This window comes from Ambystoma mexicanum, chromosome 6q (genome assembly GCF_040938575.1).
Source record: "Ambystoma mexicanum isolate Mex_15411 chromosome 6q, UKY_AmexF1_1, whole genome shotgun sequence".
NCBI classification, from domain to species: domain Eukaryota; kingdom Metazoa; phylum Chordata; class Amphibia; order Caudata; family Ambystomatidae; genus Ambystoma; species Ambystoma mexicanum.
The window spans coordinates 127,188,193-127,260,281 of NC_090937.1; the positions used below are offsets into that span (position 1 = coordinate 127,188,193).

Consider the following 72,089-nt stretch of genomic DNA (forward strand, 5'->3'; position numbering starts at 1 on the left):
GGCCACGACTGATGGGTGTTGTCGTTCAAAACATTGGGTGAGCCACAGGTTGCAGACCCCTGTAATATGCCATTCTTGGAGAAGATATTAACAGAAATTCCAAACACACAACTTATGGTACACTGTGAGAAAAAAGGACTACTTTATGACACTCAATCCAGCTGACAACAACTCAGAAGCATGGAAACCACTCTCCTATGTCTGAGGCAGGGAATCCAGAAGATTTAAATTAGAACACCTTGGTCCCCCTGGGCTTTTCTGCAGTGTTTGACACTGGAAACCTCTGCATTCTCATTGTCAGACTCAACTCCGCCATGGAACTGGAAGATCCAGCCCTCATCTAGATCACCATCTCTCCTCAGGAACACTTCTTTCAGGTAAACATTGGCATCTGCACCTACCCAACCGCTCACCTGTCACGCAGTGTTTTGCAGGATTCGATCATTTTTGGGTGGTTGGTAAAGGTGTATGTCAGCCCTCTGGCCAAGCTGACCAACACTTTCACTCAGCAATTTCGGATCTGTTGCTGATGCCTTGCAAGTCCTCCTCGTGACAGCATCTAATGACACAGATCGTGACCTAATTACCACCTACATCCAAAGATTGTAGAACTGTACTATGGGCATCAACCTTTGTCTTAACCCTGCCAAAACAGGAATGGTTTGCTGTGGTCCTCATCCCTGACTTCCTTTCCTTTTAAGTGGCCTGAGTCTTGGGGTAAAGCCCTTCAATCCCTTACTACCAGAACCCTCTGGATTATGTTTAACAAGAACTGATATGTGGCCCCTCCAATCAAATTGACTACTCAAAAGTGCACTTCCAATTTCATATGATCAGCAAAGTCTTTTTATATCTAAGACTCTCCCAAGAAACTGATGCTGTCCAAGGCCTGCACTCTTCAGTCTTGATTGCTGTAATTCCATATATTTTGGGATTTAATAATGGTTATGTCCGACAGTTGCAAGATTGTCAGACAAATTGTCTCCTTCAAACCCTAGGGGACTATTACACCTACTTGTAATCTCTACAATGGCACTCCATTGAGTAGGGAATACCACTTAAGACCCTCTGCATCCTCCACAGAAGCTTTTCCATCATAATTCTGATCTACCTCATGGCCATCACAAGGAAACATCAAGGAAACATGTCCCTTCTTGGAACCTCAGATCACCCTCTTGAACTTGTACGGTTCCTACCATTCCATGCATGGGCCAAAACCTTCTCTCTTGCTGGATATCGGAACTGAAATTGTCCTTCAATCGTTTCCACTGAAAACCTATGGGCCGGCTGCTGTAAACAGCCATTCAAGACTCTTTGGCGTTCACACTCACTTTCTGTATTTTGCGGTTCCTTGTGATTGCATCGAATGCAAAAGCATCAAATGCAAAACCATTGAAAAAAATGCATCGAAAACATGCATTTAAAAAGAAATTCATGGGGAGGTCCCCCTCAACCTCCGTTTTTTGCCCCTTAAAACCCATTATACTAAAAAAAAAACTTTACCTACAAAAAAATGCATTTTTTCAATGCATTTTGTTATGCTTTTGCATTCGATACTATGTATTCGATGCAATGCCTGGATACCGTATTTTGCACTGTATTTTTTTTTCTTGTCCAGATAAGCACTTTGTATTGTGATCCTTTGTGAATTTGTTCATCTTCCTATGCTTCCAAATAAAACAAAATAAAGGGTAAACGCTTTCCTGTTGCACAGTTTGCATGGTGTTGGTGATAGAGCTGGGCGAGACCCACCTTGGGCTTTGGCCTGACACCCCTCTTGGGCCAGTTCCTGCCCAAAGCTTTGGCCGGCCACAACCCCCAGCGGGTGCTCTCCCACTCCACTGATTTTAAAAACAAAACAAAAAAAGACGCGCTTGCGTCTGCCTGTCTTCCTGCTGCCTGACTACTGGTCCCTCCCCAACCACTCAATGATTAGCTGGGGCAGGACAGAAAGTCAGGCAGCAGGACAGGAAGAGGCGTTGTTTCACAACAATCGCTGTCTCCTCTCTATCGGCCAGCACTGAGGACGAGTCAAGTGTCCCGTGCCGTAGTGGCAGATGTTTTAGGGTCAGGGGTGTCAGACAGTGCTCTGCAAACGTGCTTGCAGGATATAGAGCTTACATTACACCTGTATAACGTTGTTACATTGACAGACAATTTGTGTTATGTTTTTTTATGAAAACACTCATCGAAAAATATAGGAGGGTGGGGAAGTGCATATAAAGGTAAGGGGCAGTTGGGATAGATTATAAAAACAATAGGGAAGCGGGGACACCCACAAATTAAACAATAACACATTTGATTAGTTTTTTCAATAAAAATGTTTCGAAAAAAACATTGAAACAAATACTGTCGATGTAATAACATAGAACCACTGCCCCGATTATGGCCGCAGTCCGGTTGCCGGTTGTGTTTCCAGGCAACACATGCTGTTGCTTCCCCACTGCTGGTGATTGTGCTGGATGTGCACCCAGCGGCTGCCAACACTGGAATGATGACGTCAGTGGAGCGGAGAGTCAAGAACGAATGGAACATTGGGGATGGTATGCTGTCACTTGTGCACGCTGCAGCCTTTCTGATGCATTCAACATTTTCCACGGTGATGGGGTAAAATGCCAGGGGCAGAGGTGCATGGGACATGGTGTGTCCCTATGTTCGGCTGGAGACTTCAATCCGTGAGAGGCTGCAAGAAGTGAAACAGATTGGCGCAGTGGCCCACGGGTTCAAAGCTTAAAAAGGAGATTTGCTAAAGCCCATTTATTGATGTCATGATTACTTGCATTTATATGGGGCATCAATATGCCATTGGGCCTCCATGGTATTATTGATGGTTTGTCACCTTCTTTTTTTACCCTGACACAGCCACCCCACCCCTCTCATTTTGTGCAGCCCTTTCCTGCACTCGAATGCGGTGGATTTTTAGAGCCAGGCCTAACCCCCAGACTCGGCTCTACTCCTGAAATCTCTGGCTCCCCACCGTTTGTTGGTGACAGGTCTTTATTGTGCTTCTGCCTGAGTGTTGAAGGCAAGTAGTATGCTGTGTTTGTTTTATTGGTCGTTTCAGCTGAGGAGCGTATGAAAAGAAATCCTTTCTCTTGTTCACTTCTGTGTTTCTTTAGTCTGAATTGTAATTGTTTATTTGTAAAGCGCTTACACACAAGTGAAGTGCTTGAAAGCACTTCAGGGCGGGAAAGGAACAAGGGAATACAGTTGTCATAGGCCTTGAATATTCCGAATGATCCAACGACAAAAGTAGCATACTAGGCCAGAGGCATATCTACTAGCGTAAGTGCGCGACAAAGAGTGGGGGGACAAGGGTGGATGAGGGAAAGGGACATACAGAACAATAAACTACAGTACTAGGCCTTGGTTTGCATGCACTCATTATGATTAGTAATTTATTGAGAGGTCCATAATGACCACTATGTTCTAATAATAGTTAGGAATTCAAGGGTAACCAAATTCGATTCTATGAGTAGCAGAATCAGCAAACCTAAACTCACCCTGCTGCCTTTTTACATCGAAGCGTTGAATACAATTTAACTGGGTTCTTGTGTATTTATTTTTGCACCATTTCCGTCTGTTTTTTACATATTATTTTTTGGCCATTTTATCTGTATTGAGCCATATTTATGTTTTGCTCTGTAAAAAAACTACCCTAGCACCGCAGCAATTCGGCAGCCACAACTTACAAATAGACATTCATTTATTTGTCAGCCTACCCGTTACTTTACTTTACGCAGCCAGTAGCACAGAAATACTGAACGGAAGCAGAGTGATTCACTTTTCTATTTATGTGTAACAATCAGTAGACATGTAAGCCGCAGCTCTAATCTATCATTGCAGCGCCTGGTGCCTCGCTTGCAGCGCTAGATGGGTGTTATTTGCTGCAGTACTGCCTGAAACAGGAGTCCCTGTACTAGAGGCTCCGACTAAAGCCTCCTTGACATGGCTGATTCCAGTCTCAATAAGGAGTGGCTTCAGCTATTTTTTCCTTAAACAGTGAGTAAAAGAACAACACAAAATAAACAAACGAGCAATTTTTTCCTGACTAGCGCAGGCATGCGGGCATACACATTCACTGGGTTCATAGCCCTTCCTTCGTCTTGCCAACATTTGGATTTGTAAGCGTTTTGAGCCTAAACTTAGAGTAGAGAGAATGCATTACAGGGCCTAATGCTAACGGCATTATTTAAATAATAGTGGATTACCATTGGCCGTAATAATCATCACAAGGGACAATGGCAGTAACGTATGGGGATTTACTGAAATATCACCTGCAATATTTCAGTTAATCCACATGCATTATTTAAAAAAAAAAAAAAAACATAACAGCCTTTTCCCCTTCTCCTCCTATTGTGTGCAATAGCGGACCATGAAGCGATCATACCTTCATGAGGAGAAAGGTAACCTTTGACCCTTCTCTGAATTATATATGAGTGTGAGAAGCTTGTCAGCAGAAATGCTCACTTTTTCACTCGCTTTGTATAGGAATTTGGTAAAAGCCAGTGACAGTACTTCATCGACTGCAACACCACCACCATCAACACCAGCAAGTGATCTTCAAGGAAATTCGAGAGTGGTGTCTTAAGTCCTGGTCTAACTTCTTAGAAGTAGTACGAACACAGTTCACTACAGCACAGATTTGTAAAAAAAACCTTAAACAGGTTAACATACAATTTAAAAAAAAAAAAAAATAGGAATTTGGTATTAGCATACTTGGTCGAAAAACATTTGACCTTTTACATTTTACCGAATTTTTTTGATTGTTTCGTTTTTTGGGTCGAAATTGGGTCACATTTAATTAAACATATATATGGGGAGGGTTAAGGGAATAGGGAGGGGGGTTGCGGGGGACTCCCCCTGCATTTTCGGACAAAATAAGAGCAAAAATAAATCAGTCAAATGTTAAAAAAGGTCAATTATTCTCGACCAATTACACCCAAAACTAGGAATGTATTTCAGATCAGGCCCATCTGACCGCATCTGCATTTTTGCTGCATTTTTCCCTTTTTTTTCCACGGCGGGGGGGCAGGCCCCCAATACTCTCATCCCTTGCCCCACCATTTTATGCCAGCATTCAATTTATAATGCACAGTAACCCAGGCCCACGCCCTAGAAAAACATTGGTAAAAAAAGTCAAAACGGCAATTTCACCAATTACAGTGAAACGGCTGCATTTAGATCGACCGGTAACTTAATTTTATTGCGGTGAAGGGGAGTGCCTGTGCTTTTTATACATGCAGGAGGAACACCTTACAAAACTGGTTGGAGATCAATATTGGAGGTATTTCCGGTCATACTCATAAACTTGTAATATGGATGGTGCTAAAACAGGCAGTATTTGTGTTTAACCATTACCATAATGGCTGCAATGAGGCCCATAGTCTCTGCACTGTTCACAAAGGTTTCAAGCCTAAATAGGTTCTGGAGAGCCTACTTCAAGATGTCTCTCCCTTACAAATTCTAATACTATGATAAAATGCGTATGTTAAAAGTGAGGGCTGTTGCATAGTGGTTCAAACTGTAGCGTGATTAAACGTTATTGGCAAGAGGTTTATCAGACAATAAGAACAGTGATGTCACTGGAAAATGGCTATGATTATGCATTGAGGCAATTGCTCTCTTCCAGGAGGAGGCAGTAGTATCGGATCATGCCATCACTGTGGTGCTGGATATTGCCGACAGTGTTCTGACAGATGGGGAATGCCGAGGCAGCCAAGGAGCAGGTGATTGAATCCACCGTGCGCAACCCCTTTTCTGGTAATTTTGTTTAGAAAAAGTGTCCCCAGGCCCCGTGTGCCCCTGTGTTGCCCAGCCTTCCCTTCCTGGTCTTCCCCTCTCCCTCCCGCCTCCCAATCCCGCCCACTGCCCCTGATTGGCTGTGTCCTTCAGTAACATGGGTCTAGCGACCCGCTCCCAGCACCTGCCCATACCACATATTTTCTCAGGTTGCCTCGTCCCATTTCCTAATTACAGCCCGCCTCCCTCCTTCCCTGATTGGCCACATAAGTGCCTTGTACCACCTTCCCAGAGCAGCCCTCTGCCCGGCAGCCCCTTCGGCTAAGGGCCCAAGGCAAAGGGCGGCTCCTACAGTAGCGGCTCCAGAAAGTGTCTGCAGGTGTCAGCAATGGAAGCCAGTGAAGCCAACAGCGGGCAGACACCAACAAAACGATGTGTGGAATGGGTGGGGTGTAGAGCAATTACTCTAATCCAGAAAGTACCTGCCACTCTATGGTACCTTCCCATAACGTAAACTGCCAAATAATTACACCATGCGCACCTAGAGAGATCCGAGCACCAATCTAATTCAATGCTGGGCTGTAAATGTTGTCCTGCAATACTTTCTAACATACATGCATTAATAAAGAGTACCACTCCCAGAGACAATAGTGAAAGTTTGCCACATTGAGATGGGTGTAACAATGTTAGCATGTCCCACTCTTAGCTTGAATTGTGAATAATAGCATGCATCACAATTAGATGGAATTGTGACCGTTGGCATATGCCTCTCCTAGATAGAATTATGACTGGTAGCATGTCCCTCACGTGTGTGCATTGTGAATGATGACATTGTCCCACCCTTGGTTGGAGTTGCGAAGGTTAGCATGTACCACATTTAGGCACAATTGTGATAAAAAGCATGTGCCCTAATTAGCGTCATAATCTTAATGTTGAATTTGGAGGATATTCCCAACATCATTGAGTATTCCTAATAGCGTCACTGTGTTAAAGTTGAATTTAGAAAGTATGCCCTAGTAGCGTCACTGCGTTAGAGTTGAATCTAGAAAGTGTGCGTCACTGTGTTTAAATTGAATCTAGAAAGTATGCCTAATAGCGTCACTGTGTTGTAGTTTAATCTAGAAAGTATTCCTAATAGCGTCACTGTGTTAATGTTGAACCTACAAAGTATGCCCGATTAGCATGACTGTGTTAAAGTTGTACTTAGCAATTGTGCCCTAATAGCATCACTGTGTTAAAGTTGAACTTAGAAAGTATGCCCTAATAGCGTCACTGTGTTAAAGTTGAACTTAGAAAGTGTGCCTAATAGCGTCACTGTGTTATAGTTGAATCTAGAAAGTATTCCTAATAGCGTCACTGTGTTAAACGTTGAATTTAGAAGGTATTCCCAACAATATTGTGTGCCTGGCCGCATACACTTTACTGATTACCACAGTATCACACTACTACGCTTATGCTCTCCTATGCACCACCAATCAACTAGAACACAGCAGTACTATGACACATTCGGTAAAGCTGTTTTCATACTAACATGACTCATCAAACTACCCATCATTCTTATAAAACACAGCTAGCTAGCACATACCGGCTAGCTTAGGCATCTCCTCAGGCCTAACACAGCCAGAACTCAGTCTAGATGTCCACCCTCCAGACTGAACACATTCAACTGACCCCCTCAGCACCACACCTACCGCTAAGAAGCAGCTATCCTGCAACAACCTCACCAGCTGCACACATACCTGGTGCGCCCACACACTTTACGACTCTCTCTCTCTCAACTGACTTGAACTGCGGTTCCCGAGGGCATTCATCCTACCAGCGCCTTGAGATCATACCAATGATAAATAAGGCGCTATAAAAATGCAAAATAACATAACATAACATGCTAAATAAATCCTTATTCTTGCTTAATAAATCCTTCTTTGAAACTGAGTGCATTTTCATTGAATGCAATTATACCAGCACAATCAGTTATCAAGAGATATTGGAAGAGTCTGATTGTACGCGCTGACGATTTTTGTTGAAAAGGACTGTGCTTGAGTGTTGGAGTCGTACAAGCATCTTCAACTTTCTACGACTTATTGTGGGAGAATTTCTATCCTTAAGGAAAACCTGGAAGAAGAACATGCATTTTGATGTAGATTAGGAACATAGATACCATGAAGGGTTCCAGATTGCTTTAAAAGATGATTTTGAATGCCATATTTACTTCGTTGTTCTCCTTATTCAATTGTGATGTAACAATTTCTTCATGTATTGAAAATATAAGCTAATTAAAAATATATATATTTATGAAAACATTGCGACTTTAATTGTTTCTGACACATTTGTAAACCCAGCTGTTAACCTTGTTCTGACTGTGGCCCTCATTAAAGGTTTGGTGGTATCCCACCAAACTGACCTACTGTTACCGGCGCTTGATATCCTGGAATTCCGTCATATTACAAGTGGCGGCAACGGTAGGTAAATCCCCATTCCATGGAGTCCAAAGGGGGGATTGCCGGTATTACCGGCACCAGCAGGGGTGTTGCTAGGTCTGGAAAAGATCTGGGGCTATGCTAATGTAGTGACTATCGGGACCCGGGCTAGCTATCCTTTTGGCGGTAGCTGCTGAACTTCTATCGGGGGCTACAAGCAAAAGACCTGGGGCTAGAGCCCCCTCAGGCACCCCTAGCAACGCCTCTGGGCACCAGTAATACTGGTGCCGGCAATGCCATTTTTCTTTTGCAAGTGGGGGCCCGATTTACCTCCAGCTCTTAACTGGAGGTAAATCAGTCAACCCCCACCAGCAGACTTGCAGTTTGGCGGTATGGGAAAAGTGGCGGTAACAGAATTACTGCCACTATTCCCTGCATCGCCAAACTTGTAATGAGGGCCAAGCTCCAGGAGTCCAAGGACTGTAGGGTTATTTGGTGGGGCCTACGATCTCACAGCAAGCTGGTGAGTCTGGGTTACATGGAGACGATTTTGGGATTCAGAAGTTGCAGGGTTCCACACGCGTTAGCTGTGTTTGCTACGCCTTCTGGTTCCTGTGTTCACTGCTTCTTCCTACCAGATCTTTCTGTTTCTGTCCTGCAGGTTGTCTTCATTCTTAGAAATGTCTTGGCTACCCTGACTCTGCATCAGCATTGGCAACTCTGCCAGTGCAACCTGTTGTCCAATCTTTCTTATTGAATAACCTAAGCGCCCGATCATTTCCTCATAGTTCTCTTTGCGTCCTCACACCAGACGCCGGAAGGCAAAATTGTCCATTCTACTCCTACTCTTGCTGTTTTGATGAAGAACCTGGTCGGCTCACTGTAGTTTCTTGTCTGGGTCTATTCTTGGAATTCACCTCAAGGTGAACCATTTTTCCCTTGCTTTGCCCTAATGGAGGTAGAAGATGGGTGTGAATGTCTAGTACTTTGACTGCATTTTTCCCACCTCCTTCTCAGTAACAATAGGACAGACCGCACCTTTTTTAGGCAACATTTTCCTGATGCGACAAGACCTGATGGCTCAGACCCCAGGCAGTGTGAGTTCTTTTCTGCTTGATTATTCTCCTAGGAGGGCATTTGTCGTGGGCTGTCCATGTCAGTTTCTGTGGGCACTTACCTATGGCGAGTCTTCCGTAGCAGTAAGTGTCCTGTAACAAGAAATTAACAAGTGTTGTGAATCTGAGAGTCCAAGCTCTGCTAAATGTACTCTTATTCTGCCTAGAACCACATTCTCCATTATTAATGAAAATGTGTTTTACTGTTCTCACACGTTATCATTGGCTCATTTTGTTTTCTGTAATGTTATGGATTATAAAACTACTTTCCACTTAAAGTGTGTGTTGAATCTGTTAAAAATTACCCCATAGAGGAAAACACGGTAATTAAGCCAGCAGGGGAGTATTGCACTAGGATCTGCCCCAGTCCCTCAATTAAATACATTTTCAGAGAGAGGGCCAAAAAATTGGGTGAATCTGTCAGTAGAGACCCTGGAGGAAGATAAGAGTTAGAGAACTACATGCCTCTGACCTCGCCGTCTTCGTCCCTTTCTCACTGTTCTCCCTCATTAAGCTCTAAAAGTCATACCCTGTTACTTTTTACTGCCACCCAATTTCTCTTCCAACGTGCCCCCTAATATTCCCCAACTCTATTCTATCTTATTCCCTCCCTTCCCTTTTCCATCTTCCGCTATAAAGCTTTGAAGAGGTTTGAAGGTAGTTTAGGCACTGTTCAAGAAACTTATCAACATAGATATTTTACTTATGTACGTGGTTGTTAGACTGCATTTCTTTGCATCTTGGGACAGTGGTTGTTTCTACACCATAGATTTGAAGAAAATCCAGAACATTCTCCATTGTGTTGGATATAAAAGAGTACATGCAGACTTTATTTAAACCATAGTCTCAGACTGCATTTCCAGGTAGGAATGAAATGTCCATCATTCAACAGATCCAGCAGACCTTTTCAACTTTAGTAGAATTCAATGAGACAACCAGCAACTCTTTTCAACTAGTTTGGAAAATGGGTGCTGTCCCGAAGAAGGTTATATTGTGAGCAAAGTTAAATCGGTCGAAAAACTGTTCCCATATCTTGGTTGGCAAAGAGGAAAACGACCAGGCGCATTCTCCCGAGAGTTCCAGCGTTGGAGATCTAGCAGCTGAACTCTAGTTGCTGTACTGATGTATTGAGATCTAGTTGATGTACTCTCAGTCACAAAAAATACACTCCTATTTAACTACCTGCATTGTTGACCTTTGCTTTGCTAGTCAATATCTTCTTAACCTCAGTGCATGTTTGCGTCTTATAGAGTTCTGAACCTATGGTTAAAAATGTGTATTCATTGTGCCTTTTAATCTGCTATTTACCATTAATAAGGTAGTAGTGTAAAACGAAATGAATGGGCCCCCCCTCAAAAATATGACCTTTATCCCCCTAAAATGACCTTCATCCATTGGCAAACTAGGTATTAGGCCAAACTGGGGGTCTCCTAACAGTGGGGCACCATGTACTGCAGGGGATAATGAGGTTTCCATGGTGCTTCTGCGCTCGTGAGCATTGATTCAGTTGGGTGTCTTCTCTCCTGTTTGTAACTTCTTCTAAAATTCTTGCAATGTTTACTGCCGCTTGTGGATTGATGTTCGTCTTGAGGGTTGCTATTTTTATTTTTACATGCAAATCATGTCAGCCCTTAGTCCAAGCAGTTATTTTTTTCTTCTGATAGTGCTGTAGGAAGTGCTGAACTGTGCAAATTGTTTGATATTTTCCTTTATATGTGTGTTACATCTGCAGCACAAAGATGCATGTTTGTCTATTCTAATTCTGGCAACTGCTAAAATTGCGCAGTCAAAACAACACACCAGGAATAGCCTTTTTGTGCAGCGTGTCAATCAAACTTTGGTTGTGTCCTCCCTGTGAAGGCTCTGAGCAAGCTGAATTATTCTACTTTTCCAGATGCCTTTGTATTCTTTCCTCATGACTTGCAGTTATTGCCTTTTTGAATCTCTGCTGGTTGGTCCATGTGATAAAGACCCCTTCTTATAGTTGGAGGTTGTAGATGGAGTCGTCATGCGGCTTCTGCTCCTTATTTGGAGCCTCAAACATTTCAAGCAGGACAATACACTGTATCCCAGCACGTTACAGATTCTCTTTGTGGGATCGTGGTTATAAATTGACAGTGGAAAGTCTTAATAACACTGCTGTATTCAGTGGTGGCGTGCCAAAGGCTTCAGACGTCCAGGCAGTGCTGCCGCGAGTAGTTCGAGAAAGAATGCGCAAGGGCAGTCTGCTCAGCAATGTCCTGAAAATGCGTGTAGTTTTCAAGATGGCAGCTGAGTCTGAAGTTGGTTCTATTTGTGCCACTGTGCAGCACTGCGGAAAAACACATTAGATGAAAGCAATCCAAGGAAAATTCCAGGTGGCCTCACCCCTACATAGAACAGCTGAGTAAGAGGGGCGGAGGCCCTAAAATGGAAGCAGGGACATGGACAGCTGTGAGGGAGCAAGGAGTGCGAGAACGCGTTTGGCAGCAGACAGAAGTGGAGGAAGGAGAGCAGAGAGAGGAGACTGGTGGGAGCAGGTGAGAAGTGGTGAATGAGAGCGTATAATACCGAAGACCAGTCTCTAAGTAAGGGACATGATTTGAGCCTGTGTTGCTCTGTGTTGTCTTGCTTTCAAGACAAACGCATTGCTGCTTAGCTCCTGAAAGCCAGAACAAAGGGTCATCTTCTTAGTGCAATATTTATTGATGATGTGTAGAAACATAATACATGGTTGGTTGTGAAAAGACTCATTCAACGCTCTCCGTTCCAGGCTCAATATGTCATGTTCTTCCGTCCATTGCCTGTTCATCTGTATTTGTGAATAGGTTGGGATCAATATCTATTAGGTTTATTTCCATGTACATTTGGGGGCGACTGTTCAGACCCTTCATATATATCGGCACCACCATGATGTCCTGCCATGTTTTGGGGCTTTTCTGTGTTCTTAGAAAGGTCAGAAAACTGTCTATGAACAGTTCTGCAATGAGATTGAATAGCTCTGGTTGGCCATATCCCCTGCAGATACTGAGCCTCAGGCCATTTATGTACTGCTTCTTTTGTGTTGCTTTGTGAAAACCAATCATTGACATTAAAAGCCTTGACTATTGCAGAAATGCAAAGTGATATCGATCGGTCTATTTATTGAGAGTGATAAAACCCCACACGTGTATGATGGATTCCAAAATGCCACACAAAAAAATCCTGAGTCATTGAAAACATATTTTTTAGAAATGCCCTAACAAGGATTCTACACAAAGTAGTCAATGATATCATGTTGTGCTTTATCAAATGTTTTTTAAAGGCATAAAATAACATCAAATGATTACCTTTAACTAAATATGCATATTTGTGATTTATTTGTAGTACTATATATGACATAATCGTAATCGATACATGTTCTTTCTATTTTCAAGTCCTCATACTTTCATCCACTTACATGAATAGTCATTAAAAAAGTTTTAAACTTCAACACCACCCCCTCGAGAGTTCTTTCGCTTGTTATTTTATTTGAGACGACAAGTGCAGTGCCCCTTCTATGCTTTGGACAACCCTGTCTCCTGTTCTTGTAATCTCGACATATGGGTTCGCTTGGTATTCACGTTTCCTACAATCTTTGGATTTCTGAAGAGCTTTGAAAGCTTGTCCCTATCTTACTTCTTCTGGACTCCCTAAATGGCGGCCCCCAGAAAATCCTGTAAATACTTGTCAATCTCTTTTTCCGCAAGCAACTTATCAAGGCGAGTGGCATTTCCACCAGGGCAAATGGTGTGAGCCTGTTGCTGAGGCCTAATTAATTAAGGTAATACCAAATCTAGCTGATTGACTAATATGCTTGCATACACCATGTACTCTGTGCTGAACACAGAGATTGGTTGATACAATCCACATCTTTTAGGACCCTTATGACCACCCTTTTTCTTTTTTTAAACGATAAACATGATCTTTAATTATAATTAAATCGCTCTGGCGCCTAGTTAGAGGACATAGAAAATCAAATTTGTTGTCTCCACATTATTGTTAATGGAGAAAATTAAATGGTTTGCATCACTATATTCCCTTTGGCCAACCCTGGGGACCACACAGTTCCTTCCAGGCGAGAGCACGACACGCCCAACGGCGGCAAACATCAACGGCAGCACCAGAATCATCATCATCATTGGCCAATCTGAAGCTGATCAGGGGTTCACCTTCTCAAAGTACTCCTTGAGCCCTCTGGGCTGGGCTTGATCATTGGGGAAATCGGGGTCCAGTTGGCAGGACACAGCTCTCTGTGGAACACCACATACTGGAAGGCGTTTACCAGGTGTAGCATTTCCTTCACACTGCGGCACGCCAGCAGGTCATTCAGACTCAAATGCTTCACAGTGCTGTTGGGGGTCAATGATGAAAAGTCCCTCAGGGTGATCACGGCCTCCTGCAACAGGGCCCTGTAATCCCTGGAAATCTGCTTGGTGAGATCGGACAGGAGAGAGATGAGCATCTTGCCCAACCCACCTTTCGTTCTTGCAGTATTAATCCAAGCCAGGTGACTGTGGAATTCGTTGTCTTTGTTGCTGAAGGCCACAAGTTCCGTGGCACACACGAAGGTGAAGTCAAGCGGGTAGAAGAGCACCACCAGGTACTTCTCTTTGGAGTCGTCCATGTTCAAATCTTTGACTCTCTGTTAACCACCGCCATGTACCTTGAACAACCCGTGCAGAAAGGGATATCTCGGGGTGGCAGAAGGGTCAGGGACATGGGTTTGGGTGCACACCCGCAGGTCTGTAGGTGGCCGGGCAGCCCAAGACACAGTTCAGACTTTGAGAAGCCCCGCACACAGTACCCTTCCCCAGGATCATCAATGACATTTGTGATGTCATCTTTGATGTCCTGGGTGTTAGTGTTAGCAGTGCACGGTGGAGCGAGTTATGGTTGCTTATCTTACCATAACTGCTGAATTTCAGGGGTTTTTCGGTTTTACTTTGAACCATAACGTCCCTTTAACAACATTTTTTTACTGAATTTCATAGGTTTTTCGTAGTGCAAATTAACCATAACGTCCCTTTAACAAAGTTTTTTCACTGAATTTCATAGGTTTTTAGTAGCGCAACTTAACCATAACGTCCCTTTAACAACGTTTTTTCACTGAATTTCATAGGTCTTTAGTAGCACAACTTAACCATAATATCCCTGATTTCATATACGTGTAACATAGAACATACTGAACCCCCACGTAGTGATTTTGATGTCTGCGGACTACCGCCATGTCCGCGGACATATCAAGAATCTGAGCGTGGTGAATGTAAATTTAAATAGTGTGCCCCATTTCCCCTTTGAAGTTGGCTCTGAAAAGAGCCGTTATTTTAGTTTTTTTTACAGATGCTTGACAGACACCTGTTATTTTTTATTTTTTTTCTTACTTTACTCCTAAAATCTTCACATAACCTTCTCCAAAGCAACCCTTACATTCCAAAATAGAAAGGCATTTCCCGTAAAAGATAAAGAGATGCCATCTTCTTTAAAATTAACAATATTACTGGCATCAATATTCTCATTATTACAGAAGAACATACCAGCTCTAAGCATGAAGGCACACATGCCTCGGTTGATGACACACCTAGCAATGTTTTGCTGAGGACAAAAAAATGAACTATTGTCCCATATTGCCCTAGGTATTGCCCTAGTTAGTAATCCAGAAAAAATTACTTTCGCATTTGGAAGGATCTTCATTACGGTTTGAACCAAGCGTTCCAAATCAGCCAACAAAGTAGGGGCACTGACGTTGCCCAAATGGAAAGCACCATAGTGCAAAACTACCACATGCGGACTGTTCATCGTGGCCATATCCTCACAAACTTGTACAATTCCCTGTACATTGCAATCAGGCACAGTGCTCCACACCACCTCCACTCCTTTCACATCAAAGTTCTTTTCAATATGCCTGCATCGAGCGTACTGTTGTAAACCATGCACAAACATATCTCCAAGGACCAATGTCGGAATTGAAACAATGTTATGCCTCCTATCGTAACAATTGTATGTGTATTGGCCTACGCCAAGTTGTCTAAACATCATATGCGAACAAACTCCATGGCAAGGTCTTGACCTTAGAGAAAGTAATGTAAGTCGCCATCTTGGATTAAGCTGCCATTTTAGGTTCTCTTGTTATATGGAAGTCACCCTGAACATCAAAATGGAGGCCGAATGACATTCGGAGTAACATTCTGGCCGTTGTGACCGCCGTACACATGAATAATTAATATGCCTGCAGGCCACTTGTCGGGGTCGCGAACTGAGACCTTGTCCTACTGTTGACCTATGTGTAAATGTACAACTATATCAGCGAAACTAATCAAAATGCAGATATTATAGGATTGACCTGGCAAGGAACCCATAGGCCTGACTCCTAGAATGGTTAACTCGCGAGAGGGTTGGCCAAGGGCTGGATAAAGAGTATAAAAGACCCAAGTATTCCAATGTACTGTCTCGCTCACTAACCCATTGAACTCTCGTTGAAGTTCGTGATTTTACTCTGAGAGCCGAATAGCTATCCGTTTGTCAATTGACTTTGGTAACTATTGTAGCTTTTAAATAAAGCACTTGTATGTTCTTTGTAACCTGTGTTGGTGTGTTTCTTTCTGGGCTTCCCGGCCTCATATTATTTTTATGTTTTCACATTTGGCGCCCGAATAGGGACCCTCAAGATTGATGCCGGATCATTGAAGGTTGACGCAGACTATCGAACCGGGATCGGACGGTGTGATACTGCGGGCCCGACCGAACGAGACGCGATACCTCGGCAGCGCTGCACAATCCGATCCTTGGACGATAGTCGTGTGGTCTGACACGGCATCTTGACGAGGGTCCATTTTTGAGGCGGGCAGATTTGTCGAAACCACCAAACACAAGGTACATTTCGTTAGGTAAGTTCTTTGGTAAACCGTACGGTCCTCCTTAGGTTTGGTCAGGTGCAGTCATGGCCCCCCGGCTCTTAATTTAACCCTGACAATTTGAATTTGGCGTATTGTATCTGCAGACACAATTACTGACCAGGTAACACCAATTTTTTGTGAAATGCCTGGGAAATTGTCTAGCTGCTTTAGGGCTCTGTTCCGCAGCGATCGACAATCTTTGGAATTTAGCCGCCCGGCACCACAGGAGGGGTCGCCGGCATGTACTATGTACTGTAAGTATGGCATTGGAAGTATAGTATTTAATGATATTTGGCACAGACAAACCAGACATGCCTCCGAATTTCAGTGGCCAATCAATGGTAGTTTCGAGATCCCCCGTATTGAATACCTAGAATCGGTCTTGCTAAAAAAGAAGGCCAGAACTGCAGCATTTGATGTTTTGCAGAAAAGAAGCGTTGCAGCAGCTTAAAAGTAGGGATAAACATGCACGCCCTTTATAAAACAAATGCCGAAAAGGCGTCGTTATATGATAAGGAAAAACATTCGGAGTCAGTTAAAAATATGGAAAGGGCTTTCTCACTCGGTATCCAGAAAATATATCCCTCTAAAGATTTCCATGTTTCTGAAGAATTTATTGAAAAATTGTTAAACGAACTCAGGCCTGGTGCCTCTGCGCCACCTCCGTATGATCCTCTCCCGGGTGCTCTGACCATTCCTGCTGTTGTTCCTGCTGTTATTCCTGTTCCCCCTGTACAACCTATTGTTCTTATTCCTCTAGTTGTTGTTCCACCACCTATACCGCCACCCCTTCCTCTTGCGCCGATAGTTGCACCCTCATTGAATTTGCCCATATCTCCGCTCCCGAGTGGTTCTGTATTGACTGAAGTTGATCGGGGTGCGGGGTCAAAGATTGTCACTCGAAATACTGTTTCTGCAGACAAGAAACAGGTATTATTTGCATGGGCTAAGCACTGTATGGAGAAAGGTGATCAAGTCAACGTTTTTTCCACATTATCAAATATGGACAATTTTCCAGAGAAAAATGTTTTTATCGAAGGTTTGGGGACTCATTTATGTGTAATGTGGGGTAGATTACATTATTCGGATCTCCCACAAGGGGTGAGGGATCTAAATACTTTAGCACTTTTGAGGGATACAGAGGAGAAAGTACATGGTCATGTTGAGAGATTGTTTGAGTATAGGAGGGACTTTGAGAAATTGCGGGATGAGGATGATGAAGAGGACAGTATGTATGTGCAGAAACGGTTCCTTCCGTGTCGTAGATCGGCACCTGAGGAAGTACGAATTTGTACCAAAGATGCGATTCGATGGATCTCGGATTCATCGATACCGCCAGATGAAGAATATGACACGTATAGTCAGTATACAGTAGAAATGCAGAGGAAGGTGATTCAGGTAATGGTACAGTACCTGCAGGAAGAATGTGTAAGGAAGAAGGTTAGTTGTCCTATAGAGTTATTGGGAATTTGTAAAAGGGCTTTTTCGCCCGACACTTCTTCGACTGCCTTAGCGCTCGACCTGGCTCTGTTGCTTAGTAAGCGGTCGGAGTTACCTATATCTCAGTTGCCTATGAGAGAGGTTCCTCCGACATTTGTCCCAAAGGTTGAGATTCCCGCTAACGCTGGGACTGGTGCACCCGCTGTGGATATCCCTGCACATTATGTATCACAATTTGTTCACGTCCCGTTTTCACGACAGGAAGTGAACACTATTAGACAATCAATTCCCGATATCAGGAAAAACCCGACAGGGTTTTACAAAGAGATAGAGTCCGTTATGCAGTCCTCTGTGTTCACCTTAAGTGATATTGACTTGCTATTCCCTGTACTCCTGCCCGTAGATTTATGGAAGCAGGTTCGGACAATAGACGATGTGCCAGGGTTGGGAGATACGTGGGCTAACATGACTAGGTTTGATGGGGAAAGACCAGCTGGTGAGAAACCACCTCAGGTAATACTTACTTTGCCTGATAGAATTGTCGCAAAATTGAAAACCATAATTCCTGAGAAAAGAATTATTTGGGACAAGCTTACGGCCTGTGTTCAAGGAAAAACTGAAGGTGCCACCAAATTCTTTAATAGATTCGAACAGGTATTCTCTGACTTGAGTGGACAGGACTTGGGCACAGAGTCTGGGAAAAGGTTGTTTGTGGACAAATTTGTACGTGGATTGTTGCCCGACATCCAGTCACAGATTATGTCCTCTGAGAGCGCTTGGCAGGCGAAATCCCAATCTGAAGTTTTGCACATGGCTCAGTATTATGAGAACCGTGTTAATAATGAAAAAGAGAAAATAGAGAAGAGGAAAGGAGATTTGAAGAATAAAGTATTGTTACATCAAATTGTTAGAAATCCCAGAGGAGGTACTTCACAGATCAGAGGTCAGTATGTCCCAAAAGGAAATGCTCCTTTGGGTCCTGTGAATGCTATTGCCACCAGGAAGGTCATTGGCGAGCACAGTGCCCCGTCCTTCGACAAAGGTCAAACAATGCGTTTGGGAGTGTGGGTAGATGACCTAGAGGTTGCCCCGGAGTGGGGGGCCCTGATAGAGGTCAGTTCTCGCAAGATCCTCAGCAACCTTTTTCACGGGAAAATCAGACTTTGAGTGTGGACACGAGAAACATATTTGATCACCCTTCTGCTGCCTACCTTTCTGAAGAGCTTCCTTCCGATGACATTTTATTTCGTTAGGACTGCCCGAAGCAGGGTTTGGAACCTTCACCTATACCCGTTAATCAGAAAGGTCCCTACGTTGAATTGTCAGTGGAGAATAGGAAACATCAGTTTTTGATAGAGACAGAAGTGCTCCATTGATCATTCCCGGGTTCCAAACATTCCACTGTCAGGTCAAACAAATGGGTTTTCTGGTATACCAATTGCTTGCCTGGTTTCTTCGCCGGTGTCTGTTTCTTTGGGTCCCTTCACGGACCTTTGTCCCTTCCTCCTGACTTCGAACTGTGGAGAGAATTTGCTGGGGTTAAATTTGTTGAAGAAACTGAATGCAGTAATTCATTGTTCCTCTGATGGAGTACGACTGACGGTTTCACCACAGCAACTTCCCAATTCTCAGTTTTTGACTCGACCATTGCCTCCTGAGTTTAGTGTTGTTCCAGAATGTTTATGGGCGGTTGACGACAATGATGTCGGGGTGCTACAGATTGAGCCCGTTAAAATAGTTTTGAAGCATGGAGTTAAACTACCACGCATTCCGCAATATAAAATATCAGTTGAGGGCGAGCGTGCTTTGAAGTGCATTGTCTCCGATTTTGTGCATCGAGGGGTGATTGAAGAGATTGCAGGTAGTTTATGTAACAGCCCGATTTTGCCTGTATACAAGAAAGGTGACAATGCAATCCCATACCATTTCATAATTGATCTTCGTGCTATTAACAAAGTTGTCGCCCCACAATTTCCAATTGTGCCTGATGTAACAATGATACTAACAATGATCCCTGCTACAGCTACGCACTTTAGTGTTGTGGATCTAAAGAATGCTTTCTTTAGTATTCCTATACACAAGGAGAGTAGATATTTGTTCGCGTTCACCTTGGGGGGACGTTCATTCACATTTACTCGTGCACCTCAAGGGTATACTGAAAGTCCAAGCATTTATAGTAGAGCTTTGAAAGAGCAGCTTGATACCCTTGAATTGCCACCTACTTGTACACTGCTCCAGTATGTCGATGACTTGCTTTTGGCCGCAGATTCTGAAAGTGCTTGTAAAGAAGGCACTGTAGTGTTGCTTGTTCATCTAGCTAAAAATGGTCATAAAGCTTCGCTCAAAAAATTTCAATATTGTTGTCAGGAGGTCGCCTATTTAGGCTACCTCCTGTCAAAGGAGGGGAGAAGATTGACACCTGAAAGAATAAAACACATTTCTGGCATGTCTGTTCCAAATACACAGAAAGAAGTCAGAGCCTTAATAGGTATGGCTTCTTACTGTAGGTTGTGGATCCCGAACTTTTCACTAGTGATAAAACCGATATTGGCTTTGACGAAGAAGGGCATTTCTTTGCCGCTGCCATGGAAATCGGAACATCAACGATCATTTGAGCTTCTCAAAACCGCGTTATGCTCTGCACCGGTTCTGGGTACTCCAAATTATGACAAGGCCTTTGTGTTGTTTGTGCATGAATGTGATGGATGTGCTTTGGCTGTGTTAACACAGGAACACGGAGGGAAGAATAGGCCGTGCGGCTACTACTCCTCCGCCCTTGATCCTGTCGCATGCGCTTTGCCAAGATGTTTGCGAGCTGTCGCTGCTGCTGCCACGTCTGTAAAACAGAGTGAGGGAATGGTCCGAAGCCATGATTTAATTTTGATGGTACCTCACTCTGTAGATGTCCTATTGAATAAGACTCAAATGCAACACCTCACCTCTGCACGGCTGACAAGGTATGAATTAATTCTGTTTGCCCCTCACATTCAAATTAAGAGGTGTTGTGTTCTTAATCCGGCTGAACTTCTACCTTTCCCGCAAAATACTGTTTGCGGTGACGAAGAATTACATGACTGCCTGTATACCACTGAACAGGAAACGAAGGGCAGGATAGATCTTATAGATACTCCTTTGGGCAATGCAGAAGGGGAGCTGTTTTGTGATGGCTCCTGCTTCAAACTCCCAGATGGTACAACTACAGCTGCCTATGCAGTTACTACGTTGAGTACGATTGTTGAAACTAAGAGAATTCCGCATAACTCCGCGCAGGCCGCAGAGATTATAGCATTGACCCGAGCTTGTGAACTCTCCGAAGGGCATACAGTAAACATATATCCTGATAGCCAGTACGCCTTTGGGGTGGCTCACAACTTTGGGAGGCTCTGGTCGGAAAGAGGGTTCCTAACCTCACATGGGACCAAGATTCAGCATGGTCCCCTGATAGTGCAATTGCTCTCGGCACTCTCACTCCCTAGGCAGTTAGCGATCATGAAATGTGCAGCACATCGTAAGGTCATAGATGATGTGGGAAAAGGGAACGCTTTTGCTGACCAGATAGCCAGGCAAACGGCCACAGACCTTAGCGCAGACATGTATGCTCTAAGGGAAACAAAAGATGCCTATGTAATAGATGAGGGTATCAGGTCTGTGCGAGATATCCAAACTGATGCCACAATAGAAGAATCTAAAAAGTGGGCCGAAGGGATGGGGAAACTGGATGACGATGGGTGTTGGGTAGATACGTCTGAAGGAAAATGGTTGCTCCCTGATTCATATGTGCTGGCAATGGTTACGATGGCACACGGTCCTACGCATGTGTGTGCTCAACAGATCACGAAAATGCTAGAACAAGTCTGGGTGAATGATAACATTTTGAAGGTTGCACAGCGACATGTTCAGAATTGTATGATTTGTTTACAGCACAATGTGGGGAAGGGGACAGTAACTCCAAGGGGTAGCTTTGGGCCCCCTTCTGTTCCCTTCGAGGTCATCCACTTTGATTTTATTGAGATGGAACGGTGTAACAATCTAAAATATGTTCTTGTGATTTTTTTGCTTTTAGTAAATGGGTTGAGGCTTTCCCTGTTAAGGATGCTACTGCCATGACCACTGCAAAGACTATGGTAAAAGAATTCTTTCCACGGTTTGGGCTTCCAAGGGTAATTTGGTCGGACAATGGTCCCCATTTTGTTGCAGCAGTAATTTTGCAGATATGCACAGCGTTACACATTGAAAAGCGATTTCCCTCGGCTAGACACCCTCAAAGTGCTGGGTTGGTAGAGAGACATAATGGTATCCTAAAGAATTAGCTTGCAAAAACATGTGCCGGCACCAAATTGAAATGGCCAGATGCCTTACCTATTGTTTTGTTAGCCATGCGTACCACACCTCAAACTAAGACTGGGCTCTCTCCATTTGAGGTAGTGATGTGGAGACCTGCTAACATTTGGGGTCTTCCGAAGCCTAAAGCATTGAGGGAGGTAGAAAATGTATTGCTTGTAGACTACTGTAACCAGTTGACTAAAAATCTGTGTCTCATTTATCATCAGGTCCAATCAGCTTTACCGGTTTACGGGCTCAGGACACGATATTCAGCCTGGAAGTTGGGTCCTAGTGAAGGCCTACGAAAGGTCTTCCTGTCTCACGCCTCGCTGGGGGGGACCCCACCAGGTACTGTTGGTCACCCAAACAGCAGTGCGGGTGGCTGGAAAGAAGCATTGGATCCATGCGACGCAAGTCAAGAAACTTCCTCACCCGACGCCACACGTTACAGAAGAAGCAGAACCCCTCGCTGATGCTACAATCTCTGATCCTGGAGTAGCAAATAGCGCTGTGAGTGCGTTGGAGAATTTCTCTGAGCCCGTGGAGCTTGGGGAACAGTCCATTTCATCTCCGCACTCTTTGAAAAAGTCACTTCCGGAAAACACTGTTTCAAGTTCTGCGACTTCCGTCGCCTCCGATACGTTGCTTCCCTCAGGAAGTGACGGTACCTTATTTCCAGATCAAACAGTACTGGGTACCACCAGGTACAACCTTCGACGAAGAAAATAGAACTACTGCACAGGTTTTGCCTGTGCATCTGGAAAGAAAAAGTTATTGAGAGTCTTTTCTCTTGCAAAAGGAAGTTTTTGTTGAAAAAAGGGATTCTGCTGGCTAGGGTTGGGGAAGGACTAAGAAGTTGCGCGACCACAGTGTCGCCAGCAACGAACATTGGGGTCGTCGATTGAGAAACTACGATGCCTGCCACCTCCACCGCTGCTGTTCGCAGTGGACTTGTAAATAAGGGGGTGACCAACTCGGACAACGAACAATGTGCCTGGGCCCCGAAAACGTATTGCTGTGTTGTGTTAATAATAATTGAAATTTGTATAGTTACTGCTGTGGGACTTTGGTACTTCGAAGAAATTTACCCTCTAAAGCCTCTACTGCCAATTGAGATTGTACCTACTGCTTTGACTCCCTCTGTACACCTTCACACTCTGTCACCTGGAGACTCCCAGCATAGACGAAAGTACCATAATAACACTCTAATGATAATAATGAATTCAACGCATGCCATTTTGAATAAGAGTAATTGCTGGATTTGTACCCATTTACCGCAACATGGGAACAAGGGGCTAGGATGGTATATTCACCCTTTACCTTTAACGACTGCTTGCTGTGCCTCTCTTAGAGCACTATTCTTTGGCCGTTGGAATGATAGCATCTCGGGGAACTTTGATGGAACTAATTTAAATGATTTTGAGAAACGTGAATTGACTCCCCTGGGATGCTCGCTTTTGGCAAATAGAAGTAAACCTAATGTTGCTTCTATTAGGCCGTCTGATAAACTATCTCTTCCTTTTCAAACTCTAATTTCCTTTCAAATGGCTCCGATAGGCAATAAGGACGCCGTGCCTCCTTCCTACTCTATTAATCATAGCCCCGATTCAGTCCCCTTCTGTGTACAAAGAAATGGCACTCAGTCAATGGGAGATTTTGAAGGTTGTGTGAACATTGTAAATTTGACCGGAGAGAACAGGCCTCTGTATGTAGGGGAGCCTGTCTATTTTGTTTGTGGTAGTTCAGCATTTCCCTGGTTGCCCAAGGATTGGCAGGGCCCTGTTATTTAGGAATCCTGTTACCTGGGGTATTCATAGCTAGTACTTTGGAGGTTTCTAAGGCTCGCCCATGGCGGGACGAGGACAGAGATACCCCTGGGCAAGTATTGGGAGATATAGCAAAATCAGTTGTGCCATTTTGGGGACAGATAGCAAATTCCGAAAATATTAGGGGACTAGCAAGGGTACTGGAGAGAACCATCAACCGGACCACGGATATACTCTACAATATGACACTAGAACAAAAAGCAATAAGATTGGTAGCACTCCAAAATCGGATGGCATTAGATGTCATTCTGGCAGAACGTGGTGGAGTATGCAAATTAGTGGGGTCCGCTTGTTGTGTTTTCGTACCAGATTCCTCACCGACAATTTTCAAAGCAATACAGAACTTGCACATCCTTAGTTCTGAAGTGCATGTTCCTGTGGGAGATTGGAATATTAGCGCCTGGTTTTGGGATTCTCTACGATCCTGGGGTTGGAAGGTGCTTTCTGTTATCCTGGTTATTTTGGGAATCCTGCTATTCCTTTGTTGCTGTTTCCAATGTCTACCTAGTGTATGTGCAATGCTAGGGGGATGTTGTGCTCAAGCAGTGAGCACATTAGGGAACAAAATGTATGCCCCAGATACAGCATCTAAAGAGTTTGTGTTACAAGAAGTTCTGATGAACGACCTAATGGCTATAGACATTACAGATAATGATTCAGGATGTATGGACGACAATGCATGGAGTTATTTACAAAGATATTAGAAATGATATTAGCACTTGGCATAGGCCAAAAGGAGGGTTTGTCGGAATTGAAACAATGTTATGCCTCCTATCGCAACAATTGTATGTGTATTGGCCTACACCAAGTTGTCTAAACATCATATGCGAACAAACTCCACGGCAAGGTCTTGACCTTAGACAAAGTAATGTAAGTCGCCATCTTGGATTAAGCCGCCATTTTAGGTTCTCTTGTTATATGGAAGTCACCCTGAACATCAAAATGGAGGCCGAATGACATTCTGAGTAAGATTCTGGCCGTTGTGACCTCCGTACACATGAATAATTAATATGTCTGCAGGCCACTTGTCGGGGTCTCGAACTGAGACCTTGTCCTACTGTTGACCTATGTGTAAATGTACAACTATATCAGCGAAACTAATCAAAATGCATATATTATAGGATTGACCTGGCAAGGAACCCATAGGCCCAACTCCTAGAATGGTTAACCCGCGAGAGGGTTGGCCAAGGGCTGGATAAAGAGTATAAAAGACCCAAGTATTCCAATGTACGGTCTCTCTCACTAACGCATTGAACTCTCGTTGAAGTTCGTTATGTTATTCTGAGAGCCGAATAGCTATCCGTTTGTCAATTGACTTTGGTAACTGTTGTAGCTTTTTAGCTTTTAAATAAAGCACTTGTATGTTCTTTGTAACCTGTGTTGGTGTGTTTCTTTCTGGGCTTCCCGGCCTCATATTATTTTTATGTTTTCACACCAACACCCTGACTTTCTTCACTTCTGCCATCTTCACCACACACAGTTTCTTTCAACACAAATCCACAACCTTGACATCTGATTGGCTAATCCGTACAGTCTTCTTTCCATGTTGGATTTGCTGGAAAACCCCGGATGTAGCACGCCCTGTCCACGGACAGCCGCGGTGTCCGCGGACCGCGTAACTCTTCGACACCCCTTCTACCATTTCCACTTTACTCTGTGCCATTCCTTCATTGCATACAGCTAAGCAGTCACACAATACGAAGAACGTCTTCAGAACACCCCCATTTTGCTTATTTTCGAACATTTCATGACAATTATCATTTCATTATTCAACATATTAACATTACAAATATTATACTTCCATCTTGTACGCTGCGCACAATGCTATGTTTCTCCATTAGTAGCTCAGTATACTAGATAGAACCCCATAATACAATGCTATTTATATCAATGCATCGTTCAAAGCACTAATTACGGTATGATATTTATTGCAATGATCCTTGACACTTTTTTCACAACATTATAATAAAAATCCCTAGTGCACAAATTTCATGAAAAGTAAATGCACATGTGATGTCATCAGTGATGTCATCAATGACATTTGTGATGTCATCTTTGATGTCCTGGTTGTTAGTCTTAGCAATGCACGCTGGTGGCGCGAGTTATGATTGCTTAGCTTACCATAACTGGCGAATTTCATGGGTTTTTCGGCTTTACTTGGAACCATAACGTCCCTTAAACAAATTTTTTTTATTAGCACGCAAACAATATACAAAGATGTAGTGTAAACAGCAAGTTCTCACAGATGGCTTTACACAGAATGTTGCAAAGTAAGCATTTATGCTCGTTCACAGCGAAGGTCAGCTGCTTACATTTTTTCTCGCGGCCCGGAGAGGCCCACGACTCCCTGTATAAGGTTCTATTTTTTTTTTACCTTGACAGACAGAGATTGTTCTGAAAGACTTCTTTTGAAGAAGTGTAGCAAAAACGTAAGACACGATAAAGATGAAATTTCTGAAACGAAACCACTTTTATATATTATATCACTTTGAGAAAGATCGTTGGCACACACGGAGTCGTATTTTGGGACTGCACTACACTTGGACAATTGAAAATGCAATTATAATGTAAGTAACCCTTTAGATTATTTTATACCGGAATATAATAACAATAGCGTGGTATTAAAGCCCGGTCAAGTTGTACTTGTTCGTTCAATGTGGCATATTGTTTTCTACCGCGCACTATCACCGCCGAATTGATCCCCTGTCGTTTAGAGGGCTCTGAAAAAGGCAGACGACACAGGGTGGGTTAATAGAAATAATTTAACCGGTCTGTAGCCGGTCAAGCGCTCTACTCGCTGTGCCACTTCACTGTAGCCGGTCAAGTGGCACAGTGAGTAGAGCGCTGGCTCTGACATCCGTGCAGAGCTTGCTAACGCAGGTTTGAATCCCGGCACGGCCAAACTCAGCCTTTCATCCTTCCGTGGTCGATAAATGAGCACCACACACCATGGGTAATAATAAGCAGCACTGAGATACCTGACGGTTCTTAGCACTATATAAATGTGAACATTTTATTATTAACATACTTCGCTAGCAAATAGTTTCACGCCCTAATAAATAAAATGAATATTTTTAATAAAGATCGGCTGGTGAGACTAATTTATGTTTTTTAAAACAGGTTTGTTGCCCCATTTTGCCAATGTCACGATTTTCAGACTCCAGCGGATGGATTTTTCAACTGCCAGGTGCAGCTCCATGTAAGCAACTTCATGAGCTTCACCATTTTATGGGACAATCACAAAGGACCAATATGCCCTTACGCAGTGCTAGCAGCTAGAAGCAATATACCAACCATTATGGTGGTCTAATGCCTCGTTGTTGGAGCAACCTTCCGATTATCAGTGCGACCATTTACTGCTTTTATCATAAACCAACAGCCTATCTACCGCAAAGTAACAGCGCGTGGCTCAAAATAAACTTTTGCTGATCGACAGCAGAGACAATTGCAGATCACTGAATATTCACTAAACATTTCATGTGAAATAAATGTACTTTACCAAATGTACAATCCTGCTGTTTACTTTTAAACCACAGTTTCATATTCCGAATTGTGGCTCACTGTGTTCTAAGCTGATCTAACACCCTCTGTACCGCAAAGGAACATCGCATGGCTCAACTTTTGCGGATCGACAACAAAGATAAATGCAAATCGCTGAATATTCTTTAAACATTTGATGTCAAATAAATGTACTTTACAAAATTTACAATCTTGCTGTTTGCTTTTAAATCATAGTTTCATATTCCGAATTGTGGCGCGCTGTGTTGTGACATAATGTGTGTTGTCTTCCGGGTTCTGTGTAAAGTCGCGTAGGACTGGAGGCGACTGGGCGCGTTTGATGACGCACCCTGTAACTTCACGGAGAGAGACGGGGAATATGAATGCTTTCATAATGTCAGGCTTAGGGGCGGGAGATATGATTTAGTGTCGCAAAAGCAAGTCAGCCAGGTCAATAGCGCCAGTCATAGGATTATCACATAATGTCGGCGCACACCAGCCTGATTTATGGTTTCTTTAGTGGACAAAAAGTCGGGTGAGGCCCATAGGAAATTGTACTATCAGCGGACAAAAGGAGGCTTCGTAGAACACTTTCAACCTGACAACGAACAATACAAACAACGTTCTCAGAACACCCCCATTTTGTGTAATTGCAACCATTTCGGGACACCGCAAGTGTTCTTAGAACACATTCAACTTGACAGATTACAATACGGACAGCGTCCTCAGGACACCCCCAGTTTGTGTATTTACGAACATTTAAATACACTGCGAATGTTTTTAGCTCAATTTTACCTTCCTTGCGAACAAAAGGGACACATACTCCGTCCTCTGAACACCCGACCATTTAGTTTATTTACAAAATGTCAGAACAGCCGCGTTCTCCGCGGACAAATCGAACACAACTAAAGCATATAGCACATAAAAAAAACAAAACATTGAAACTATCTCATACTCCCCCACCCTCTCCAAACACTCTTACACACCAACACACTCCACTAAATACAATTTTTAATCCAAGTTTCACCGCGCTGTACGCGGTCGATGGCGAATACAAGATGGCGGGCGCGACAGAAATTCTGATGCGCATCACGCCCCACGCCGCCGAATCAGCGAACACGTTGCATGTCCGCGGACATGACGCAAGCCCATGGGCCAATCGTGGTGCTGTCCGCGGAGCGAATAGGGAAGTCCGTCCGCGAAGCGAACACAGATATCACTATTTTGTTTGCCTTACATTTTGGTCATTTTTAAAAAAAACTACTGGACGGATTTACACCAAATTTTCTGGACCAAGCCGCCACTCCTGCCGCAAATTTGGTGTAAATCCGTCCAGCGGTTCGGGCGGTAGCTGTGCGCAAAGTTTTTTCCCATTATGTCTATAGGAAAAAACAAAAGTTTTGGGACCCCCCCTATAACTTTGCCCCCCCTGGACCAAACCTCTCCAAACTTTGCAAAAAAAATTCAGAGTGGGCCATATACTTTTTTTGCAGAGATTGGTGAGGATTCGTCGAGAGGGAGCGAAGTTATAAGCCACCCAAAAAGTGCTCTTCCTATGGAAACACCAACTTAACCATAACTACATGGACGCTACCGCGTCCATGTAATATATATATATATATATATATATATATATATATATATATATATATATATATATATATATATATACATATATATATATATATATATATATATATATATATATATATATACATATATATATATATATATATATATATATATATATATAATTATAATTTTTAGTTCAAGAATGTTTTCATTTCAATAATCTATGTGCAATATATACATTGCCAAGAGAACTATATTTCTCTTAACGCTCACTATCACCCTCCACTACTGCTCTACTGATCCTTCTACTCACTAACACTATCTACTACCTACTCCACCTGCAATATTATCCTTTACCCCCACTACCACTGCTACTGCTTCACCCCTCTCCCTCACTCGCTATTCCGCTACTCCCACTACCACTATCTTCACTCCCAACTACTACTACCCAGGGATGTTATTTCACCAAAGTGCCAGGGGTAGCGGAAGTGACATCACACGACCCTTAACCCCTGATGACATCACAGTAAGTGATGTCATTTGACCCCACCCCAAAGTGATATCGCGGGAAACGATAGAACACAACCTTTCACCCATTGACAAAACAGGAAGTTGCATCACATAGCATCGTACACTACGAAAAATATGGTTACAATATCACTAAAATGTGATGTACATTTCATACAAGAATGAATTGCCATATGGATTGCCATATGTATTGTTAGGATCAGTGTGTATAGGCCCATATTACCAAATTACTGTGAATGCAAGCAGACGTCCATGACCAAATGATAATGATGTGTTATTATATAGCACTTGCGCTTAAGCGCTTTATATAGAAAAAATATACGCCCTATATCACCCAACCTGTGTTGGTACTCATTTATCGACCTCAGAAGGATGAACGCTGAGTTGAGGCATTTTAAGAACAGACTAAATCAGTGATTCACCCCCTGAAATGTGCGTGAAATAAACCTTTCTTGAGTCCAGCAATCATTGTATAGAATTCCAGAAAGACACATTATTTGGTATGCCTATTCTTTCTGATTTCGGGGTTAGTGCTGAAAGTGTTAGACTTGTGGCACTCAGGTTCTTATTTTTCTTATATTGTTTTAAGGGGCCTGATCAAGAAAGTCAGCCACTCCAGAACCAAAAAGCCACATGGTGCTGGCCACAGCGCAGGAGCTTGCAATTTAAAAAAAAAAAGTTTTTTTTTGCTTTTATTTTAGAGGTCGCAAGGGAGACCATAGAGGTCGGAAGAGAGACCTCAGAGGTCGCAATTGCGACCTCTGGCGACCTCTAAATGATGTCCCTGCTACTACCTCTGCCAATACTACCACTAACACTCCCAACAATACAATCCAGTCAGGTTATCAGAATGACCAAAATAATATGCAACTAATATCCATTGTAATTCATCCTATGTAAATCTTTCTCATACATAGTCATTGGGGAAATTCCTCAAACCGGCTTCGATTTTACTACATGGCAATATCACCTGCCCTTCGTCTCCCAGCACTGCGAGGAATGATCAGTTGCTTTCCCTCACACTGCTAAACTGTCCATTGAAGTCCATTGGCACCTCTCACATTGACTGCTTCAGCTTCTTCACTGAGCTTTCAGTTCCCCCATTACCTTGCAACCCTCAAGTGGTAAATCAGACGAGCCTGGGTGTTGTCGGCTCTTGCTGGGGATACATCCGTTTGTGAACATGTCGACTGCCTCGCCAAAGACTAATAGAAAATGTGACGAGAGACTTGTATAAGGGGATATCTAAAGTAAGGCAATTACTTATGACCATTGGGTTAGGCAAGTTTGTTTTCCACTTGGCTGACCTTATATTAGAGACTAAGGACAGGAAAGTGTGTCTTCCATTGGAAGAACATGGTTTCTTGCCATAGTTAAGTAGAATTCCCTCAAAATAAATCTAATGATAACTCTGCAACGCCAGGAAGCTAAGTTTGGACTCTGGCAACATGATTGTAGAACTCAATTTGCAGCACACAAACTTCATATATGTATGGCATTTGTCCTGAAGTCTGGGCTAAATGATCTAAATCCTTTCCACGTTTTCAGGAAATCCTCATAAAATGCATTTGTCTAGAGTGGATTTAGATGGGAGCTATTTACATTGCCAGTGGTTATCCTGAAAACCTACTCTGATTTGGGGCTCACCACGACCAGACCGGGAGACCGCTGATGTATGATAAAGCTGTGAGGAAAATTATTTCAATGTCAAAATAGTGATGACTACATGCATGACTCCTTGGGCTTGTAAATCATATGGTTCTTCTGATTTTTAGCTTTTGTATTTAGTGGATCTCTTGGATTGTAATACTGGAAACTTTGACTATGTACAATTTGTATGTCACATTGATATTAAACAAGCACCATTTATTTAATAGGTCAATCACATACACTTTCTAAACAGTACAGTTCGATTTAGGTTTATTTCAAACATAATGTCATTGTTTTCCATTAAGCCTCTTATCTTGTACTGCTCTTGCGGGTATTTCAATTTAAGTGTCAGATTAGTCTTGCGCTATTGGAGCATGTGAATGCTTGTGTGTCTGAATCATTCCTAACAACACCACATTTAGTGTATTTAAGAATTGATCATTAGTTTCCATAAGGCGTGGTTTATTTTGAATGAGGATTGGTCGTGTTTGTGTTACCTTTTAAAATGGGGGTACTGAGATGCTGTATGCCACTGCACTGCCTCTATGAAACTAGTCACTTTGCTTGAGTATGCCACGAGTACTAAGCCTTTTATGCCCTAAGGGTCCTGAAAGAGAAACAGTCTTGAGCATTCTTAGGTAGGGGTCTTCAAAACCGGTCCTCAAAGGCTAAATCCACTCCATGATTGTAGGATATCCACCCAACATATTTTCAGAAACACTTCATCTATATGGGAGTTTTTTCAATACTCAGTGTTTGTTCTGAATAGTCTGAGGCACTCAAGATTGGATTTAGAGAACCTGGCTCTTGGGTGCCAGGGTACAGAAACGTTATATCCTTTAAACAGTTTCTTAGTTTCATGTACATTTTAGCGTGCAGTATGTGATGTCCTCGCTAAAGCAGTATGTACTCGCTAAATCATCCCACATCATCAGCCACGAAGATGGGTCAAGCTTCATTTATGCTTGCAATTGCGACACTCGACTAAAATGTCCCGACTTTAAGGAAGCTTGTTGGCAGGACAGCTCTTCCCCATATAGAGAAGAAGGAAGTTTTTCTCCTGGTTATCTTGCTTCAGTGGTTATAATAATGGTTCTAACACAGTAGTTAATGCGATACAGGTCTCGCTTTTATTTTTGCTAGTGCTGGGTTGTTTTGCACATTTAATTGATATGCGTTGTTAACACTTAAACACAAAAGTCTCTAGCCCCCTGTAGGGTCCTGGTCCTGGTATAGGTGCTGTCCAGTGGACAATCTTGGCTCCTGGTGGGCCCTTAGTCCTGCATGATTCCTAGGTCCGTTACGGCTCCTAGGAATCAGGGCCCCACAGGGGGCTAGAGACTTTTGACAATAGCCTTGATAAAGACCCACGGGTCGAAGCACGTGTCGGCTGACAAACAAGGCACACAATTGCCTTTAAGTGTTAACAACGCATATCAATTAAATGTGCAAAACAACCCAGCACTAGCACAAATAAAAGCGAAAACTGTATCGCATTAACTACTGTGTTAGAACCATTATTTCAACCACTGAAGCAAGATAACCAGGAGAAAAACTTCCTTCTTCTACTTAACAACTTGGGGTGCTGGCTAAACCCCAACAGCTCCTGTGATCTTGCAACACCAGAACAACTTATTAGTCTTCAAAAACAGAGCCTAGCACAGGCTATTTCCACACCTAGAGCCAACCACGATTCCTTCCCCATATATGCAATACACCTGAATTATCTATTTTGGCAGCTAAAGCAAGACAACAATAAAATATTAGTGCTGATGAAAAATGCAAATGGATGACATGAGGAGTCAATGGAATGTTAAGAAGTAATGTATGTGCAGAGGTAAGTTCTGAAGAGAAGGAGAAAAGAAGAACAATGTATACTGATTGGAGCAGGCTAGGCCTTATAATCATTACACCGGCTTAGTATAGTTAAAGAACTGTATTTTGAAACACATATACGCTTGCTGACAAGATGGAGTTCTGCTTTGGCACACACAAGTGAGAATTATCCACATACTTGGTAACCGCAGCACAAGCCTTTGTTTCTGTAATTCTGCACACCCAGCTAATTTCCAGTTTGGTGTAAGCTGACCTAGCGTCAACTGTAATACTGATGGGAGCAGGCAGGTTTAAATGGGATGAGAGTGCCTAGCAATGCTGATCTCATTCAGGAGGTGTTGGGAGTGTTCCCGGAGAGTCCTGAGTTTGACTGCTTTTATTTAAGAGTAATATCATATAAATTGGAAGGTGTGCAAACCTTTCTTGGAAAAATCATAAACATTTTTGCTGTGCTCATGTGTAAGCATGAATGGAAAAGGCTACATTAGATGAAGTGCAGGAGTAGGGGGCACACAGGATTGGATTTGTCTGAAGTTTGTCTTGTTGGTGTACGTTTCCTCTATCCACCAGGCAGCGGCTGAAATGAACTATCTACCGAACTAACCTCGCCTCAGTTTGAGTCCTGAGTCGGATTTCTAACTCGTCATTAGAAAGGATGTAAAAATACAGATCAATTTGAAAATATAGTTTTTATGGTAGCAGTTGCAAGAACACTTCCATGCTGAAGTCCTGTCTCCCCCGTATCTCCTTTAGCCCTCCACTGATCATTGTCTTCACCTGTAGCTCTTATCCTCTTCACTAGGTGTGTACACGCAAATGCCATTGCTGGTGTTTTGTTGCTTTAAAAAAAAAAATTTTAAAATCACAAATGGCATAAAAACACAGTTAGACTCGGAACGAAAAAGTCATTGGGTGAATGCATATGGCTTTAAAAAGTTCAAAGCTAGGACAGTGCAAAATGCTAGATTTTGCAGCATTAATAAAATAAGATTTCAACATTTCAATGGCCATCACCATGTATCATTTCACATATTAAATCACACGCTGATCCCCTAGCAAGAAGGGGCATGTTCACCAGGCTCGCAGGGCAGAGTCTTGCAAGTAAAACATTTGACTCAGCAAGTGGTGTCACATGCCTTGACATGGTGTACCACGTTCCTATGGCTTTGAAGGTTTCCCCCTCAATTGTATGCATTTCTTTTTATTCAAATATTGTATTAAGGTTTTGAACACATAGATGCGCATGATATTGGGCCTCATTACGAATTTGGCAGTGCTGTAGCAAAGTGGTGGTCAACCTGTTAATGCTACTTTTGTGGGTGGTAGCAGACTTACTGATACTTTTACTGCACTACTAAATTTTGAAACAGGTGGTGGATTGGATGAGTTACATCCAGGTACAGCTGAAGATAACTCCTCCATTTTACCTCCAAAATTTGAGGATTTACCAAAGCATAATCCCTGCTCATGGTAAATTCGCCAAATCCCTGTGGAATCCTATGGACTCCAAAATGTGGACTACCACCACCCTTTGCCCACTCGTAATCCTGCTGTAAATTCTCAGCACCGAATGGAGGTATTGGAAAGCAAGTTTTTCAGTAATTCCTCCAGAATTTCCACCAAACTCAGAATGAGGCACAAAGTGCAATATTAAGTTACACCATAATTATTTCATTTGCTGGTCATTTTTTAATGTTAAGTAACATTGCTTCTATTAACATTGAAAAAAACTAAGGCAGGTGAGGGAGGCAAGCAAGTAAAGAGGGTGCAAGGGTTCAAGCCACCGAAGACGATGTGCCATTTTTGCATCACCTCCCTTACAATGAGGCCTAACTTGATGGCTTTAGGGACAAAATGTCAACCCCTGACCCCCTAGCCAGCTGCAGAGAATTACCCATTTGGAACAATGGCCCTGCAAGTGAAGTGGGAGGAGTAACAGGGGAAGTGAGCCTTCCTACAACACTCAGCAATGTATCAATTCTCTATTGTTGTTGGCCTATCTAGCCATCTTCAACCGCGTAAACAGCAAATGTTGACGGGAGAGGTGACTACCTTTGTCAGGATACCCCTCATGAACACCAAGTAACTTGAACAGAAATGACTGTGCAAAAATGCGTTACAGGCGTGCGTGCCTTGGGCTGAAAGTAAAGGTTTTATGAAAAATACCATTTTAAATCTGATTCCTGTGGATTTCTATAATTTCCTATGGGCCCACATACCTTTTGATGAAATGCATTAACTTCAATGGGCTGTAATGTTCCATTGCTCCAGCTTCTCTGCCCAACCCATGTTCCAGATTATATGTCAAGACTCGGAGGCTCTGATTATGCTCATTTCTACTCTTCACTTCTCGAGCAGCAAACCAAAAAATTCATGAACATCAAACTGACAAATGAACTACAATATCCATAAAAACGTATGCAAATGTGTAGTTTATGTTACATAGGTTTATCCATCCACGTGATCTCTCTAGTCCAATCACACATCAAAGCCCACAATAAACATCCCGAACTTCCATCTTTCCTCCTCTTTCTGAAGTTGGTCGACAACTGAACCTTGCATCCCAAACGGTAAACGCCTGAACTCCTGACACTATCGATCACTCCTCACGAAGCCGCTGTTTTAGACTCTGCACCTGTCGAAACATATGTAACAGTAATGAAATGACCTTTCCAGGACGGGTGGGCAATCGCATAATATCAGTGACATGTTCAATATCATACACATTTATTGATAATCCTTATGTTACCAGTCATACCACTATCTAGCGATTGAACGAGTGGAATTATCCTTCGCTTCCGAGTCTTTACTAGAAACATGACTTTCTTTAACGAATGTGTTGAAAATCTGAATTCTTTGTCAAAACTCATAGGCTCTGATTATGCTAGTTTAAAGCGTACTTACCACCAACAAAGCCACCTAATCCACTCTTTTAAAATAACAATTCTTATAAGTCATTTTGTTTGACCAGTCTGCCACCTTCAAAATGTCTTCCAGGCGTATTTCTAGCTTAAATGCCGTAGATGCCATGGCTGATCTAGTTGAGTGAGCACCAAATTGACCTATGCCAATGCCCGCTTGGCCCGTACACCATTTTACCCATCTTGCTAGCGAGGCTGACGCAACCGCCTTGAATGGCTTGTTCACTGCTCTCAACAGTTGAGATTCTTCTATGGGTCTGACCTGGCCTGCCATGTTCTTGTACGCCTTCAGGCACCTGACTGGGAAGACCCTGGGTCGGTCAGGAAACGCTGCATAGTCTACCGTCCTAATACCTATCTATGTCCTGTTCTCTATGTAAAATGTAACCCCTGTGGGTGAAAAAGACTTTGTCTACCTCTAGGGCCTTGACCTCTGATACCCTCTTACAGGAAATTAAACAAAATAACGTAGTCAGCTTCGCCCAAAAAGCCTTTCTAGATAGTTGTTCATTGTATGGCCATGACTCGAACATTCTCAATACCACACTCACATCCCCAAGGCGAGAATATTTCAGAGTCAGAGGTCTCAAACAGTTGACTCCTTCAGTAACCTGAAAATCAAGGGGTGCTCCCCTACGGGTTTCCCCTCGATATAATCATGATCGGCCGATATCACTGATCTGTACGTGTAAATCGTTCCATACGCCTGGCCCTGCGCTGCCTGACTGGCCAAATAATTTGCCACGTGAATCACATCTGTTCGCACGGGATGTACTCCCCCTCCATGCACCAATTACTCCACCTAAGCCATGCGACTCTGTAAGCTTTCCTGGTCCCTGTGACCCAGGATTCGCTTATGAATTCCTGAGCTGCTCCCGAAAGGCCCGCTTGGCCCAGGATTGCCGGAAATCGCCCATGCTATAAGATTTAGGTTCCTGGCAAATGGCAATTTGATCCCCATGCACGAGCCAACACTGTTTTCATTGGGTTCTTACCGGAATTCAGTGCAGGGAGCAGAAACAAGGACTCACGTGTTGCTTATAAATCAAGTGGCTGAAGGCACACTTGGTTAAAACACTATTATTACATTGGGAAATAGTTTGTACCACAAATAAACCTTTGCCTTTCTGAAGGCTCAGAAAACCCTTAACTAAACTCAAAGAGATCCCAGGAGTGTGTGTTTTGGATGGGAGGGGCTGGTAGTGGCTGGGATTGGCCGTGGGGACTAGCATGGCCATGGACAGCCAAGAATGGGAGGAGCGGGTTTTCTGCAGACAATTACACTTTCAACCATTATTACCATTGCAGTCTTTTTTTTCTGCAAAATCCAATTTTACATATTTTTTCAAACACTAATACACTATACACTGTCGATGATGTTACTCATTTTTTTAAAGTGTATATTGTTTTTTTGCAGTCTAGTGAAATGGGTTGGAAGTGAACATTTGACATTTTAGACAGGGCTAGCTGGAAATACGTTCCTTTGAATATGCAAAAGGCATACTGACAGTATCGCATGTACCTGAAGATGAGCTGTGTTGCAGAGTGCCTTGGACCTTGTGGCCTTCTCTTTAGGGGCTGCCTTTGCCCAGTGTAATTGATGGGTCGGCTGTTATTGGGCAATATATACGACGTTCTCTTTTGGAGAATAGAGAGAAAGCACGATTTTACAGCGAAATGGAAGAAAGTCATCCATGGGACTTAAAACGGCCACTGGCAAATCCGTACTTTTAATAAGAACTTTCTGAGAGGGGCATGTCTTCCACCAACCCCTTCCCTTCTTACCCCGGGCAATCTGTATTTTATATTGATACATGTCCAGCCACTAACTGTGAAGTGTATTTAAGTACATGTTAACACAAACATCGGTTTGGAGTCAAAAACTGCTAGCGGTTGTTATATTTGTTTTCAGTCAACTTTCTCACAGAAAGCTCTAAACATAAATGACAGAACTAGCCGTTGGTCCGCTCCCGAGCACGTAGCCCGGCACGCAGCGTCATGGTGAAGGTCCCGCGCGTAAAGCCAGCTACTGGCATCCTGTACAATTGGCCACGGTAAGTAAAAAGCCACTGGATGTGTAATGTATTCTCGCGTTGTCTCCACCCCGCTGCCCGGGCTGGTGTGAGCCTTGTCTGCATTGAGGAAGGCCTCGCAGGGGGCGGTGACAGCTCACAGAAGAAGCTTGAGACTGAAAGGGCCGCCTGACAGGGGGTTCTGTCTGACATGGACCTTAGCAGCATGAGAGAGGTTGGCCAAGTGAGCAGAGCCTGGCAGGGGGGGCCAGCAGAGTCAACATTAATTCTCACTCTTAGACACACCGTCTTCTAGCAACGGACAGAATAAAAAAAAAGGGTTGAATTAACGTTGCATCATATATTATAGGAGTATATTTGCATAATGCATACGTTATATATACATATATTTACAAATGGATTTATATACAAATATAAATATAAATGTGACTATATAATTCGATATACACACAAATATAAAACATTTATTTACATAGCCATATGGTTACATTTATATGGTCACACGAGCGCGTCTAAAGGGACGCATGGTGTTTACGAAATGACTATAAAATAGATAATACAATATATGAATGAATGTCTATTAATCCATGTACTTGCCTTCTTGTCTTCATGTGTAGACACACGCGCGCGCTCACACATACACACACTTACCTATATACATGATGTTATTTGCCATGTATATAGGAGAGTCGCACATGCATAAAAGAAATCGCACACCCGTACACAGAAGTCTGTGAACAAAATTGGTAAAATTTCTTTCAATATAATTAGTTCTTTTATGATTTTATTGTATTTATTTGTTCAAAAAATTAACCCACGAGGTAACATTATTTTAAATACATAAATTAGCATTATTTGATTAAAACGAAAATATCTTACACATCTTTCAAAATTGTCTCCTTTGTGAAATGTACAGGAGGTCAGGTCACGTGCTGCTTGCCTAACATTTATTAAGAATGTATTTCCAATAATGAAGCCAGTGCTTAAAAGCTCTCTCTTTTATTCACAGTCTGCTGACACATTTAAATCCGACTGGGGGCATACAACAAACGAATGCGTGAAGGAGTTTCTCGTTCTGAAACTGTTTGTGCAAGCGAAAACCATTCAAAAGAAAAGACCCAATTGTAATTCTAGAAAAATATGGTTGGTACACTTTTTCCACAGGCTCTATAAACTAGAAACGTTTGTTCAAGAGAAGCAGCCAGCCTTGGACCCCAGTAGAGTAAGCACTGAATGGGATTGCTACAAATCACATCCTATGGTCCACATTCACAGATATGTCGCCATTTGAACGGTGTGACCGTGGTTGTCACCTAGCAAGACTAGAACCAGTCTGGCGTCACAATAAGGCAATTTTAGGCACCCACCATGGTGTCAACAAAAGAGGGGCGCCAGAGTGGGCAATATTGTCACAAAAACATCCTGTCTGGCCCTAGTGTATGGAAGTGGACCCCAAAATAGTCCTTCCCTCACAGGGAATGCATTGTTGCACATGCCTTGACTAGCGCCTCTGTAAAGTAGAAATGCTTCACAGAAGCAAAGCAATCATTTTTGGAATTGACTCAAAATCAAACAGGATTTCAATGTTAGTTTTCACCAGTGTGGTTTGGCATGTCTTGTTCTTTTCTTGCATAACAAAGCAGGCACATATTTTTTAATTGGACATGTACCAGTTTATAAATCATGTTTAGTCGGATGCTGATGATGATTTCAATTGACCATCTGGCAAAATTGTATCTGATACTTTTATCGTTGTGTTGAACCACGCATTACCACTTGGTCTGCACACCATGCACACACTCCTTGGAAGGTGAATAAAATAATTACACTAGGGAAATACTTCCTCCATGGAATGTCCATGGAAGCAAGGCAGATTTGGTTCAACCTTTTTATCTGTTGAGAAATGCTCTTACCGTATACATTGTAGGTGCAGGGACAGCTACCCTCTTTTCTTTCCTAATAGATAGGCGACGCACCAGCTCCGACCCAGAAACAGGTACTCGCTCCAGGGTGTCCTTCCGCCTAGGGACATTGGTAGCATACACATTGAATGAAAAGAAAATTAGCACTACAAAATAATTGTTTGTTTTTTGCTCTCATAAAGTGTTCTTGTGTGATATAATGTGGGTGCATTGACCTCTCATGAACGGGAGTGTGATCAGTTGGCCCACAGCATGGGGAGCCAGCGATGACATGTGATCATGCTATTCATTTGGGCTGGGTGCAACTGCATAGGTGCATGTACCTCAGCAATGTGTGCCTGTACGTTTTGCATGCTTACAGGTCAAACGGTCAGGTATGGATGTTGTTACATATAATTGGGTGCATGGGTGCCCAAACAGGTGCAGTGTGACCTCACCACCTGCTCGCATGGCCATGCTGTGAATAATCAAATCATGCCATGCTTGTGTGGTCCTGCATGGAATAGGGTGATTGACAGCTATGGTGTTCCCAACAGTGCACCATGCATGCCCAGGGGAGTCCCCCAGACCAGCTGTGCTCCCATGCATTCAGTGTTTGCCTACCCTACCAAGGGACCCACTGCCCAACCCTTTACCCCTGTGTTGTGTCTCCTGGGTCCACGCAGTGTGGGGGTGTGGTCTTTGCCAGGAGGGCAGGGCCATGGGCCACAAGTTCCCATTGTGATTGTTTGGACTGCCCGGCCACCTGATGTGGTACCTTAGGAATCCATGTTAGGTCCAGAAGGCTAGTCGGGTCCGGATATGCCACAATCTGGAATGTACTGCTGTTTTGTCCATCATGAGGCATGATACTTTTGGTCTGTCCTCGCCGTGTGTCGTCACCTAGGGAACACAGTTTACAGGCAAGCAGAGTGGTGTTCCTCTGGCCCACTCTTGACAGTGTGTAAGGATCCTGTCTTCCCTTCACCTTTGACTCGTTGACACCCCCAGGCTACGCACATCCCCAGGATGGACAAGGGGCGTGCACCACACAATGTGAGTACAGTGCTTTGTATGCTGGGGGCACCTTCCTGAGTGGACAAGTGCTTTTGCAGCCCAACAGGGTACCTGGCCGTTGAATGACCTGCGATGACTTGCACTGCAACAGCAGGGCAGGTCGTGCATCCAGCTCCCTCCATTCCGCAGGTTAATTTTACGCACTTGGTTCATCTCGGGTTGGACTGTTTGTACGGCCATGGCCACTGAGACAGGCATGTACAGGCCACCTGCATAGGGACGGTGTTGACTCGAGGGCATGCCCCCTCTGGGATTGCCCCATTGCATGGATGTCTCTCCCCTCGCAGCAATGCAGAGGCAGAGCAGGCCATCAGTTCCCTAGTGCTCTTGTGAGAGTACAAGGATGGTGGGCTGACCACAGGGCCTGGCCAACACACAGTGGGGTTGGACCCATGTGAGCCATTCCCATGCACCTCTCTACCATGCTCAGCTTAGGACTGCAGTGCAGGACAACAAATGTTCATCGAGTGAGAGCTCACCCTTCCCCACAACAGTAGTGTGTGCTTGGGCAGAAGCTGCACCCTTCTTGCAAGGTTATTGACTGAGCCAAGGGTCTTCATACCACCCATCGAGCTTGGCCATTGGCAAATGCGTGACCAACAGAGCCCACAACCCTGCAGCATATGCCCATCCACTGACACTGAGGTCACACAGACAGGCACAAGGGTGTCAATCCCATCTCAGCCGCCCAACAACCTAAGCTCCTGTGACCTGGCTACATACTCATATCAGAGGTTGCGAAGTACTACATTAGGCATGTTTCTTGAGTGTATCATCTTTACATGTCCAGGAGTCCCTCGGTCACATGGAGTGATGTGGGGAGTCCAAATTGCACAGACCGCAGACACAGGGCTTGTGACATGATGTGGCCATTTTACCTGTCCCGCCCAGGGGCCACAAGTCATTTTGATGTGCTTCAAACCACAGATGGTGTCATGCCACTAGCAGACCCCATCACAGGGTTTTTGGCTGAAGGCCACAACCTGGATGGTGGCCTTATAGTTAGCACTACCACATGGCCACATGTACGCCTGTTCCTTTGGCTAGTACCTTCAGCCAGGCCCAACTACCTATGTGACAGGGCCAGGCCCTCCAGATGGGCTGAGTCGCAGCTCGCCCAGCTGTGTCCCACAGTTGTCTGCATCTGTTCTCCATGGACACCACTTTGGGCATGCATTTTAGTCTGTGGTTGGTATATCCCTGTGTGACTGACATGTGGCATGTCAGCTTGAGGGTCTCCTCCATGGTGGTAGTAGGGCACCAGAGCAGGTGGGCAACTACAGGCCTGGATGCTGCGGGAGTGGCTCAGCAAGGCCAGCAGTTGTAGGTCCAGACAGGACAGGTGCACCGGTAGGTGTACAAGGGAACTGCTAGTGTGGTTCCATAAGGCAGTTGGGGTCCCGAGGCCTCTCAGGAGGGTACTGCTCTAGTGCGTCAATGGTATTATTTATTTATTAATATTTTTAAAGCGCACAAAAGCCCGTGGGCATTGTGGCGCTGTTACAGATAAAGACATCAGGCTGGTTACAGTGGAACCCAATTGTATCCATTGTGGTCACACACTTGTGTGCCACTGTGTAGGCCATGACTGTCAAGTTTCCCTGTCCCATGCGTGACTCCTCGTGACCGTCCTGTTTGTAGCCTGCATGTATATGCGAGCGGACAAGGTGATTATGTGAGACATGTAATGGTGCTGGTGAGACATGTGCCCAGGTGCACGTCCCATGGCTCTGGCTGTGGGTTACACTTGGGTCACTTTGGCTTGATTTCTTGGAATGTGTTTGTGACCACATGTCAATGTGCTGGTTTGACATATGGGTGTGTCATGACTGTAAGTCATTGCTGTCCCTACATTCATGTGTCAGTATTCATGCTGATTGCATGGGCATGTGTGTGGCAGTTGCTGGTTGACCTGTGCTGACTTAATGGTAGTGTTAATGTTGTGTATGCCACACATGCATTGTCACTGTTGAGTGATGTTAATGTTCTTTGTCCACTTTTGCACAGTTGCTGCAGCTGGTGTAGAGGGAGGAAGCAGTGCTTTGGAACAGAGAAGCAGGGACAGTGTCTCCAGATGCAGGCGCAAACCCCAGCCACTCACTGTTGACACCTCCTCCTCTGAGAGCGATGTGGCTGGGGGAGCGCCAGTACCATCAGGTGAGGCTGCTGAGGGTAAGTCCCAGGAGGGGATTGTGGCTGGTGGACACATCAGCGGCTATGGGACAGGGTGCTGAGACGCAGGGACCATCGAGGGTGGAAGACTCTCTGGAGTAATTAGTGTTGATGGAGGTGGAGGAGGAGGCAATTGCAGGCCAGCCCACGAGGTCTGTTCGGGGCATCCAGGAGGGTGTTCAGGCTGCAGCCCTGGCCCATAGACATGAGGATGTGCAATCCACCATGGAGGGTTCTGCACAACCTCCTGTCCCTGGGCCTTCTGCTGCAGCAGTGACGACTGTTGAGAAGGCCTCCACCAAGAAGCAGTCTCTCCTTGACACTGAGGTGGCCATCCGAGATGTTATGCAGTCCATGCTGGCTGGTCTTGTGAAGTGCACTGTGTCTGTTTGTGATGATGTGTCAGCTCCTTTCGAGGAGATGCTTCAGCATTTTGAGCAGATAAGTTGCTTTCTGGGCCAGCTGGTAACTGCACTGCTTTTGGGTGGTCTCTGCGCTTACGCATGCAATTGCCCCCTCATCCACATCCTCCTCCGTACCCCGGTCATCCTCCAGGGAGCCTCCATGCCATATACCACCACAGCCCGCTGTGCACCAGTCCCACCAACACTGCCCAGTCTGGTTGTGCTAACATTCCTGCCTGAGCTGGAAGTCCCAAGAATGCCACATGAGGGGGTCACTGTGCCTGCCCAATCACTGACACAGGAACAGGCAGGGACAGCTGGCACTTCAGGGCAGTGCAGGTTCTGTGCCCCCCAGACAAGTGTCATTCAATCGGAGGGGGTACCTGCGCAGCTTACACTCTGCCAGGCAGCAGCAGATGAGGAGTGTGAGAAGGGAGTTAATGCAGGGCCATTCCACCCCAAGGAGGCAGATTAGGCAACAAATGGCAAACATTTAGCAGGAGGAAAGGAGGCGGATGAGGGAGATGGTGTGCGTCTGAGCAGAATATGATAGGCAGCTGATGGTCGAGAGGCCGTGGGCGAGGGAGGCAACCATTGCACGGACAAGGGCTGATGTGACAGAGAGGCGGGTAAGGAGGCTGGCAGCAATCCTGGAGGATGCTTTTAAGGATGCAGAGGAGAGGAGTGTGGTTGAGGGCCTGCATGTCCTCCAGGCAAGAACAGTAGCCCACCTACAGGCAGAGGATGAGGAGAGTGACTCGACCCTGGTGGAAGCCTTCCAAGACATTTGAGCCTGCTGTCAGTGTATATAGTTGAATAGTGCTAGGCTTTATTTTGGACTTTTATTTTATTTTCATCCACGGACATTTTGACCCTTCCCCATATTTTATAATTGCAGTGTACATATTTTTAATACAAGTCTATGTATCGTGATACCAGACTTGCAGTCTCTTTGTCCATGTGTAAAATCACCTTTTCCAGATTATCCAAATGCATTTCTTTTCTGACTGTCACGTGGGTCGAGGCCTCACTGTGGATATGTGGGTTATGCTCATCACTTGTACACTAGATATTCGGTAGATGTATCCCTCCCAAAGCCTGGCCACCCACCCATACACATCCACAATCACCCACCTCCTGCTCTCATATCGTGCTGCATATCTGCCACTCAAATGCTGCATATTCACCTGATTGATTAATCTGGCTGTACACATTATCTGTCTCCTTGAGTCAAACACTCTCTGACAGCCTTCACATCACCCAACTTCAAGTATGCTCTACTTGTGTCACTTGCAGGGACTTTGCCACCCCTGCCTACCTACATACCTACCTTCCTTCCTTCCTTTCTGCAGGCTAAAATGCACACACACATTCCAAATGACTCACAACAATCTCTGATATCTCGGACTTGGGTCCTCGAAGGGCATTCATCTACAGTGCTTTGAGGGCATTGCAATGGCACATGGGCACACTAATACGCAGGATTACATGTTATTGCATTACTATGTCACAAGTACATGGAGAGGTAAAAGTGTAGCTAGTGCTACATTATGCCGTCCTTTTGATTTGTAACTGAGTGTGATCTACCAGGGAGTCCTGTAAGGAGCTATGGACATGGATTCAACAGCAGTGCTCCCTGCTGTTCATGCTGGAGTAGAATATGTGGAAGGTGTACTTCATGTTGGAGGCAGACCAGAGGAGTTGAGGTAAGTTGTTGTACAACATTGGACTGGTAGGGGGAAAGCTAGTAGGGGCAGCCTGGGACTATGGGCAGAGACGAGTGGGGTTGGTGGCAGGTGTCAGGACTTGAGGGGGCTGCCTCAGGCAGTGGGCGAATGGTGAGTGGGGCTAGTGGAAGGTATCAGGACGTGAGGGGGCAGCCTGGGGTAGTGGACCGAGGTGAGTGGGGGTAGTGGGCGGTGTCAGGACTTGATGGGGAAGCCTGGGGTAATGGGCCAAGGGGAGTGGGAGTAGTGGGAGGTATCAGGACTTGAGGGGGAAGCCTGGGGTAGTCGGTGGAGGTGATTGGAGCTAGTGGGAGGTGCCAGGACCTGACTGGGCAGCCTGGGATGGTGGGCCAAGGTGAATGGAGTTAGTGGGAGGTGTCAGGACTTGAGGGGCACCCTGGTAGTGGGCTGCAGTGAGTGGGGTTGGTGGGTGGTGCAAGCACTTCAGGAGGCAGCCTGGGTTCATGGGCGGAGGTGAGTGGGGGTAGTCGGAGGTGTCAGTACTTGAGGGGGCACTCTGGGGTAGTGGGTGGGGTTAGTGGGGTAGTGGAAGGTGTCAGGACTTGAGTGGGCAGCCTGGTGTAGTGGGCAGAGGTGACTGCGGGTAGTGGGAGGTGTCAGGACATGTGGGGGCGGCCTGAGGTGTTGGGTGGAGGTGAGTGGGGTAGTGGGAGGTGCCAGGACTTGAGGGGGCAGCCTGGGGTCATGGGCGGAGGTGAGTGGGGTTAGTGGGAGATGTCAGGACTTGAGGTGTCAGCCTGGGGTAGTGGGCCTAGGTGAGTGGGGGTATTGGGAGGTGTCAGGACTTGAGGGGGCAGGCTGGGGTAGTGGGCCGAGACGAGTGGGGGTAGTGGGTGGTGTGAGCACTTCAGTGGGCAGCCTGGTGTTGTGGGTGGAGGTGAGTGGAGCTAGTGGGAGGTGCCAGGACCTGACTGGGCAGCCTGGGGTGGTGGGCAGAGGTGAATGGAGTTAGTGGGAGGTGTCAGGACTTGAGGGGCACCCTGGTAGTGGGCTGCAGTGAGTGGGGTTGGTGGGTGGTGCGAGCACCTCAGGAGGCAGCCTGGGTTAATGGGTGGAGGTGAGTGGGGGTAGTCGGAGGTGTCAGTACTGGAGGGGGCACTCTGGGGTAGTGGGTGGAGGTTAGTGGGGTAGTGGAAGGTGTCAGGACTTGAGTGGGCAGCCTGGGGTAGTGAGCAGAGGTGACTGGGGTAGTGGGAGGTGTCAGGACATGAGGGGGCGCCTGAGGTGTTGGGTGGAGGTGAGTGGGGGTAGTGGGAGGTGCCAGGACTTGAGGTGTCAGCCTGGGGTAGTGGGCCGAGGTGAGTGGGGGTATTGGGAGGTGTCAGGACTTGAGGGGACCAGGAAGTCAAGGCCATCGTGAATTTGAATGTTCATGCAGTAGTTACAGAACGTTTGAAAAGAACAAACTCCTGTTTGAGATGGGGAGTGAGACCATCGAAGATGTCAGAGGTTCATCATTTAATAGTGTTTTAAATAAAGAAAGACTCTGAAACATGGCGTGCAGTCACGTGGTTGGGTGAAAGTAGACACTGGGATGAGCTGTATCGAAACCAAGGGACAGAGTATGCCTATACTCCCTTTTATTATCAGGCACAAAGAAAATTTCCAAGGCCAATGTTTAAAGGGCTGATTGGCTGGCAGACGGCAAGAGTGATAGATGACAGGCTAATTGGTGCGACGCTATGGTTATTACCAGCCCACCAGCACCTGGATGTTAGCCTGCGTGAGTATCCCTTTTAATGGAATAAAGTGGGCCATTTTAGAAAAAAGATCCACAATAACTAGGATAGTGTTGAAACCATAGCACGGGGGTAAGTCCGTGATAAAGTCTAATGACAAGGTGTGCCAAGGAATCAGTGGGATGTCCATAGGTTGTAATAGACCAGCTGGTCTTCTTTTTTGACTCTTGTTTTGGGCACAAATGCCACAAGATAGGACAAACGACTTAATGTCCTTTCACCAGGTGGGCCACCAAAATTGTTTCTTGATTTTAGCTTCCGTTTTTGTAATACCAGGATGCCCCTCCATTAACGTGTCATGGTAACGAGAGACGACTAGCTCTTGTAGTTCCTTTTGTGGCAGAAATAGACGTCCTTGGTAATATGGTAGCTCATTGGTGACGGAGAAGTCTGGGCCTTTCTTAGCCCAGTCTTGTAAGGCAAGAGGATCAAAGAGTTGTCGGATAATTCCTTGAATGTCTTCCAACATCTGTACAGATGTTATGCCAAGAATTCGCTGTTCAGGAATTATAGGTACTGGTTCCAGGGTCACTTCTGCTTCTCCCATCCCTATTCGGGATAAGGCGTCTGCTTTACCATTCTTACAACCGGGCCGATAGGTTATTACAAAGTCAAATTCGGCAAAGAATAGTGCCCAACGGAGTTGGCGAGAAGACTGGGCCTTAGCTGTCTTTAGATATTGTAAATTTCGGTGATCGGTGATGACTGTAATGGTATGTCTGGCTCTGAGTAGATAATGCCGCCAAGCCTTAAAGGCGGACTTGATAGCTAACAGCTCCTTATCAGTAATGGCATAGTTTAATTCAGGAATCGAGAACTTTTTTGACCAAAAGGCCACTGGGTGAATCTGATTAGTTTCGGGGTCCTTTTGAGAGAGGACGGCTCCCATTGCCAAGCTGGATGCATCAGTCTCCACAATGTACGGGAGTTCAGGACTTGGGTGCCTTAGGACTGGTGCAGATGTGAATTTAGCCTTTAGCTCTTGAAAGGCGCTTTCCACTTAGTCTGTCCACATAAAGCATTTATTTTTTCGTAAGAGCGCCGTAATGGGATGAACAATATGCGAAAAGTCTGGGATAAACCTGCAGTAAAAGTTGGCAAAGCCGAGCATGCTTTGCACACCTTTGACAGAACTTGGCGAAGGCCATTTGAGAATTGCATCCACCTTTCGTGTATCCATCCTGATTCCTCTCGGGGTTAGGATAAATCCTAGGAATTCCACTTCGGTGGTGTGAAAAACACATTTTTCCAATTTGGCATAAATTTTGTGCTGGCGTAATTTTTCTAAAACTGCTCGGACGTGTTTGATATGATCAGATTCTGATGAAGAATATACTAGGATGTCATCAATATAAACGACAACGCAAACATCGATGAGTTCTCTAAGGACATCGTTCATGAAGAACTGGAAGGCTGCTGGTGCTTTGCACAGTCCGAAAGGCATCACCCGGTACTCAAATAGTCCGTACTTAGTGCGAAAAGCTGTTTTCCATTCGTCGCCCTCTTTGACACGTACCAAATGATATGCCCCCCGGAGGTCGAGTTTAGTATAAATTCAAGCTTCTTTCACTTGGTCTAGTAATTCTGGGATCAAAGGCAACGGGTACCAATTTTTAATGGTTATCTGGTTCAGTGCGCGATAGTCTATGCATGTTCTGAGGTCACCTTCTTTTTTGGGCACGAAGAACAAAGCGGATGATGCAGGGGACTTAGACGGGCGAATAAAACCATTAGCAAGGTACTGGTCCAGGTATTGGCGTAGGTGAAGGTTTTCGGGCTCCGTAAGGGCATAGATTCTGCTGCAAGGGGGTTGTGCGCCTGGGATGAGATCTATTTGGCAATCATACGATCTGTGCGGAGGTAAGGTGTTTGCCTGTTCTTTTTGGAAGACATCTTGAAACTCTTGATATTCCACAGGTAATTGCATGGCAGCTGGGGTTACAGAAGCCGGGGCTGTGTTCTGAGATTTCCTGGGGTAACAGGTGTGCGCACATTCTGGGAAGGTGATTCTCTTCTCTCACCAATCAATGCAGGGATTATGTTTTTCCAACAAAGGTATCCCCAGTATTACTTGGAACTGCGGGGCCTTGATTAAATCAAACACCAAAGCCTCTCGGTGCCCATCCTGCGCCAGCAATGTCATCTCTGTGGTGGAGTGAGTTACGGGACCAGAGGCAATTTCCGTTCTATCAACTGTGGTGATGACATCTAAGGTGGTTTTTTGGGCGAGAGGTAGGTTCATCCTGGAAGCCAATTCACAGTCCACGTAGTTTCCTATGGCTCCGCTATCAACGTATGCTTTTACCGCATGCATCCGAGATGGCTGTTCTGGATCTACGTGGACCATTGGAATGATGAAATGTGAGGTCTGAGTGTCCTTCTTTAAGCTCGGCAAGCGGACCTCTACGCTTGCTGGGCGAGATCGTTTCCTGAGTCAGAGTTTTTATCTGTTGCCCCCACGACCTTCTTAGGCGGTTTTATAGGACAGTTCTGCAGAAAATGACCAGTATTCCCGCAATATAAGCATAGCTGCAATTGCCGTCTCCTTTCTCTCTCTTTTTGAGTCAAGGGTCCTCTCACCCCACCGATTTGCATAGGTTTTGAGGCTTCTGCTCCCTTGGAACTGACGTGGGTCTTGACCAACACTCGGTTCTCAAACTTGGCTCGATCGGCCTTCCTATTTTGAAGTCTGTGATCTAGTTGGACCACTAGGTTGATGTATTCCGCACAATCTTGAGGCGGGTTCACAATTTGGGCCAAGACATCTTTGAGTTCTCCTCGAAGACCTCGATGGAACAATGTGATTCGTTTAACTTCAGGCCATTCGGTTTCTACTATTAGTCTATTAAAGGTTGCAATGTAAGAAAGAAGATCCTGATTCCCCTGTCGTAGGGACAAAAGTTCGTTATCCAGGGCCTGACCCTGGGAGTGTCGGGCAAAAAGTCTTTCCATGCTTGTTTGAAACCCCTGGAAATCCCGAAGAATTGGGTCATCCTGATTAACTAGAGGAATGGACCAATCTGCTGCACTGCCGCCGAGATAGGACAGTACAAAGGCTACCTTGGCTTGATCACTTGGGAATGCTGCAGGTCTGCATAAAAAGTGTAAGCGGCACTGACTCATGAATACAGCAAACCTTTTAGGGTCTCCGGCAAAACGTTCGGGCGGAGCCAATGGAACAGTTCCTGGCAAATTTATTTGTACTGGGTTACTTGATGGTACAGGAGCTGGACTAACCCCGAGTCCAGGTAGTGGTGTTTGCCCCGCCTGGTTTTGCAATAACTGTCTGGCCAAATCATCTGTCCGTTCCTTTGAAACTATCAGTTCCCTTCTAAGGGCCTTAGTTTCCTGGCGGGCGGAGTGCACTTCAGCTCTTAGCTCCCCTAATAATTGGGCTAACTGATCCGTCTCTGAGGTCTCCATAACGCCCAGGTGGCCTTTTGTGGGTAGGCTTTGCGTTCTGTTACGCTCACCTGGTGTCCACGGGGGCGTCAATCTGAACTGGGCTGTTGTTACCTCTTCCAGCGACACACGGGGCGCCGAAATGATGGACTGGACCGGACCACGCAGCTTAGCCTGTTTTGCCCGTATGAATATTCTTCTGTAATGGAGAAAAGGGAATTAGCCACCTGCGGGGACTGGGCGCCAACCCCACCTTCCCCCACTCCTGCGATCTCTTCCCACAAATTACTTCCGAACTCTTGCTATGTTCTCACCTGATAGTTTGGAAAGATGAGCTCTCCATCCTGCCTCGAGTGCAGGGGTGCGTAGATGACCAGTTACTTCACTGGTGTGGGATGTTGGAGAGTTGCAGAACGGTATTGACTCCGTAAGGAAATAGTTTGAAAAAGAGTTCAAAAACGTCTGGCCTTCACTCTGTCCAAATTCCCTAGGTTGCCTTAATAGTTCTTGAGAAGAGTTCCAAGTGGCAACCAGTAAAATGCAGGTAAGTGTTTATGGATTCTGTTCAGTTCGATAATGAGGACCTGGTCTAACCTGTGACCCTTTCCTTTTGCAGGCGCTGAATCGGTGGAGGTTCCGGGGATTGCGGCCTCAGGCAGTAACCAGGTAAGTCTGTAGCGGAATTCGTTTTCCCCTACTTGCGCTTTTGTGTTGCTTTAGTTTCCCCTTTGGGGCCGGGGTAATGCGGAGAAGCTGTGGAGGCCGCGCCGACCCGAGATGAGGTAAGTACTCCCTGTGGTATCAGGTAAGTCCTGGGGATTGCCTTTATTGTCTGGGAATGCTCCCTTGCTCACCTTATTGTCTTTATTTCCACAGGTGTTGGAGAGCGGCCGCTGGATGCTGAAAAGCGCGATGGAATGCGGAGGATTGCTTCAGGTGAGTTCCTGCGCGGCGCTGCAGGATGCGAAGCGGCGCGCGTCTGATGATTTCTTCCTTCTAGGTCAGAGCCAAGAAGATTCAGGATTCAGGTAAGGATTGCAGGTAAACTCCGGTTTTAACCTTCCCTCTGCTTTCTTTCAGGTTTTCAGGAGCTCCGGCATCCAGGCGGGCGTGGCTGAAGACTGGAGCTGCTGCAGGCACGGTGAGCGTTACGCTGCAGGTGCAGAATAACGCGAAGCATGGGTTGCTGTCAGGGCGTGGTTTAAATAGCCTTGGAAGTAGTTCCAGGTAAGTATCCTTCCGCGGCCCCACCCGAGTAAAAAATAGTTCCTAGGGAAAAATAGTCCCTTCTAGGCCTCATTTGACTTCTGGTCACTGGCAGCATGGTCTGCCTCAGGTAAGTTAGCAGCATGGTCTGCTTCAGGTAAGTCCTTGACCATGAGCCTGGCGCCCATGGCGCCAGGACTGATTCTGAACTTATGAGCCTGGCGCCATAGGTGCCAGGCTGCACCCAAATATCCCCTAATTGGGGTTCATGGGCTTGCATTAAATGGCATGATGCCTGCTTCCAGGGTAGCTGGGCCAAACCTGGTTTCCCGGGGGCAGGCATCGTGACACTAACGAGCCCTATAGTTTGTATAACCAATGGGACATTGTGTATTTGATGACACTCGTAGTGACCTGCACTAGAGGAGGGTTTAGTTGCCCACCTGATGATAGAGACCCAATCACCTTCCCTGACATGTATGGAACATATACCTAGAGTTTCCCTGTAAGCCTATCACTTTCCCAAGTAGATTTTTGTTGTTTGCAACGTAGATTGACGTCAATGATGACGAGGTTTTACTATAAATGTTGTGTTTTTTATGAATTCATTGAGTGAGAAGATTGAGCATGGTCGTTGATGTTCGTTATACTCCCTGTTTTAGATAATTGATATTAAAACAGACGCACGTTGCCAACTTCCTGAGTCAGTTTGATTATTGATGTTTGAGTATATTCGGCATCCCCATCTATTTCAAAGTATTGTTACCTCGTGTTAAAGGGCTTGTGTTGGGCACACGAGTTCACGTGGTAGCAAAGAGAGGATGGTTAAAAATCCATCGACGTAGTTAGCTTTGGGGCCCCGTAAATATTGGATGTCCTCTGCCATTTAGCTGTAGGAACGTGAATCTCCCTGTGGATAGCGGCCGTTAGTTAAAAATCCACGCAAGTATAGGTGAGATGGGTCCCTCGCTTTCAAGCAGAATCCCCTCCCGACTTCTGCAGGAAGCTGAGCGGACCGAAGGCTGAAAGGCTGATTGAGGAGGAGGCCATCCCCAGGGTCGGAAGTAGAAAAAGCGAAAGTTCAGTAGGTCTGAGGGAGGTGGCAAACTGAATTAGCACTAAGTGGGGAAGAGTGATAACGGGGAAAGAGTAACAGAGGGTTGGTGGGGTATTTTATTTTTTGGTTTAAGATGAAGAGATTCATAATTTAAGTTATATAGACGAGGAGCGATCTATACAATAAGCCCGGAATCCTATGTCAAGGATGTTTAGAAGGAGCTTGTCCTAAAGTCCAAGTGGACGTGCCTTGGCTGCGAACAATCAAGGATCGTTAAAGAGGACAGTTCATACTCCGATTTGAGTCATTATTAGGGGCAGGAATAAAGTCACAAGTAGCGTTTACAGAGATTTATGTGGGCCGGCCAATCTGTTAGTGTGTCTGTCTGTCTGTATATTATATATAATGCATGTGGTAAAAGAAATGAGTATTGAAAAAATAAGGAAGACATAGGGCCTCATTACACGGTAGGCGGTAACCATGGCGCTATTAGCGCCATGGTTGCCGCCGGTATTTTACTGTGTCCCCCTTGGTGGATGGCGGAATTACCGCCCTACTCCAAGGTGAGCGGGGGCGCTAATTCCCCATTCAGCAAGGCCCTTCCCCATTCCCATTTTTGCCCCCATAGGGCATAATGGGAATGGGGAAGGTGCTAATTACGGTACCGCAAATTGCGGTACCGTATTTAGCACCAAGGTCCCTTTGCGGTTTCATTTTTTAACGCCTGGTAAAAGCAGGCGTTAAAGTACCAACCCGCAAAGGGACCGCGTAATAAGGCGGTAAGGGTTAACGGTCACCGGTACCCTTACCGGTGACCGTTAACCCTTACCGCCTACCGTGTAAAGAGGCCCATAGACTAAGATAGAGAATATTGAGAGTTGACATTTTATTATTCATATATTAGTTGACTGTTGGTGTTCATTGAATAAGTAGATTGAAGTAAAGTGACTTAAGGGCTTAGAGCTGCGACGATTGGTGCACGCTCATATTGTATTATTTATCTGGAAAGAATTTATTTGTGTAAAATAACGGTAAGTAGTGACAGTCAGTTGTGACTAAGTCATGATGGAGGATATTACTCTGCTTATACACTTGTGCAGACAGTTGCCAAAACATGCACCCAAGTTCAAGCAATACACTGCAGAAGGGGTTATGGGCACAGCAGATAAAATGTTCATGCCATGGCCGCAAGGCGGATCACTGTCTAAAGCAGTTTTACAACACATGACAACATTCTTGCATGCAGCATACACAGGAAAAAAGTTAGAAAAGAGGTTAACCAGCTTAGAGCGTTGGAAGATGTACCAGGAGGAACGGGAAGACCCGCCTCCTGAAGACTGGACTATTAACCAGAGTAAAGAGGGGGGTGTTGAGCCTTCTGCTCCCCCTATTGCGCAAATGGCGATAGTCCAAAGGATGAAGGATTATATCCTTTAAGAGAGCTTAAAGCAGCGACAGGATATCGGAACCCGACATATAAGTCGCCTGCACATAGCAGCAACGAGGGTCCAGAAAAGACTCTGGAAAGAGGTGTGATCCCTAAAGTCCCACGGGACAAGGAGAGAAGTGATCGACCAGGTATGTCTCTAGATATATACATCAAGACAGAACAAATGGATGGGTGGTCAGATACTGCTCAAACTTGATGGAAAGAGCATTGAGCATGTAAGACAAAAGGAAGATCAGGACGAGCAAGATAAGAAAGACAAAGAACGAGAGAAACGATTGAAGGAAGATGAAGCTAAAAGAAAGAGTAGACAAAGACGAGAACAACTGTATAAAGATGAACAGTTAAAAAAACAGGACAGAGCAGAGAAAATATGATAGCAGGCAAAGAGCAATCGAAGAACAAGATAAGCTAGAAAAGGAAAGAAGAAGAGGAGGAACAGAAATTAAGAGATAAAAGAATGCAAAGATGCAGAGATGAAGAAGTGCGTAGGGCAAACAAGAGAAGAGAGGTGAAAAGACATGAAGAGGAAAGGGTCAGTGAGGAAGCAAATCAACAAAGAGTGTTTGACGAGGAAGTGGAACGAAAGAAAAGGCAAAGGGCATGCCACATTGATCGCATTGAGAAAGAGTTAATGGAACTGAATCCAGTAGTAGCATGGGAGGTCATAGAAGAATTCATCCGACACACGAACCAATGCCAGGGCCATCTAGGGCAGATTTAGAGGATGATTTTGATATAAGAAACATTGGAGAAAAAAATTGATAAAGTTTATCATGAAATGAGGACCATGAGTGAATTAAAAAATAAAATGAAAAAATGATCGATTTGAAGGAGCTCAGTCACGGTGCAAAGGGGAACATTTGTTTAGCCTCGAGCACAGAGCCTTGTCTTTGGACAAACTAATGTTAGTCAGAGATGAGAAAGTGGGTAGCCTCACTAGTTAGGGACAAGATATGTCAGATGAAGACAGAGAAAACTTCAGTGTATGTGGTCCTGAAGGATGTTCTCCGACAGACAGAGAAGTAAGATGGTCAGATCTGGACCTACCTAAACCGAGGAGGCCAGAGCCTCTGGCGTGCCCAGACCAACCTAAAGAGCGATCCCATAGTGTGAGGGGGGACTTGCCTCCTTATGTGAGCAAGCTAAGGTCACTATCAGGAAGTAGACGGTGTGGAACCATTGTCTCTGCTATGGAAAGGCAAACAATGGGAGACAAGTGCGATTTTGGGATCTCACGGTTCCCGTTGTTAGAAAAAGGAGGAGTCAGACCACAGTATATACCATGGCCCCAAATGGATAAGGATAATCTAAGGTGTAAACTCCCGAGTCTGACGTCGAGTACCGGAAAATGGACTCATGAATTAGAGAAAATGACAGGAGGTAATATGTTAGCTACAGGGGACATTAAGAGTCTTCTAGCAGCTATACTGTGATGCTGGAAATGCATCAGAGGGACAGGGCCTCCGTATCCTTGTCCTTTACTGTTCTTATCATGTGTTCTGTCGTGTTTTCCGTGCAGGAGTTCATGTGGGACTCCTGGCGGTGCAGCTCTCTCTTTTGGTTTGGTGTACAGAACCATGGGATACCCTTATGGCACCCAGGGGTGGGGGTGCAACCCTGTGCCCCTAGTGTATGTTTTTGGGCACCTGTGTATGGCCCACAGATCAGGGTATGGGCTGGTGGCAGCTCCATGCTGAATTTTACAGGTGCTCTGAGTATCCTCCATTTTGGGATACCCAGGCCCTGCCATTGGAATCAGTTGATTCCTGATAGGAAACAAGATGGCCCCTGTGGCCTCTTGCTTTCTATTGCCTGTTACCTTGTTTTCCCAAAGTCCTGGGAAGCCCTTACTCTGTCCTTTCCCCCTGACTGGCTGTTGGGTGAAAGTTCCATATATGGTGTTGTTGTGAAGTCCAGGCCAGACTGGCTGGAGCCTTCCCAGTGACTGTATGTTGTGGGTATGCCCTGTGGGTGGGACCTGGGGGAATGGAGTGTGTGACTAATATGCACTTCTTGTTGTGGATGTCTGGTTTCTAGTGTTTGACACAATGACTGAGACAGCCCTGCCCGAAACTGGTATGAATGCAGTGTGGAGTGTTGAATGGCTGGGTACATGTCCCAATACACATAACTTGTTGTGAGTGTCTGGAGAGAAGTGAATGGCCTGAATGCACTATGCACCTGATTGGCTGCCTGCCTGCATGAATGCCCTTCTGACCGATTGGTTGCCTGAGTGTGACCCAGCAGAATTAATAGGAGATCAACTAGTGTATCTAGGGGCCTCTCACTGATAGAATTAATGTTCAGAAGCTGAAGCCCAAACTACCAAGAGTAACTGGAGTGAAACTGAAGCTTGACCTTGAAGCCCTGCTGGAAGAGAAGAATTGCTGTTGCCCTTCTTCATCAATCTGCTGTGTCTCCAAGGACTGACCCAGAGAGGACCTGGTAAGGCGCCCTCTTCCCGAGCTACGAGGGACAATCATGTACAAGCTGATCTTTGCCAAAACTCCCTGGTAGACAGACCTATGACAGGCTGCTGAGCGGAGATGGGGACTGCCACGGAATCCCAGAGAGAAGCGCCCGGACTGTTGTCCGCCACCGTCGATGACCGTCGTCGACGACTGGAGCTGCCGTGCTCCCGTTGCCTAAGAACTTTCGATTCACGGATGCGCTCGTCTGCACCGCGGCCCACCTTATCCCGCCGGAGAAGGCCAGGCCGTCGTGTCACGCCGCGCGCTCGCTCGCGGGCGTCGGCGCCACTTACCTGGGTCCCTGGTCCACGGCCACAGCAGTCTCCTCCTTCATGGAGGCTGTACCCGCGGTGGCGACTCTCTTCACGCCGACCCGCGGTTCGGTTGGGCGCCGTGGACGCCGCCATCTTGCGAGGATCTGCGCATGCGCGGATCGTCAGTATTCGACGTCCCGCGCATGCGCAGCATCGGAACATGCGTTCCAAGCCTCGTTTTGACCCCGGACCATAAATAGGCATCGCATACACAGGGACAACGCGTCTCAACGCGGTTGTTACTGTGTATGCGCTGCTGGTGCCCTGGTGCTAGGTTTTCAGTCCTCCAGTTTCCAGGTCTACCTTTCCTGCTCAGTCCAGCCTCTACTCTTTACTCCTTCTTACTGGTCCTCCTACCCTTTCTTCCCTTATCTTCGTTACTAGCCAGTCCCTGGTTCAGGGTGGAGGAGGTTTTCGTCTGGGTTCCTAGTAGTAGTGGGGACCCCTGTCAGTACTGCTTCTTCTTGCAGTTTGCCTTCCTTTGCCTGTCTTGTGCCCTGCCGGTACCTGTGCCTTACTGCCTTGGAAGTTCCTGAGTTCCTCTCCGTTTTCTTCGGTGATCTCATCAAGCCTTCTCAGCCAGTGGAAACACTGTCCCGACGTCACGCTAATCCTGAGAAGTGCCACCCGTGGCGTTGGGAGTTGGTTCAGTGCCATCCTGTCATATACCGTCAGGAGGGGATTGGGCTAATTCCTCGCGTTACTCTTTCATTGGCTATCAAGACTTCGACAGACTGGCAACCTCAACTCCACGGTCTACAGGAAAAAGAGGTAAACCACGATCCCGTGAAGATTCGTTTAACAGATTGAGACGCCTTAACCCCAGTTCCGACATGGACGACATACAGGAACTACGTGAAGAAATGCGTGCCATGCGTCTTGAAATGACCACTCTCCGCCAGGAGAACAACACCCTCAGACAGGCATTGGATCGGTGTTTGGCTAGTCCCGCACAACCTGTCACACCGCCAGAGAACTCCATGGCTTACACGACTCCGATGAAGTATGATGGTGATCCGCGTCAAGTGGCTGAGTTCTGTACTCACTGTCGGATCCATTTCCAGTTCAGATCGACTCATTTTGCTCAAGACAAGGCCAAGATCGGGTACATCCTTGGCAATCTGACCGGCAATGCACTCGCCTGGGCAGCACTTCTAGTCTCTACTAACAGTCCTCTGTTGGGTGATTTCACTGCCTTTGAGAAAGCCTTTTTGGACGTCTTTAAACCACCCAATTTGGCAGCCATGGCTCAGAATCAATTAATGGAGATCAAGCAAGGGTCAGATGACATAATCTGCTACATCAGTCGGTTTCGACAATTAGCAACTGATTCACAATGGCCTGAAATTACTCAAAAAACCTTGTTTCGTCGGGGATTACGAGAGGAGTACAAGGACGAATTACTGCACATTCCGGAGCCAGAAACATTGCCTGCTTTGGTGGAACAAGTCTTACGCATAGACCACAGGTTGACCGAACGACGGAGTGAACGCCGCAGGTCTGCCAGGTATCAACCGATTCCTCTTGCACAGAACCCCGGACCAGCTGTTTCTACTGAAGTAGGTCCAGAACCCATGCAGATGGGTGCCGTCCGTGGTCCGTTGTCCGAGACCGAAAAGAAAAGAAGACGACAGAAGAATTTGTGCCTGTATTGTGGTGGTTCTGACCACTTTTTGGGCACCTGTCCGCTGCGCCCGCTGAAGAAACAGGAAAACTAACAGGCCCGTTGTTTGAGGCGAAGGCAGCAACGGGCCGCCCTTCTGATTCCGTCCTTCCTCCCAGGAACTCAGTACCTTTGTTGATCCTGAAAATCGGTGTTGCCTGGCTTGGAAAATGTGTGCAGACCTGGGCCCTTTTGGATTGCGGAGCATCCGGCAACTACATCGATGCCTCATTTGCGATTACCAAGGGGATCCGTTTACATAACAAGGAACGACCTACAGTGGTCGAGGTGATCGATGGTTCTACTTTGTCTTCAGGTCCTGTTTGCCAACACTCTGATCCCTTGTGGCTCTCTGTAGAAGGGCATCTCGAACGTATCTCCTTGGACGTCATCAAATCCCCCTCTTTTCCGGTGGTTCTGGGGTTACCATGGTTGTTGTATCACAATTCCCAGGTTGACTGGACCGCTCGCTCTTTGATGTTTACTTCGACACGTTGCCCTAGTGATTGCGTAATCCATGAAACCTTTCCTGCAGTTATGGAGTCCCTCAATCCTGCTGACGTGTCTACTCGTCTATGTGCCACTCAATCGGTACCTCATGAATATGCTGACTACCACAAGGCGTTCTCCAAGCCTGAAGACATACCATTACCACCTCATCGGTACTTTGATTGTTCCATTGACATTCTGCCTGGTGCGACCATTCCCCACGGCAAGATTTATTCGTTGACTCAACTCGAGAAAGGCATCCTACAGGAGTACATTACGGATTGCCTGAACAAAGGCTACATTATACCCTCCAAATCCCCTGCGGGATTCCCGTTATTCTTCGTCAAGAAGAAAGAGGGCACTTTGCGCCCTTGTATCGACTACTGTCAATTAAACGAAATCACGAGGAAAGACAGGTACCCGTTACCACTCATCCGGGACATCATCGAATCTCTGAAATCAGCACAGGTCTTCACCAAACTGGATCTGAGAGGGGCCTATCACTTGGTGCGGATCAAGAACGGAGATGAGTGGAAGACGGCCTTCAAAACGCCTATTGGTCACTTCGAATACAGGGTGATGCCGTTTGGACTCTGCAATGCCCCGGCAGTCTTTCAACGGTTCATGGACCATGTCTTTTCTGACCTTATTGGGATTTCTGTCTGGGTTTACCTTGACGACATATTGGTTTTTTCTGACTCTCGTACTGCACACGTAGTGCATGTTCAGGAAGTCCTCCAGAGGTTAATACACAACGGCCTGTATGCCAAAATCGAAAAATGTCAATTTCATAAGGAAAGCATGGAGTTCCTGGGTTATGTGATCAGCAACACAGGAGTACAGATGGATCCCGCAAAACTGCAAGCTATACAAGAATGGAAACCACCACATGGCGTGAAGTCGCTTCAAAGGTTCTTGGGCTTTGCCAACTTTTATCGGCGTTTCATCCCACGCTTTTCTAAACTGGCCAACAGTCTAACTCGCCTGACCAGTACCAAGGTGCCGTTTATCTGGGACACGCGGGCCGAGGAGGCATTCCTGGAATTAAAGAAATCTTTCATGTCGGCTCCTGTTCTTAGACATCCAGATGAAGAAAAACCATTTTTGGTTGAGACAGACGCTTCTGACTACGCAATCGGTGCGGTCTTACTACAGCAAGATGCAGTCACAGGAACAGAACACCCGGTAGCATACTACTCAAGGAAATTGTCAGTGAGCGAGAGAAACTATGCAGTGATAGAAAAGGAACTACTGGCAATAAAAGCTGCCTTCGAGGAATGGAGACATCACTTGCTGGGTGGGAGGTACTCGGTGGTGGTTCGCACTGATCACCGCAATCTACAGTTCCTGCGCTCTTTGCAATGCGTTTGATTTCACTGTCACGTACATTCCTTGTTCCCAGAACACGAAGGCTGATGCCTTGTCTCGTTCTTTGGAAAACAACGTTGAAGGTGTCAAGGAACCGGAACCTTTGATTGCATCCAAACATTTTCTATTGATGCTGATTCCCCGGCTCCAACAGTTTGTTGAGGCCACACGTACGGATCCCACAAGAACACAGATACTACAACGTGCCGACATTAAGGAACGTGACGGCTTGTTGTTCTTCAAGGATCGTCTGTACGTTCCCACATTGGAACTCCAGAAAATCATTCTACAGAATTGCCATGATTCCGTCGTTTGCGGTCACCGTGGAGTCCGCACAACACAAGAACTGGTTGCACGACAGTACTGGTGGCCTATATGGGCTACACTGGTAAAGCAATACGTGGACTCCTGTCCTGTATGTGCCCAGACCAAGATTCCTCGCAAAAGGCCTATTGGCCTTCTGAAACCCACGCCTACGCCTCCGTACCCTTGGCATACCATCGCCACGGATTTCATCGTTGACCTGCCCTTGTCCGGTGGATTTACCTGTATAATGGTGGTGGTGGATTGTTTCACCAAGACGGCTCATTTCTTGCCCTTTCCTAAGCTACCCACTGCATCTCAGATGGCACGATGTTTTCTACATGAGGTGTATCGCCTTCATGGTCTTCCGGAGAAGATCTTGTCAGACCGGGGGTCTCAATACATCTCTTCCTTTTGGGGTCAACTGTGTCGACATTTGGACATTCAGCGAGCCCTGAGTTCCGGCTATCATCCGCAGACTAATGGACAGACAGAACGTACCAATCAGACCCTTGAGCAATACCTACGTTGTTATGCCAATGCTACCCAAGACAACTGGTCGGAATGGTTGGACACCGCAGAAGCAGCTTACAACAACGCTGTTCATTCCGCTACTGGACTCAGCCCCTTTTATTGCTCTACTGGTCTTCATCCTCGCCTGCTGCCTGTTCATCCAACGTATTCCAGCACCGTTCCTTCCGCAGATGCCCTGGTGTCCCTGATCCGCGATCAACATCGTCTGGCGGCCGGTACCTTGACAGCGGCACAAGCACATATGAAGGAGCAGGCTGACAAGAGACGGAGCCCTGAGCCTGTCCTTCATGTTGGGGACATGGTTTGGCTATCCTCCAAGAATCTACCAGTACGCAACTTACCTGTGAAACTAGCCCCCCGCTTTTTTGGTCCCTTCCGCGTCTCTGAGCGTATTTCCTCTGTTGCCTTTCGTTTGTCTTTGCCTCGCTCTTGGAGGATCCATCCTGTCTTTCATGTTTCCCTTTTAAAGCCCTATGTGCCCGATGTTATGGGTCGTACCTGTTCCCGTCCTGCTCCGCTATTGGTTCGGGGGGTCCCTGAATTTGAGGTGCAGGAGATTTGTGATTCACGAATTTGGCGCGGTGTTCTGCAGTTCCTGGTCAGCTGGAAGGGCTATCCGGCTTGTGACCGCACTTGGGAACCGCGCTCCTTCGTGCATGCACCGCGCCTGGTTCGGGATTTCTATCTCCGCTTTCCTTGGAAACCCGGTGCTCCGGGGTTGTCCGGGAGGGGGTATGGTGTCACGCCGCGCGCTCGCTCGCGGGCGTCGGCGCCACTTACCTGGGTCCCTGGTCCACGGCCACAGCAGTCTCCTCCTTCATGGAGGCTGTACCCGCGGTGGCGACTCTCTTCACGCCGACCCGCGGTTCGGTTGGGCGCCGTGGACGCCGCCATCTTGCGAGGATCTGCGCATGCGCGGATCGTCAGTATTCGACGTCCCGCGGATGCGCAGCATCGGAACATGCGTTCCAAGCCTCGTTTTGACCCCGGACCATAAATAGGCATCGCATACACAGGGACAACGCGTCTCAGCGCGGTTGTTACTGTGTATGCGCTGCTGGTGCCCTGGTGCTAGGTTTTCAGTCCTCCATTTTCCAGGTCTACCTTTCCTGCTCAGTCCAGCCTCTACTCTTTACTCCTTCTTACTGGTCCTCCTACCCTTTCTTCCCTTATCTTCGTTACTAGCCAGTCCCTGGTTCAGGGTGGAGGAGGTTTTCGTCTGGGTTCCTAGTAGTAGTGGGGACCCCTGTCAGTACTGCTTCTTCTTGCAGTTTGCCTTCCTTTGCCTGTCTTGTGCCCTGCCGGTACCTGTGCCTTACTGCCTTGGAAGTTCCTGAGTTCCTCTCCGTTTTCTTCGGTGATCTCATCAAGCCTTCTCAGCCAGTGGAAACACTGTCCCGACGTCACGCTAATCCTGAGAAGTGCCACCCGTGGCGTTGGGAGTTGGTTCAGTGCCATCCTGTCATATACCGTCAGGAGGGGATTGGGCTAATTCCTCGCGTTACTCTTTCATCGGCTATCAAGACTTCGACAGACTGGCAACCTCAACTCCACGGTCTACAGGAAAAAGAGGTAAACCACGATCCCGTGAAGATTCGTTTAACACGTCGACGCACTGAGGAGCATCTGCCGGTGGCTTTCCCGCCACCCAAAGACCACAGAGACGCTGACGACTCGACACCCTTGCTGGGCCACAGTTCTTCAAACTCTTTGCGGTCCAGAACTATCGACATCGAGGTGCCCCGCACGCCTCTTCCTTGCAGGACGTTTACGCTTCCCCGTCGATGAGAACCGCTAGGAACCAAGCTGCCACTTCACCACCATAGTTCACCGTATTCATCGCCGGACGACCCATGGCTCCTGCCTTAAAGGGAGTGCCCTCAAGAAGGTCTGTCGATTTCCCGACGAGGAACTCTACAACACCAGGTACTTTGGGATTGCTGAACTATTGGGAAGACTCTTGTGAACAATATATGGACTGGGCTTGTGATATATCTTTATTTTACAGGTTGCCCAGGTGGGGGGATCTCCACACAGAACTGTGTCTAGGTATCGTGGCCAGTGTTCTGCCAATTGTTCTAACCAACTGCTTTCCTCTTATATCTATTGTTGGTTTCCTTTACAAACTGATTTGTGGGACATTTAACCGTACAGTTGATGCACTTTAATGAGATCTAATAGTAATAGTGGTACCACCTAGAACTGTATATTTCCCATTATAGATAACCGAGTGAAAAGTGAGTTATCGTGATATTGTACATAACCTTGAATATTAATTATATAAAGACTGTGTTTTAACTAATACAGTGTGCGGAAATTCCTTTGTGGGTGCTTGGGGACTACACTGTACTTAAGAACTAGCCTGCATCACCTCTTGAGAAGCTAGTCCTTGATTGCTCGACCACATACCAATAATAGAGAATCTTGGCTGGGATCCTGTGTGCCTCTCCTCTGCCATATAGAGAGCAGAAGTACAGACCCTCCCTCCGGTATTTACATATACTTTGGGAGAGAGCTGATGACATTTGGTCGAGAGCAGGATATGCAGGTGTCACTGCCCAGAACACAGCTCATGATGGAGCGCCATTTAATAATTGTAGAGTGGCAGTCTGGAAAGTGCTTTGAGTATAATATCCTGATACGTCCGATATGAGTGCTATAATGGCATGTAAAATGAAGGAAGGGGAGGATCTGCTTGTTTACATTCAGAATTTCCAAGAGCAGTGGTCTTTGGAAACGCGCAAGCCATGGGAAAAATCATACCTGTTTTCTATCATATTTTATGTCAAGGGCTAAAGGACAAGGTGCAGAGACAGCTCAAGAAACTGGTGCGTATGGACGCAAAACCATGGCCAGAACTACAGCTGACCATAGCGTATCATTGCAGATTGTTGTAGGAGAAAAATCAAAAGCGAGACAATGGCAGGAAGGTTGAGGAGACTAAGTTAGTACAGAAGACGCTATTAAAGTATGCTATAGAAGGGGTAATGCTAACTAGTGGAGAAGGGTCAGGATCACAGCAAGTAGCAGGTATGCTGCAGGTGAATAACCAAAGGCAGTTTGATCAAGAAGGGAATGGATTTATCACAGGAGGTAGGGGAAACTTCAGCGGAAGAGGAGGCTTTCAGAATAATCAAGGGAATTTTCAGAGTAACCAAGGTGGGTTTCTGCCTATGCAGAATGATAACTAGGGCATGCAAGGAGGACAAGTCAGAAGACTCCCTCCTGGATGTTGGAAATGTGGAATGACAGGACACATGGCACGAACATGTGGGAGCCAAGGGTATGTACAGGATGGGCAGTTGTCAAGAGGGGGGACCGCTTATTCGCCTGCTTCTGGCTCACAAAGTAGGGATGGGTTTGCCCAAGATCAAACAGTGTATCAAACACAAGCACTGAGAGCACAACAGGCTTTGCAACCAGAGCAAGCACCATTGAATCCGCCACAAGGGGAGTCGCAACATGCACCCATGCAGATACAGCAGGGCACAAACACAGGACAGCTATTAACTCCTAGACTAGGGGGAGTCACTATTGAGGGTGGGAATCCTTTCACAGGCATAGGAATAAGTATGTACCCACAATAGGACAGCTCACTGGGTGACTTGATGTGTTCAGTACTATCAGTAACTCCAAATCCTCAAGAGGAACCAAGGGCTGACATCATGATAGGAGGCAGATCCTTTTCTTTTTTGGTAGACATGGGTGCAACTCGCTCATGTATACGAGAGGAAACATTTTTATTATCAGGCAATGCCATGAATGCTCAAGGATTTACAGGAGCTACAAGCAGAGTTCCTTTTAATGAAAAATTGCCAATCTCTATAGGTGAATGTGATATGTCTGTCCCATTGTTGTATTCAAAACAGACACCAGTTAATATATTGGGTCAAGATTAAATGACAAAGCTAAACACGACAATTTCTTTTACTGATGAAGGTATAGTGTGTTCAACGCCAGGAATACATTATTTAAATGTGAATGAATTCATTATGGCATTTACAGGACAAAGTTGCCATACGAGGAGTACCGTTAGAACCAGAAATATTTAATTATGGGGTACGTATTCTGTTAACATAGCTGCATGATTTAGTGAGTAGGATTATGAGAATACCTGATGTATTTCTCTTTAATATGCAAATTAAAGGGGGGTCTGGGAGTCTCCCTACCAGCACGAACACAGCCCATTGACCTGTTCTTGGGTGGATCGCCCCTGGGAGAGTTCCAACCAAGTCTTTAGCTCACTGTCCCTTTCACAGAGGAGAATATGAGAAATATCCCTGCATATGAGTCTTTGTCCTGCCCAGGGGCAGTCCAGCACAGAAATGCTAGGCAATTCTTCTCTGAACAAGAGTACCAACAGCAACCCCATACACTTGTTTCAGCCTTGTTGGGCATCATCTGTAGGGTGTAGCTGTGCCTCTCTGAGAACGGTGAGCAAGGGGTCCACGTCTGGATTCCCCTCGTAGCTCAGGGTGAGACCCAAAGTTACTTAATATGCAAATCAAAGGGGGGTCTGGGAGTCTCCCTACCAGCACGAACACAGCCCATTGACCTGTTCTTGGGTGGATGGCCCCTGGGAGAGTTCCAACCAAGTCTTTAGCTCACTGTCCCTTTCACAGAGAAGAAATATCCCTGCATATCAGTCTTTGTCCTGCCCAGGGGCAGTCTAGCACAGAAATGCTAGGCAATTCTTTTCTGAACAAGAGTACCAACAGAAACCCTATACAGGTATTTCAGCCTTGTTGGCCATCATCAGTGAGATGGAGCTGTTCCTCTATGAGAACAGTGAGCAAGGGGTCCACGTCTGGATTCCCCTGGTAACTTAGGGTGAGACCCAAAGTTACTTATTATGCAAATCAAAGGGGGATCTGGGAGTCTCTCTACCAGCACGAACACAGCCCATTGAGCTGTTCTTGGGTGGATGGCCCCTGGGAGAGTCTCAACCAAGTTTTTAGCTCACTGTCCCTTTCACAGAGGAGAAATATCCCTGCATATCAGTCTTTGTCCTACCGAGGGGCAGTCCAGCATAGAAATGCTAGGCAATTCTTCTCTGAACAAGAGTACCAACAGCAACCCCATACATGTGTTTCAGCCTTGTTGGGCATCATCAGTGAGGTGGAGCTGTGCCTCTCTGAGAACAGTGAGCAAGGGGTCCATGTCTGGATTCCCCTGGTAACTTAGGGTGAGACCCAAAGTTACTTATTATGTAAATCAAAGGGGGGTCTGGGAGTCTCTCTACCAGCACGAACACAGCCCATTGACCTGTTCTTGGGTGGATGGCCTCTGGGAGAGTCTCAACCACGTCTTTAGCTCACTGTCCCTTTCACAGAGAAGAAATATCCCTGCATATCAGTCTTTGTCCTGCCCAGGGGCAGTCTAGCACAGAAATGCCAGGCAATTCTTTTCTGAACAAGAGTACCAACAGCAACCCCATACACGTGTTTCAACCTTGTTGGGCATCATCAGTGAGGTGGAGCTGTGCCTCTCTGAGAACAGTGAGCAAGGGGTCCACGTCTGGATTCCCCAGGTAACTTAGGGTGAGACCCAAAGTTACTTATTATGCAAATCAAAGGGGGGTCTGGGAGTCTCTCTACCAGCACGAACACAGCCCATTGACCTGTTCTTGGGCGCATGGCCCCTGGGAGAGTCTCAACCAAGTCTTTAGCTCACTGTCCCTTTCACTTTAGGCCAGAAAATGCATGGACGAAGAGGGGGGACAGATGTTTCCCTTGAAGTTACAAGCAGCTGTAGAATGAGGGGTTTTAGCCATACTCATAGGATTTGATGACAATGACAGATCATGGAGTATAGTAATTGCTATTGGGGAGGGTTATAGATTAAGTGACATCACTGATGAGGACATATTTTTTAAGGATGACCCATCTGATGACGAAGTGGTATTTGAGATGAGCATTACATATTGGGTTGGAGCAGAAAGAAGAAGGTTCCAAAGAGAATGATGATAGTGCAACATCGTCCCACATTTTTTGATGAAGATATGACAAAAGGGCCAGTTTCTTTATGGCGCACAGGCCCCTAAAACATAGGCCTATTAAAAGGGTTCGAGAAGTAAAGATTAAACTGAAGCCAGGAGCAATTTTACCTCGAGCACGGCAGTATCCCATGTTTCGAGAAGCAGACAAAGGTATTTTTAAGACGATATCCACCATGATGGATCAAGGCCTTTTAGTGATGTCATTGTCACCATGCAATACCGCAGTATACCTATCAAAAGATCTAAGGGGGGGTTGTGGCATTTAATTCAATACATGCGCCCAATTAATCAGATTATAGAGGCTGAGTTCCCTCTAGTTCCAAATCTGGCGATGATCTTACGTAGTATTCCCCCAGAAGCACGATATTTTATGGTGATTGACTTGAAAAATGCATTTTTCTCAATCCCTTTGCATAAAGATTCTCAGGATCTGATGTCATTTACATTCCATCAGACTAAACTGAAAAGTACAAGATCACCCCAAGGGTACTATGAGTCACTATCGATTTTAAATAGAGTCCTACAGAAGGACTTAAGCAATATTGATTTGCTGAGTGTTGTTTTGCAATGCATAGATGATATTTTGGTCTGTAGTACATCAGAGGAAGAGTGCAGACGTGACTCAGTTCAGCAAATGATTATTTTAGCAGAGAAAAGATATAAAGTGGATAAAGAAAAAATGCAGCATTGCCAAAAAGAGGTATTATGCATAGCCCAGTTAATTTTGTGTGAAGGAAAGAAAGTTACACCTGAAAGGGCTGAGGCAATTTAGAAAACAGCAAAATCACACATGATAAAGCACATGCAGCAATTTCTGGGACTGTGCAATTATGTAAGAGCATGGGTATTTGAATATAGTTCATACACAAGGCCATTGTTGCAGGCCCTGAAAAAGGCCCAACAAAGCCAGGACGGGATTATATGGACTGAGGAAATGGAGGAAGGGTTTGATGAGTTAAAAAAGGCAATTTGCACAGCTCCAGTCTTAGGGATTCCTAATTATTCTGAGGAATTCTTTTTATTTTCGCACACGAATGGAACAGTTAGGATGGCAGTACTCACGCAGAGAACTATGTTTGGTTACAAGCCTCTAACATATTACAGTGCAATCTTGGACCCAGTAATGAGGGGTCACTTCCCTTGTGAGCAATCGTTGGCAGCCGCCTCGTTTGCTATTGATAGATCTGCCAGCATAGTAATGGGGTGTTCCATGACGTTGTTTGTTGAGCATGCATTATTTGCTGTTCTAGAGAAACCTAGAGGGACATTGACATCTTAAAGAGCTTTTGCTTATGAGGTAGTTATATCAAATCCAGTGATTAAAATAGTAAGATGTAAAACAGTGAACCCTGCCATGTTTGTAGCTGAACCACTGGCAGAAGACGAGCATGTACATTATTGCGCAAAATATGAGGAATTCTATAATGAGATCCCGAGGGTAAAAGAAAATGCTTTCGCAGCTGCAGAGATTCTCTTCATTGATGGTTCTTCAAGGATCAATTTACATGTTGGGCAAAGATATTCAGGTGCCACTGTGGTAAGGCACACGGCTAATGAGGAATTTGAAGTAATGACGAGAGCAAGACTACCATCTTACTTTTCAGCACAGACTGCAGAATTAGTGGTGCTGATTGTCACACTCGAGAAACACACAGACCAGGAAGTAACCATGTACAGTGAATCCACCTATATTACGTCAACAGTGCACGCAGGATTAGCACGTTGGAAAAGGAGGGGCTACATCTGAGCAGATGGCACTCCAGTGCAACACGCTGCTTTATTGGACAGACTTATTAGAGCACTACAACTCCCAATAGCCATTGCGATAGTCAAGTGCACAGCGCACACTAAGAGAGCAGACTTTATTTCATGCGGAAACCAAGCTGCAGATGAAGATGCAAAAAGAGTTGCATATTCACCTAATATAATTAGTTTTGATAAGCCGGATGAGAAAGAAAGAATGGTGGTGATGATGATTGTAAATGAAAGTTTTAATAATTTATCGAAGACACAATTGATGGAAGTTCAAGTTGGAGCCCTGCAGGACGAGAAAGACCTCTGGACACGGGTGGGGTGTTCCTCATCCCTTTCCGAGGCACTGTGGTGACAGGAAAGCACTGATAAACCGGTGATGCCTGTAGCCTTATTAAGGGTGGTGTTGGAACAGCTACACTACCCTGCACATGTCACTAGGGAAAGCCTCGCAGCAACTATTGTGGATGAATGGTTTGTACCGAATTTGTTAGAACACGTTTATTTTTATGCAGTAAATTGCATCCTATGTCAAAGGTTTACTGCTGGGCACACGCTGCGAACAGTCAGAGGAATCATACCTTTACCAAATAGTCCTTTTCATCATTTACATATTGATTAAGTTGACATGCTGCAAGTTAGTAATGGCTATATAAATCTGATAGTGGTGGTGTGCCCCTTTTCTAGGTGGCTCGAGGCTGGTCCATGCACACACCCAGACAACACTTGCGCTGCAAAATGTTTAGTTTGAGAAGTATTTCCTAGATGGGGAATATGTGAGGTGTTGAGATCAGATAATGACCCACATTTTGTGAATGAAGTGTTCGAGAAAATTAGCTTATTGCTCAGCATAAAACATAGGTGTTCTTCTGCTTATCGCTCAAAAGCAAACAGGATATGTGAGAGACTGAATGGTCTGCTCAAGGAAAGGATACCCAAGCTAAAGCTAATGTTGATAAAAGGATGGCTGTATTGCCTGCCTCTTGCATTATATGCATTGAGGAATCAACCAGGCTCTGACCATCACCTCACGCCCCTTGAACTGGTAATGGGGAGGTGAATGAGAATGCCTCTCACTCTTCCAGGACTAGAAGTGATGCCCAGACGACAGCAGTATTGTTAGGAGATGAGTTACATGCCTACTTAACATGTATGACTACAAGTATTTCTGTGATTTCAGACCAAGTCCACCTAACAGGCTGTTGGGCTCAGAACACAGATGAAGACCACACCATACACGAGCACAGAAAAGCTAGGCAATTCTTCTCTGAACAAGAGTACCAACAGCAACCCTATACAGGTATTTCAGCCTTGTTGGGCATCATCAGTGAGGTGGAGCTGTGCCTCTCTGAGAACAGTGAGCAAGGGGTCCACGTCTGGATTCCCCTGGTAACTTAGGGTTAGACCCAAAGTTACTTATTATGCAAATCAAAGGGGGGTCTGGGAGTCTCTCTACCAGCACGAACACAGCCCATTGACCTGTTCTTTGGTGGATGGCCCCTGGGAGAGTCTCAACCAAGTCTTTAGCTCACTGTCCCTTTCACAGAGGAGAAATATCCCTGCATATCAATCTTTGTCCTGCCCAGGGGCAGTCCAGCACTGAAATGCTAGGCAATTCTTCTCTGAACAAGAGTACCAACAGTAACCCCATACACGTGTTTCAGCCTTGTTGGGCATCATCAGTGAGGTGGAGCTGTGCTTCTCTGAGAACAGTGAGCAAGGGGTCCACATCTGGATTCCCCTGGTAACTTAGGGTGAGACCCAAAGTTACTTAATATGCAAATCAAAGGGGGGTCTGGGAGTCTCTCTACCAGCACAAACAAAGCCATTCACCTGTTCTTGGGTGGATGGCCCCTGGTAGAGTCTCAACCATGTCTTTAGCTCACTGTCCCTTTCACTTTAGGCCAGAAAATCCATGGACGAAGAGGGGGGACAGATGTTTCCCTTGAAGTTACAAGCAGCTGTAGGACGAGGGGTTTTAGCCATGCTCATAGGATTTGATGACAATGACAGATCATGGAGTACAGTCATTGCTATTGGGGAGGGTTATAGATTAACTGACATCACTGATGAGGACATATTTTTTAAGGATGACCCATCTGATGACGAAGTGGTATTCGAGATGAGCATTACATATTGGGTTAGAGCAGAAAGAAGAGAGGTTCCGCAGAGAATGATGATAGTGCGACATCGTCCCACATTTTTTGATGAAGATATGGCAAAAGTGCCAGTTTCTTTATGGAGCACAGGCCCCTAAGACGTAGGCCTATTAAAAGGGGTTGGAGAAGTAAAGATTAAACTGAAGGCAGGAGCAATTTTACCTCGAGCACGGCAGTATCCCATGTTTCGAGAAGCAGACAAAGGTATTTTTAAGACAATATCTGTCGTAGCTTGACTCGTTGTGAAGAATATATGGGCCTCTGTCCCCAAGTTCCACACGGAGAGAAGAAAAATCAATCCCCGTGCGAGCCTTGAGGCCATAGGTGGTTGTTGTTGTTTCACAGGAACAGATGCCGCCGAGGATCCCAGAGCTGTGGAATGAATTAGGTATTAGTACAAACAAACACAGTACTGTCAACAATGTAACTGTTATTGAAATAGGCCTTACCCAAGGATTATATTCTAACTGCCAGTAACTCTGAGGCTGTGGTGCAGGGAAGCGTCGATAATCCTTCAAAGCCAAGACGCCAGAAATTCAGCGCTGGCTACCACCTGAGGATTCTTGGAAGTATTCTGAAAACTGTGGTAACGTAGCAGTTCGAGGAACTCTGGAGAGCGTAGAATAATTGACAAAGGAGATAAGGGTAATCCAATCAATCCGTGAAATGTGAGCTAAAGTCAAAAGGTCCATAAATCCAAGCAGAAATCAAACGCCAAATCCAAGGAACAAGAAAACCCAGTCCGTAATCCGTAAGCTTGAGATCTGTAACTAAATTAATCCAACGTGAATTGAAAACGCCAAACAGTGTCGCGAAACAGCTGTCAAGCGACGGTGATTCAAAGTGTCTCGCTTTTATACCTGCCGACTCCTGGTCACGTGAGCGGAGCACAGGGCACGTGACCGAGAGTTCGGCCTGGAACCAGGAAGTAGTTGTCGTCGATTACTCTTGCTCCAGCCCACTCGCAATCTCCATGGCAGTTGCCAGCGGAAACGAGGGAACAAATGGTATCGCCCTCTGATAGAGCCTGGAAGTTGGTGACGCTTCCCTCGCACCACTGGTAGCGTGATCATGTGAAGAGCTGACTG

At 45.6% G+C, this 72,089-nt stretch overlaps 1 pseudogene; it reads right to left on the minus strand.

Moving 5' to 3' along the window:
- Nucleotides 1-13,431: 13,431 nt before the first annotated feature.
- Nucleotides 13,432-40,925, minus strand: LOC138515175 (thioredoxin-dependent peroxide reductase, mitochondrial pseudogene; annotated as a pseudogene).
- Between the last annotated feature and the right edge of the window lie 31,164 nt (nt 40,926-72,089).